Source organism: Myxine glutinosa, chromosome 1 (assembly GCF_964187855.1).
Source record: "Myxine glutinosa chromosome 1, kmMyxGlut1.1, whole genome shotgun sequence".
In the NCBI taxonomy this organism is placed as follows: domain Eukaryota; kingdom Metazoa; phylum Chordata; class Myxini; order Myxiniformes; family Myxinidae; genus Myxine; species Myxine glutinosa.
The window spans coordinates 303,652,993-303,725,081 of NC_136261.1; positions in this window are offsets into that span (position 1 = coordinate 303,652,993).

A 72,089-nucleotide genomic window follows, 5' to 3' on the forward strand; every position below is an offset into this window, starting at 1 on the left:
CGTGCCTTCGATACAGTCTGGCACCCCGCTCTGCTCACCAAACTCTCCTCTTTTGGTATCCATGGAAATCTCCACGCATGGCTGGCGGACTTCCTCTCTAGTCGTAGTCAACGTGTGGCCCTGAATGGGTTTCCCTCATCTCCTCTTCCTGTTCAGGCTGGAGTTCCCCAAGGCAGTGTTCTGGGCCCTGTGCTTTTTCTGGTCTTCATCAATGATCTCTCTGACTCTCTTGAAAATCCTCTCTATCTCTTTGCTGACGACTCTACTCTCTGTCGCTCCATTCTTCATCCCTCAGATCGGCAGTCTGCAGCCTCCTCACTCTCTGCAGACCTTGACAAAATCACAGACTGGGCAAACAAGTGGAACATGTCTTTCAATCCTGACAAATCTCACACTCTTACGATGTCTCTCCGAAAAGACCGACTGGACAACCCTCCCATCCACTTTCTGAATGATCCTCTCAAAGAAGTTCTGTCACTCAAGCTTTTGGGTCTCACTATCTGCCATGATCTTTCCTGGAAAAACCACATTTCAAATCTGGCCTCCAAAGCCAGTCGCCGACTGGGCATCCTCCGTCGTGCGAAGTCCTTCCTTGGCACACCTGAGCTCCTCACCACATACAAGGCTTTCATCCGCAGCTCAATGGAATACTGCTCTCCCCTCTGGGCTGGTGCTCCTGCCTCACACCTAGCTCGCCTTCACGCTGTTGAAACCAAAGCATTCAGAATCATTGGAATCTCCCGCGATGAAGCTAACTCCAAGGGCCTCTCACTCACTCACCGCAGGCAGGTTGGTGGTCTTTCCGTCTTCTACCGACTCCTCTCTGGCCTTGCCCCCCCAGCTCTCTCTGGGCTCTGTCCGGCAAATATTCCTACAGGTCGCACAAGATCTGCCTGCAACCCTCTTTTGGTTAAACTGCCAAAATCAAGACTCTCTGCTCACCTTCACTCCTTCATTCCTCTTTTCTACCGCCTCTGGAACAAACTCCCTCACTCTCTTCAATCCCACTCCACCCTCCAAGTCTTTAAAACAGCTGTTCACCACCATCTCTTATCTTCCCCCATGCAAAACCTTGATCTTTTCTACCCCCACTAATTTCACCCCAATTCCCCTTTTTGAAATACCAACTTCTGTCCTGGAAGTCCTTGGTGTCCTTGTGCTTTATACTTCTCCCTCCCCCCCACCCCCTTCCCATGCCTCCTCCCCCCGGGCCCTCTCCCTTCCACACATCTCCCTGCTCTCGGATGTTGTGTTTGTGTGCTTCCCCTTTTCTCCCCATCTTGTCTTCCGCTCCCTCTTTTTGTGTGTTTTGTTTGTCTGGTCGATTTCTTTGTGAAGTTAATGTTAGCTCTTTCACGAGCCTCGATTCAGTATACAAAAAACAAAAAAAAAAAAAAAAAAAATAGATGTGCACCAGTTGAATTTATTTTTCCACATTTAATAAATGTACGGACAGCATTCTGTAAAACATATAATAGGATTTTAGACACCGACACATAAAACATATAATAAGGGGAGTGGTAGACAAGATGGGGAGAGAGGGGGATGGACACAAACACAACATTTGAGAGCAGGGACATCGAGAGTTCTGTGGGAGGGACAAGGCTAGGGGGGAGGTGGGAGAGGTATAAAACATATGGACACTGCAAGGACTTCCAGGAAAGAAGTTGGAATTTCAAAAAAGTCGATCTGGGGTAAATTCGCGGGGGTAGAAAAGATCAAGGTTTTGGATGGGGGAAGATAAGAGATGGTGGTGAACAGCAGTTTTAAAGACCTGGAGGGAGGAGTGCGATTGAAGGGAGTGGGGGAGTTTGTTCCAGAGGCGGGAGAAAAGTGGAATGAAGGAGTGAAGGTGAGCAGAGAGCCTAGATTTTGGCAGTTAAACCATTAGAGGGTTGCTGGCAGATCTTGTGTGACCTGTAGGAATATTTGGGGGTCAGAGCACAGAGAGAGCTGGGGAAGCAAGGCAGGAGAGGAGTTGGTAGAAGACATAAAGACCACCAAACTGCCTGCGGTGAGTGAGTGAAAGGCCGTCGGAGTTAGTTTCATCGCGGGAGATTCCAATAATTCTGAAAGCTTTGGTTTCAACAGCGTGAAGCCGAGCAAGGTGTGAGCAGGAGCACCGGCCCAGAGGGGAACACAGTATTCCATTGAGCTGTGGATGAAAGCCTTGTATGTGGTGAGGAGCTCAGGGGTGCCAAGGAAAGACTTCACACGATGGAGGATGCCAGGTCGGCGACTGGCTTTGGGGGCCAGCTTGGAAATGTGGTTTTCCCAGGAAAGATCATGGCAGATAGTGAGACCCAAAACCTTGAGCGATATAACTTCTTGGAGAGGTTTGTTGAGAAAGTAGATGGGAGGGTTGTCCAGTCGGTCTTTTCAGAGAGACATGGTAAGATTGTGAGATTTGTCAGGATTGAAAGACATGTTCCACTTGATTGACCAGTCTGTGATTTTGTCCAGGTCTGCAGAGAGTGAGGAGGCTGCAGACTGCCGATCTGAGGGATGAGGAATGGAGCGGCAAAGAGTGGAGTCATCAGCAAAGAGATAGAGAGGATTTTCCAGAGAGTCGGAGAGATCATTGATGAAGACCAGAAAAAGCACAGGGCCCAGAACATTGCATTGGGGAACTCAAGCCTGAACAGGAAGGGGAGATGAGAGAAATCCATTCAGGGCCATACATTGCTACGACCAGAGAGGAAGTCCGCAAGCCATGCATGGAGATTTCCATGGATACCATAGGAGCAGAGTTTGGTGAGCAGAGCTGGGTGCCAGACCGTATCGAAGGCACGTGATATGTCAAGGGAGACAGCTCTGATTTCCTGTTTGGCATTGAGGACCTCCAACCATTGTTGAGACAGCAGAAGCAGCATGTCCAGAGTAGAGTGACCTGTTCTGAATCCAAATTGATGATCGGAGATCACGCCATTGGAGAACAGGAAGGATTTGATAAATGAAGCAATGCTGGATTCCATGACTGCTGATAATTGGGAGCAGGCTGATTGGTCTGTAGTTGCAAGGATTTGCTTTTGCACCTTTTTGTGTAAAGCAGTAATGTTTGCTGATTTCCAAGATGCTGGCAGATGACCTTGAGCAAAAGAGAGGGTGAAAAGAACAGAGAGTGGGTGGGATAGAGCGGCAGAGCCGGATTTAAGGACCCGTGGGCTGATGCCATCTGGTCCTGTTGCAGAATCAGAGTCGAGGTTTGACAAAAACTTCTCCACCTTGTCAGGAGAGAGGACACAGAGTCCAGGAGCAGTTGCGTTCGACTGTGTAAGGCGGGAACACAGAGAGATGGGTTTTGGGACACAAGATTTTGAGTCAAACACAGAGTTGAGGCATTTGGCTTTGTCACGTGCAGTGTCAACTGTGTAGCCATTTGAGGTAAGGGAGGGGATGGAGGGGGAACAAACACCAGTAACGGATTTGACCAGACACCACCAGGATTTGGAGGAAGGAGACAGGTTTGAGAGTTCATTCTTGAGTGTGGAGAGATAGTGCTTCCTGGCACTCCTGAGGGTAGACACACACTTGTTCCGAGCTTGGTGGAAGGAACTGAGGTTGCCTTCAGTTGGATTTGCCTTCCAAGAGGCAAAGGCAAGTTGTTTCTGGGCAACTGCCTCACCACAAGATTCCGTGTACCATGGACGGGAGGAAGGCTATGACAACTGAAGATGAGATTGGATAAATCTGTGCATGAGAGAGAGAGCAGTTTGCTTTGGAAGAATTCCCAGGATGAGTTGATGTCAGAGGCGGTAGACATGGGAGACCAGTCCAGATGATTGATGGCTGCTTGAAGCCAGGGGCTTGAATTAACGCCAGGGGATTGAATTAACGCCATGGGGTTGAATTAACGCCAAGGGGTTGAATTAACGCCAGGGGGTAGAATTAACACCAGGGGGTTGAATCAACGCCAGGGGGTTGAATTAACGCCAGGGGGTGAATTAACGCCAGGGGGTTGAATTAACACCAGGGGGTTGAATTAATGCCAGGTGGTTGAATTAACGCCATGGGGTTGAATTAACGCCAGGGGGTTGAATTAATGCCAGGGGGTTGAATTAATGCCATGGGGTTGAATTAATGCCAGGGGGTTGAATTAATGCCAGGGGGTTGAATTAACGCCAAGGGGTTGACTCAGCCTATCATCCTTCCGAGGTCGGCAAATTGAGTACCAACTCACTGGGTCCTCTCTCAAGGAGGTTGGTCGCAGGATTTTCACTCCAGGCGCCGTAAAACACCTCATTCTGTAACACACATAGTGGTGTGTGTCGGGATGGTGCTGAGGTGTCATCCAAGGACGCAGCGAGTGCTGATCCAGCGCATGCCCCCATACGATGACAACGACGATTATAAGTACATCCTGAAGTGTGGTGCTGCATACACACAACGTGCTTGCCAAAGAGGTAGGCCACAACGCGTTTGTTAAAACAAAAGTCTTTCTTTCGAAAGCTCGAACTGCAGCACTGGGCGGGCTCGAACTTAGAGCCCGCATATATGTGCCGAGGCCACGCCTAGTCCCCGGGCGTGGCCGATCGGTCGAAGGGCGGGGCATGTGCCATCGGTCCCCGTCTGGGCGCTCGCGCCACCCACTGGTGCGCGGAATTATTGCCCCTTGTGCCCGCCACACGCACCCCCCCCCCCCCCCCCCCAGAATTCCCACGCACCTGAAGGGTGAGTTTGCGGGGAAGCCGGATGACCCGGCCGAAATGCCCCGTGGCAATGGGTGCGGGGCTGGGGGGTAGCGGGCCGGCAGGGCTGGGGGGTAGCGGGCCGGCGGGGCTGGGGGGAAGCGGGCCGGCGGGGCTGGGGGGTGCCGGGGGTCCGACCGCCGGGGGGCGGCCTTGACGCGGAGGCAGAGCTGCTGGCGGGGGTGCCGGGGGTCCGACCGGCGGGGGCCGGCCTCGACACGGAGGCAGAGCTGCTGGTGGGGGGTGGTCCGGATCGAGGTGGGCAGGCTTGAGGCGGTCCACAGAAATGCGATCCGGGGCACCGCCGATGTCGACCGTGAAAAATTTGTCCCCGGTCTCCAGCACGCAGAAGGGCCCGTCGTACGGGGGCCGTAGCGGTGCCCGGGGGGCGTCGTGCTGGATGAACACTTACTTTGCCGTGCGAAGCTCTGGGGCGACGTGGGAAGGCGGGCAACCATGGTGTGCCGTTGGCACCGGGGCGAACCTCCGGGCGGTCTCCTGAAGGGCGGAGCGCTGTTGCGCCGCGGACCAAGGAGCCATGGAGTCGGGGATAAATTCACCCGGGACCCGCAGTGGATGCCCGAAGACCAGCTCCGCCGAGGATGCGCGCAGGTCGTCCTTGGGCGCCGTCCTGAGGCCCAGCAGGACCCAGGGGAGTCTGTCGAACCAGCCGCCGTCGCAGAGGCTGGCCCGGAGCGCGGCCTTCATGGAGTGATGAAAGCGCTCGCACAGGCCATTGGCCTGGGGGTGGTAGGCCGTGGTGCGGTGTAGTTTCACCCCGAGCCCTTGCGCGACCGCGGCCCAGAGCTCCGAGGTGAACTGGGGGCCGCGGTCGGACGAGATGTCTGAGGGGGCACCGAACCGGGCAACCCAAGTGGCGATAAAGGCTTGCGCCACCTCAGCCACAGACGTCACCGCCAATGGGAGGGCCTCCGGCCACCGTGTGGTGCGGTCGACCATGGTGAGGAGGTGGGTGAACCCTTGCGAGGGGGGCAGAGGTCCCACCAAGTCGACGTGCACGTGGTCGAACCACCGCTCGGGCACCGTAAACGGGGCCAACGGTGCCTGGGTGTGGCGGTGGACCTTTGCGCGCTGGCACGCGAGGCACGTCCTGGCCCAGTCGTGGACGTCCTTCCTGTGGCCATGCCAGATGAACTTCGCCCTGATGAGTTTCTGGGATGCCCTCGCATGATGGGGCGAGGCCGGCCGAGGGAGACGTCGCATAGGAGGGCCGTGCCCGCGGCGTCGAACGGCACCTCGGTGACGCGGAGGCCCGTGACGGCGGTCCGCAAGGCCTGGACGCCGGGGTCGGCGGTCTGGGCCTCTGCCATCCGGGCATAGTCGACCCCGAGGTGGACCACGTGCACGACGGACCGGGAAAGGCAATCTGCCACCGGGTTGTCCTTACCCGCCACGTGATGGATGTCCGTCGTGTACTCGGACACGGCAGAGAGGTGGCGCTGCTGCCGTGCCGACCATGGCTCGGCGACCTTGGCCATCGCGAACACAAGGGGCTTGTGGTCAACGAAGGCCGTGAACGGGCGGCCCTCCAGCAGATAGCGGAAGTGTCGGACCGCCAGGTGGAGCCCGAGCAACTCACGGTCGAAGGTGCTGTACCGGCGTTCGTGCGGGCGAAGCTGCCGGCTGAAAAACGCCAGCGGTTGCCAAGCACCACGCACCCATTGCTTGTGCACCGCGCCCACCACATAGTCCGACGCGTCGGTGGTGAGGGTGATCGGTGCATCGGGCGCCGGGTGCACCAGCATGGTGGCGTCGGCCAGAGCCAGGTTTGCGCCCGCGAATGCCACGGCCATCGGCTCCGACCATGCGATGTCATCTTTGCCCGGCTTGCCCCGAAGGGCCTCGTGCAAGGGGCGGAGGAGCCGGGCGACATGGGGCACGAAGCGGTGGTAAAAGTTTACCATGCCCAGGAACTCCTGGAGCCCCTTGATCATGCGGGGCCACGGGAAATCCCTGACCGCCTCCACCTTGGCCGGTAAAGGGACGGGCCCGTGCTCGGTGATGCGGTGCCCCCAGAAAAGTCGATGGTGGCGACGCTGAAACGGCACTTGGCGGGGTTGATGATTAGGCCATGCTGGCCCAGGCGTTCGAAAAGCGTGCGGAGGTGGAGCATGTGCTCCTCCCGGGACGCGCTCGCGACTAGGATGTCATCCAGGTAGACAAACAGGAAAGGTAAGTCGTGCAAGACGCTATCCATAAGCCGCTGGAACGCTTGAGCCGCATTCTTCAACCCGAAGGGCATCCTTAGGAATTCGAAGAGGCCGAAAGGGGTGATGACGGCCGTCTTCGGGACATCGTCCAGTTGGACGGGGACCTGATGGTAGCCCCAGATGAGGTCCACTTTAGAAAACATGGTCGTGTTGGCCAACCGGGCGGAAAAGTCCTGAATGTGTGGGACCGGGTAGCGGTCGGGGGTGGTGGCATCGTTGAGCCAGCGGTAGTCCCCGCACAGCCGCCATCCCCCACCGGGCTTCGGCACAATGTCCGTCCGCAAGGCCTGGACGCCGGGGTCGGCGGTCTGGGCCTCTGCCATCCGGGCATAGTCGACCCCGAGGTGGACCGCGTGCACGACGGACCGGGAAAGGCAATCCGCCACCGGGTTGTCCTTACCCGCCACGTGATGGATGTCCGTCGTGTACTCGGACACGGCAGAGAGGTGGCGCTGCTGCCGTGCCGACCATGCCATCCGACCATGCCATCCGCCACCATGCCATCCGCCATCCGCGCTGCTGCCGACCGCCGCCATCCCCCGCCGGGCTTCGGCACAATGTGCAGCGGAGAAGCCCAAGCGCTGTTGGAGCGCTGTACGATCCCCAGCCGCTCCAGCGTGGCGAACTCCGCTTTCGCCACGGCAAGCTTCGTGGGCTCGAGTCGGCGTGCCCGGGCATAGACCGGCAGCCCGACCGTGGGGATGTGATGCTCCACCCCGTGTTTAACGGCCACCGCTGAGAAGGTGGGCCGCGTGAGGGCCGGGAAACTGGCGAGGAGGTGAGTAAAGTCGTCCGCTGCCGGAAGCGTGCAAACTAAACTCGCCGGGACGGAACCTTCTAGCAAGCCGCTTGGCGAACAAGTGAGCGAGCTAAAGGTTTCGGCCTGGACGAGCCGTCTGCGCTTCACGTCGACCAACAACCCATTCGCACATAGGAAGTCTGCACCAAGCAATGCCATTGGCACGCTGGCGGTCACGAACGACCATTGAAAGCGCTGCCCTCCGAACCGCAGGGAGAGGCAGCGCTTCCCGAATGTGCGGATGGCTGTACTGTTGGAGGCAAGCAAAGTGGGGCCCCGGCCCGCGGTTCGCTTGTCGGCGTGGAGGCGAGGATGACGCTTACCTGCGCTCCTGTATCGCAGAGGAAATGGCACCTGGACAAGGTGTCCGTAATGAACAGGAGGCTGCCGGAATGGCCGACGCTCAGGGCCGCTAATGAGCGCCGGCCCGGTCGTTTCTCGACTTGTCAAACGAGCATGGCGGGCGACACGTCCTAGCCTTGTGGCCGAACCTGGTGTGGAAATAGCACCAGGCTTGCGGCGGCGGGGGGTGGCGGCGGTGGTGGTGGGCGGGGCACGGCAGCGGCCACGAGGGACGCTGTAGCTTCTGCCCCGGGATCCACGACGGCAGCACCGTAACTCGACCACGTGTCGCAAGCCGCGAAAAACTTGTCGGCCTCTACGGCCAGGGCGCGGGGTTCCTTTATTTCGGAAGCGGCCAGTGCGAGGCATACCTGTAGAGGTAGCTGGCATAGGAAAAACGCCCGGAATAAGAAATCCGGGGCTTGGTCACCCAGCAGTGACAGCATCAAATCCATCCGCACGGATGGTCGTGTGTCGCCGAGTTCGGGAAGGTCCAGGAGGCGGTCGGCCCGTTCGATCTCCGTGAGGCCGAACGTGGCGATGAGGAGACGTTTGAGCGCCTCATACTTGTGGTCGACCGGCGGGTGCCGCAGGATGGACACGACTCGGGCGGCAGTGCCGGGCCCGAGGGAGGCGACCACGTGGTAGTAACGGGTCTCGTCCGCCGTTATGCCTCAAAGCTGAAATTGAGCTTCGGCCTGCACGAACCACACGTCGGCCTGTGCTTCCCAAAACTCTGGGAGTTTTACTGCGATGGCGTTGGTGGCCATGGCGCGTTCGGTGGTCAGCGACGGCTGAACCAATCGGGGTCACCAGTGAAGTGTGGTGCTGCGCACACACAACTTGCTTGCCAAAGAGGTAGGCCACAACGCGTTTGTTAAAACAAAAGAGTCTTTATTTCGAAAGCTCGAACTGCAGCACTGGGCGGGCTCGAGCTTAGAGCCCGCATATATGTGCCGAGGCCACGCCTAGTCCCCAGGCGTGGCCGATTGGTCGAAGGGCGGGGCATGTGCCATCGGTCCCCGCCTGGGCGCTCGCGCCACCCACTGGTGCGCGAAATTATTGCCCCTTGTGCCCGCCACAATACTACATTTCCACTTCCTGCTGCACTGGCTTCCTTCCTTCCTTCCTTCCATGTAAGTGACTACTTCATCAGGATGAATGTTAACGATTTGCTGTACGATTTCAAAATACAGAATGATTTCGAATTATTTTCTGATTCACCCGCTTGATCAAACTTTGACCGATTGATTTACTTAATGTATAAACTTTGTTGAGATCAGAATCCCTTTATAACCGGGGACCACCCCCTGTGCTGTATGTATATATATTGTATAAAACTTGCTTTTCACATGACCAGACAAGTATGAAACGTTTCACTTTTTATCATTGATCGCTTATCAAATGAGCACACGGTAGATCATCGCTCATTTAAAAATGACAGGATGCTCTGCCATTCGATACAGTATACCAATCGATTGGAGAAGAGATTTAAAATTTATCGATTCACAGCCAGTCAATAACGTCAATCACGAGAACGGGGCCGATCCGCTATCCACTTTGTGTGTGCACAATGTACTATGACGTAATTATTTATCACTTTATAATCTAAACCAGCACACAATCGGCAGGTATCTTTAAATCGGTAATCGGTTTTAGTCAAATTTTCTAATCTGCTCATCTAATCTAATCTATATATATAAAAGAAAGTTTTTGTTTGTTTGTTTGTTTGTTTGTCTGCACGTGCTAATCTCCTGAACGGTGAAATATAGGAGGTAACCTCTGAAACAAAAAACGTCGGGACGGGCCCCAGGAAGGTTATGGGCGAGGGGGCGAGGCCGGTCGAGGCCGCCTCGGACGGGCTGGGCCCATTTCGCAATTAAAAGCTGACCTGACTTATAGTGGTCAATCTTCTATGGCTGCGAGTAAAAGCTGAATTATAGTAGTGAATTCATTCAAAAAGAAACTGGGCAACGCCGGCTGCTTTCGGCTAGTGTGTAAATACAGACTTGGCATTTAATATGGAATATTTTTTTTTCTTGACTTGGGTTTACTTTCTTAACTCAGTATATCAATCTGGTGAGTTTCTTTTACACTTTGGTGATTTATTTGTTAAAAGAACCATGTCACTGATTGTCTGTTGCAGCCAGAAGTCAACAACAGGATTATATCACAGGTGGCGTGGCAAAATGTACGGACAGGTGCATTTGACGATTGGCTTCACAGTCGGGTATACAAGGGTTGTTGCGTTCTGTATTAGTGGAAAACAACTGCTGCACATCTCCAAAAGTTATTGCCGCTTCCTCTGGAGATGGTCCGTCAACTCGACAATGCTGTTTGTCATGGAGTGGTGGCTTTACGAAATTACAGCATGAAAGAGCGTGCTATTGCTCGGCAGTATGGCATCACTCAAGGTCAGGTGTCAAAGATCCTGAAACGAAATGCTCAGAGGAGTGTCCCTACTCCAATACCGAGGCCAGGACGTCCCCGCAGAACCACAAGGAGGGATGATCGCCAGCTGCACCGGTTAGTCCGCAATGGCCGTACCAAGTCAGCTAATCGGCTTAGGGCTGAGTGGCAGCAACTGACAAATGTGCCTGTATCCAGAAGGCGAGTCAACCAACAACTGGTTCAAGCAAGCTATCGTGCCAGGCGTCCCCTGAGAAAGCCACGCCTGACCAGACAACACAGCCAGCGCCGATTGCAGTGGGCCAGAGAGCACCGTCAATGGCAGCCAGGACACTGGAATCACGTGATCTTCAGTGACGAGTCTAGATTTCTGGTCTATCGTCAAGATGGCTGTGTCCGAGTGCGCAGACAAGTGCATGAAGCCTACAACAAAGATTGTATAGTGCCAAGAGTCCAAGCTGGAGGTGGTGGGGTGACCGTTTGGGCTGCTTTTCATGCAGGGGGCAAAACTGACCTGGTTGTTCTGAATGGAAACCTTAACCAGTTCAAGTACAGGGCCATTCTGGAAGAAACATTGCTTCCATTTGCTCGTGCAGCCTTTCGAGCTAACTATGTCTTCCAAGATGACAATGCACGGCCTCATCGTGCTCGCATGATCCAACACTTTCTTGCTGACCGTGGTGTAGAGCATATGGAGTGGCCTGCCATGTCCCCGGATATGAATCCGATAGAGAACTTGTGGGCAGAATTAACGTGTCAAATCGACCACTTGGACCAGCAGTCGACCTCTGTGCGTGAATTGCAGCAGGCTATTGTCACTGCATGGCAAGCGATTCCTGTCCAAACCTTGGCAAATCTCGTGAATAGCATGCCTCAACGTGTATGCCCTCTCCTGAATGCTCGTGTGGGTTACACGAAGTACTGAACTGTAATTTTACTGTCGGTAATCCCAGTCGTAATTGAACTTTTGTTTTTGTTAAAAAATTTTTTGGCTAATGTGCAAAATAAAGAGATACTTCTGGAAAACGCACAGAAGTTTAACACAGTACTGTCCATGAATTGAGTTCGATATCAATTTACATCACTTTCAAGGATCAATTTATTTGTTTTGAAATGTCAAATGTAGTTTTTGTTTCTTTTAAAGGTCACATTAACAAAATCTAGAATAATTTCAACATAATTCCAATGAACTTTTAAGACATCTTGAAAAGTAAGTTCACCCCCACAAAAAAAATATTCCATATGAAATGCCAAGTCTGTATATATATGTATATATTGTTGCGGATATGAGGACTGTATTTTTTTTTTATTGTGTGCTTTATTATTATTATTGTTTATTCTGCGCCTCCTGCCTCCGGAGTTGTGTAAAGATAAAAAAGGGCGTCTCGGTAGTTATTCCATGAAACACCACATTGCAGGACCCGATAAAACCCTTGTTCAGCAGTTTATATCCTTATTATGTGTTTTAGGGTAAGGCCTTGTCGTCCATTAACATGACACTCCATTGCACCGAGTAAAAGAGATAGATTCCCTTCATTCCCATTCCCAAAAACCTCCATTTCCCCTTTCGTAATGGCCAAGCCTCAATTTGGCAATTACATCCCCTCCAAAGCCGCCATTGACCACGAAGCAGGGTTGGGGAAGAAAGGCGGGTCCCCACCTCGTCAGAGAGGGGAGGAGTGAGCCAGCCCCACTCGACCAACCATGAACAAGGGGTTTGGCTTGAGAGGGTGGAGAGAGAATGCTTGGGGGAGGTTCGCAAAGGGTGAAGGGCGGGGGTTATAAAACCCGTTGCATCAGCCCCCACCGAGAGTGGCAAAAGGGAGACAAGCAGATGAGTCCAAGAGAGTTGCAAAAAGGTCCAAGGCTGAGCTGAGCTGCGTGGTGAGGTGCAAAGGAAAGAGCTGGGTCGTCAGAGCAGAGCTGAGTTGTGAGGTCCAAAAGCAGAGGTCATCCAGGGAAGCGCAAAAGCCTGCTATTCGTCACCTTGCTCGCCAGCGGCAGCGTCTACAGCAGCAGCAGCAACAATGCTCGCCAGCCGCTTAGGGGCCTGGACGGCAGTTCGGAGCAGGGCCGCGAAGGAACGGCGGCTGCAGAACGTGCGGATCGTGCTGCCGGACCCAGTGGACTTTCCTCTCCTTCCAGTCAATCCACTCTGCAATTCCCCGCGTGAGTCTGTGTCTTCGTTTGTTCTGTCCTGGGTATTAAGTAAGCCTGTTAGATAAGCTAGTAATTTGCACTGTGTCGCCTGCGTCTCATGTCCCCTGTAAATAATTGTGACTGTTCTTCTTGCTTGTGTATGTGTACATAATAAACCCCGTTACTCTTCTGTACGTCTTCTTCTTCCTCTTTGCATTCGGTCGCTTTAGAGTTTTCCAGATTGAGTATCTGTGGCGCGATACGGCCAACGTTTGGGTGAATCGGGTGAATCGGGTTTAGTCGGGGAACAACTGTTCGGCCGCGGTTACACCACCGCTCGGTAAAAAAAAAATAACATCTAATCCGCGGACCGTAACAATATATATATATATATATATATATATATATATTTATATATATATATATATATATATACATACATATATATATATATATATATATATATATATATATATATATATATATATATATATATATATATATATATATATATGTATATATATATATATATATATATATACATATATATATATATATATATATATATATATATATATATATATATATATATATATATATATATAAAGTAGAGTTGGCCTCTGTGTCTGTATCCTGATCTATCTATGATCTCTAAGATCTCGAGAACCCGTGGACGGATTTGCGAGCGGAAAGTACTGTTCGACTCGGGATGGTCCCAGGAATGTCACGGAGACATAAACATTTAAAAAATTTCGGGTTTTAAAATTAGCGTATTATTAGCACTAGCAGAAGAGAGAGGGATTCGAAGGGAGGGAGCGCAGCGCTTCTAGCGCTTCTGACTACAGCACACCTTAAAATTAAAAAAACTTCGGGTTTTAAAATTAGTGTGTTACGCGTAATTAGCGCTAGCAGAAGAGGGAGGGAATCTAAGGGAGGGAGTGCAGTGCTCCCTCCAGCGCTTCTGTTAGCGTAATTAGCGTATTTCGGAACGTTAATTTTTCAACTTCATTATTCGGAATCAGTACGTCCGAGAGAACCTTCGTAACGTTAATTTTTCAACTTCATCCGATTGACATGGGACCAACGGCATGTGACAAAGAGTGAAACATACAGGCTACATTTATTTGACGACAATGAGTTCCGACTTCCGACCTCGGTGGGATGACAGGCTGAGTCAACCCCCCTGGTGTGAAGGGGGAGGAGGAGGGGAGGGGGAAGAGAAGGGGAGGGGAACGAGGGGGAAGGGGATGGGAGGGGGGGAGGGGGAGGGGGAAGGGGGAGGGGGAGGGGGAAGGGGGAGGGGAACGGGGGGGGGGAGGGGGAGGGGAGGGGCCCTTCTTCCCCTGGGCACCCCCGCACCCTTCCCTCCCCCCTTCCCCTCCCCCCCTCCCCCCCCTTCCCCCTCCCCCCCCATTCCCCTCCCCTCCTCTTCCCCCTCCCCTCCTCCTCCCCCGCTTCCCCCTCCCCCCTCCCCCCCCGTTCCCCTCCCCTCCTCTTCCCCCTCCCCTCCTCCTCCCACTCCCGTGCAAAGCCGGGTACCTCTGCTAGTATATATATATATATATATATATATTGTAACGAATTTGAGAAGTGTAACGGTTTTGAGAAGTGTAACAATTTTGGAGAAAGTGTAACGAATGTGAAAAGTATGGTTTTGTTGTGTGTAACACCCTCGTAATGTAAATAATGGTCGCAGCCGTCCTCCTAGTTAATTCCATGAAACTTACACACAGGCCACGATATATCTTTTTAAATAGTTTATTTCCTTATTCTATGTAGGCTAAATATGTGTTTCCCACTAGATTGACTCTGCATTGCATCAAACGAAATAAAGCGTAGGCCCCTCCGATGATCCATGGCAGCTCAAGTGCCAGGGATTCCCCCACTTGAGCTTTGACAGCAACCGTTTATTGCAGTACTGAACTGCTGTGCAACGTGACGGCGCCTTACCTGCAGCTGCTGACCGGTTTTCGCCATTTGCGGCCATTACGAACAAGGGGAGTGGCTAGAGAAGACGGGTCGCCCCCCTCGTCATAGTGGGGAGGAGTAAGTCGGCCCCGCTCATCCAACCCAGAACAAGGGGTTTGGCTAAGAGAGGGTGGAGCGGGAACCCCCGAGAAATTGCGCGAAGGTTCGGTGAGGAAACCAATATAAGCCGCCACGGGACGCACTCCCCCCTCTTGCTCTGACCCCGTGCTCTTGCTCTGACCCCGTGCTCTTGCTCTGACCCCGTCGTCTTGCTCTGACCCCGTCCTCTTGCTTGCTGTCGCTCGTTGTTGCTGGGGAGAAGGAAGACGCCTGAACGAGCAGGTGTGTGCGAGCCATCGTGCGACCAGCTGCGCTGCAGCTAAGGGGGCAGCTAAGGGGCCGCAGGCCACGAAAAGGCCGCGCCAGGCAGCAATCCACACTGGACCCTCCATTGCCTCCCAAAAACAACCATCCATCCTCAAGCCATACCTGCCTGCAATATCCCCCGTGTAAGTGTGAACGTCGTCTGTCCTAATCGTTGTCCTGGGGTTAAGTAAATTGACTAGTATAAGCTAACGATTCACTGTGTGACTGCTTCTTCCATCCATTGCTTGTAAATAACTTTGATCGCTCCTTCTTTTTGCTTGTGTGTATAATAAATCCTGTTATTCCTCCGTACTCTGTCTTCTTCTCTCTTCCTCTTTACATTCGGTCGCTTTAGAGGTTTCCCGATTGAATATCTGTGGTGCGATCTGGTCAACGTTGGGGGAGTCGGGCCAATCGGGGATCCTGTAACGGTCGCGGTGGACCATCCGCTCGGCCCAAAATAACATCTAAACCGCGTCCGTAACAATTGGTGTCAGGAATGGGATACGAGGCCCGAACCAAATTTTAAAAACGTGGGGAAAAAAAAAAATTTGGTCAAAATTACGAGCTGCCGAAATTTCGTTGTTTTATAAAACCCGAATTTTGAGATCGCGCCATGGACAATCAAGGCGATCGGATGTCGGTGGGGGAGATAGACGGGTTAGGGGTAACCCAGGACCTCGGGGAAATGTATATGGAGGATGTGGTTGAGGGTGTATCAGACGCACAAAATGGCGCTCTCGCGCACGAGGTTTCGGGTGCACAAGATGGCGTCCTCGCGCACATGGTTGTTGCGGCACCAAATTTAGCCGCGCCCATGGTCGCGGTAGCCGAACCCGAGATGCCAATGAATTGGAACCTGTTTATGAAACAGATGATGGCCTTTATGGTAAAAACAGACGATAATTTCAAAGGGATGGAAAACAGGATAGGGGGCCAAATGGAACAATGGGGAAACCAAATTGAAGCAAAAACGAACGGAATGAGGGCCGATATGGAGCAAATCGACAAGATTGGGGACAGAATGGGTGACCGCATGCAAAAATGTGGGGAGACCATGGATCGCATGGTGGGCGAAAGGGTCCCAGGGGTGCACGAGGAGGTAACGCGGGTCGAAAAGCGCTGGTTGAGCGAAGCGGAGGAAAGCGCGGGTACAATGACGGGGGTAGAAATCGAGACACGGTGTTTGGAAAAGCCGGCGACCGATGAGGTAGAGGGAATTTTATTAAAGCCAACGGTCGTCGAGGTGAGTAAAGAAAAAGCGGAAGTGGGCATTGAAATTGAAGAGATGACGGAGGTAGCCCGGGAATTGCAGGGAGAAATGGAAAATGTACAAAGTCCCTGCTCAAATCATGATGATGTACTCGCTAATCCAAATGGAAGTTTGCAGGTTTTGGTGCAGGAAGGAAGAAGAACCCCGAAGGTGAGACGTGCTGCGTATTGTGCGGGGAGATTTTGTAAGAGGATGTTTGGCGACAAAAGAATTTTCGCGCGCTTGGGATCGAGGAGGCATCCGGGCGTTGGTGAAGGGTCCCGTGTGAGTGGAAATGGCACGCGTGGGAGGAAAAAGTGTGCGTCGGCGAGTGGGTGTGTTATAAAGTGTGGGAGTGAAACCGAGTGCGAGCGAGAATGCACGTCGGGGTGTACGGAGTGTACGTGCGAGGGTGAGAGTGACACGAGGAGTGAGTTGGTGGTGGAGCGGGTGCGAGAATGCACGCTTGGAATGGTTGAGGGTGTGCGAGGAAGCACACCTGAGTTGGTCATGGCGCGAGTGTGGGAGAGCCCATCTGAGCGCGTTAGTGGGTGGATGCCAGAGTGCACGCCCATGGTGAGTGTTACGGAGGAGAGGTGTGGACCGAGGTGTGCGCAAGAGTGTGCGCGAGAGGTGTGGTGTGTAACAGGGAGAGCGTTGGTGGAATGTACGGACGGCGTTGGAACGCCGGGTTTTGTGAGGGTGAAAGGGGTAGCGTATGCGTGTGAGCATGCCGGTGAAGCATCGACGGTAACCGGGTTAGCGGTTAGAGCGACGGATAGCCGATGCGAGCACTCGGTGCGAGGAGCCCTTTGTTGGGTGCGAGGCCCAGCACGGATCGAAGCTGCGTCGTTTCTCTTCGAAGCGTCGTTGCCGATTCGGGCTTCGCCCCGCCCCGCACGGTCGAGTCCGGGCCTTGTCGGGCCAGGCGACCGGTCCGGTTCAAGGGCGAGTGGGAGGAAGCGGAACGGTGCCCCCTCGTGGGGACGGGGTTCCGACCGGGGGAGATTGAGCCATCGGGCCCGGGACCGCAAGGTGCCGCGCCGAGATGGTGCGTGGAACCTCGGCCCAACCAAACCACCTCCCTTGAACCGAAAGCCGGACGGATTCAACCTGCAGGCAACCAAACCACCCGAATTCATTGCTCGGCTTTGCGAAGCCGAGTTTAATGATGTCATGACGCACCGAGGCTAGGATATAGCGGACTGTGATGATGATGGTAGTGATTTGATACGAAATTTATAATAGTGGGTAGAATTGGCAGTAAATGCAAAATTTTTGATTGGCTGAAATTTGGTGTGCCAAATTGATAGTAGGACCTCCCCGATGTGGTGGGATGGCAACTCTGTCATCCCTCACAGAAGGGGGGCAAAGGAGCACTAGGTTTATGGGGTTTATGGCAGTGAAAACTAGCCCGGGTGGGTTAGGATATTGTGTGTAGGGCCCTAGAAGATGACATTAGGTGACGTTAAGATTAGTTAGTGACAATGATACCTGTAGTGGGGACGCAGGTAGATTAGTGTGGATGATAATGACGAGGAGCGCAATAGTTTAAAGGGACGACTGGGAAGCGCAAGTTTCAGAGGGGAGTAGTTAGATGAGATGATGCCGTGTGTTTGAGGATTGAACAGGTGTGATTGCACAGGTGTGCAACTGAACAGGTGGATGGAGCAGTGTATGAGTGAGTGAAGGTGATGTGTATTGTGATGACCAAATGGTCCAGGAAGAAAGGAGGGTGCAGGTGGCACCAGGTATGATTGCACAGGTGTGCAACGACAGGTGAATGGAGAACAGGTGTATGGAATAAATGGTATGGAGTATTGGAATGGATGGTCATGGAGTGAGTATGGTGGAAATTGTGGAGTGGAGTGGATGGTGCGAAGGTGTGAATGGGGGAAGAGTGGACCCCCATCACGGATACCCGGGGCGGGTAGAGTAAGTGTTAGGTAGAGGGTATAGGTAAATTGTGGTTGGATATTGGCATCTGTGGTGCGGGTGGAATAATGGTGATTGGATGGGTGCATTAGTGTTGTGGAAATGGCTGGGCGTGTAGCCTGTTAGTGTGTGTAGTTGGTTTGGGCACACCACCACTGTGAGGATGTCGGCCAGGTGAGGCCGCAGTTGGGCTCTGGGAGCCGGTAGTTGTGGATGGGGCCCGAGGATCCGGAGGACGGACCCGGGTAGCCCAGTGCCAGAGGGCACCAAGGGGTGACAGAGCTAAGAGGGGCCTTCCCCAGTTAGTTAGGTTAGGGTGAGGAGCTAGGTAAGCTCGGGTGGCAACTGCAGTGGTGGAGGTGTGCAGGTGGGTAGACCTGCTGGGAGAGCTACACGTCACAGCCCAGAAATTGTGCAAGGGCACCGGGAGATGAATCGGGGGAGTGAGACCCCAAATTGAGAAGCACCACAGTTTGGTCAATGGGAATTGGTTTTTAGAACCCATAGTGTAAGTTGGCCAATGGATTGGCAGGGAGAGACCCCGGGTCGTGTAAAGTGTGTTAAGGTCATTTAGAGGATAGATAGGATGAAGGATCTCCTCGCACCATCTGCATCCACTCACCTGAGGGGACAGGTACTCCACACCATGCCATGTTTTGATTATTTTTTATGATGCAAATGTTTGGATTGTGAGACGCATCATGACGTGGGTGTGACATTGTGCTTTGATGTTCCATCTCTTCCTCCTTATGAGGATTGATGATGAATTGGGTGATGGCAAATTTTGAAGTAGAGGGATTGTGGAGACGAATTTGGTATAAGGTAAATATGGGGAAGACGTGACAGTAGTGATGAATTTGTAAATGTGTAGATTTTGTAAATATGGGGTAAGGGCAAGGGTAGTGTAGGTGACAGGGGGGTGACGTACGGTAGGGACGAGCTTTCTCATTTCGCTCTCCGTATGCATTTCGCCTTGCATTGCCTTGTTTGATGTGTACCCTTGTGACCTTACCCCTCGCTCATTTGTCTTCCCCCTTTTGTCTCCCACATGACCTGTGCGCAATTGGGCGCCGAGGGGAGCGTGCGTGAGTCGGCCATTGTGCGCCCGGAACTCTCAGAACCAGCTGTCTGCATCGATGCACCACATTATGGACCACATGTCTGTGGCCGAGCACTACTGATGGACCCCATGGGTTGGGGCATGGCCCCTCTGCTGGAACCGGCCATGAGGGCCCAAAATCTTGCTGGCGGACCTTGGCCACAGGGCACCGATGCCCCACAGGTGAACCATACGTAGTCGGCCCTGTGGGCCATAAATAAAGAAAATAAAATGGACACGTTGGGCACACTTTATTGCAAATAGGCCGCCAGTAAGAAAATGAGAGGAAATGACAACATCTGGAAGAAAGTAAATAGCCAGCAGAGGGAGCCGAAGAGCAAGAGATTACCTGCAGGGTTAGGGGTTGTTGATTTATTTTTATTGTTGAACTGTGGTGACTGCACCGATTGGTGCTTGAGGGTGCTTTGGTGCGTTTTTTGGGTGCTTTCATGGTGCATTGATGCAGAGCAGACTGTCTCCCCCCCAGAAAGAGCAATCACAGGTCCTGGGTTAGTCTTGTAAATAAAAGTAGCGTCAACTGTAAATGATGCTCCCTACCGGCTGTATGTTTAGTTTGAGGATGCTTTCCGCGATTCGGTTATCCTGTGGGTGTGTTTCTGTTAGGAGAAGGGTGCAACGTCGCAGGGGGACATATTTACTCATTTGTGAACATCTGTAAAACTGTCGCACTCAGGGTTGAGTTAATAGTAGAGGGAACTACATCTGAGTGCCACACTAAAGTAGGTAAAAATTTATCGGGTCGGAACGCCCCGAGGTCGAGAAGGGTGCAGTGTTGCGGATATGGGATTTGCATCCATCCATATCCGCTTGTAAATATTCCCCTATTTCCTCAATACTTCCCAACTCTCCCCAATCCCCCATTCCCTAGTCCCATTTTCTGTAAACAACACTCTGTAGACCCGACTTCCCCCTATTTCCCCCATTAAATGTTGCATCCAGGTTCACCGCATCTCATGTAAGACAACTATAGGACATCTTGCTAGTTATTCTTAGTCTATGTCAGTTAAGGATTCGTTTCCATTAATTCTGACCCCTCGTTGCACCAGAATGTGATTGTATGGCACCGTTAGGAAGTTTAGGACCTCCCAATACCTCCCCGCAGCTCTTCCCCACAGTTCAGCAACAACAACAACAACAACAACGAGCGCAGGGAGTGCGCGTCCTCACTCCGGCTTGGTTGGTAGGGGTGGTGGGAGGGCACCAGGCCTTCCCAACGAGCCGCCATCGGACATGTGCTCGACGGGGTTACCAAACAGGGGCTCCCTGTCGGCTCCTCGTCAAGGGCGGAGCCCGGTAACCCCCGCACCCAATGGATGCGGTGGACCGGCCCCAGTGGGGCGGAACCAACCAGCCGAGGGCGTGTCACTCCCCGCTGAGCATGCGCAGTGAGAGGGAGGTGACGTCAGATGCGCGCTGAGCTTGGAGCAAGCAAGACCACCTCCGAGCGCTGTGAGACCTCCCTGCATCTTTTGAACCGTGCTTTATCCTGTCCCCGAGCCAAGGTGCACCTTGTGCCATCGACCGACCTGCCCATTCCCGCCATCAATCCCTGTGTGAGTCTACCTTGTCCGTTTGTCCGTGGTCTGTCTGGGATAAGATAAGACGGTATTTAAGTGCCCATCTCTTCTGTGTCTTTACCTCACTCTGCCTTGTAATCTACCCCCTTTTCTCCACCACTGTAATTATACCCTCCTCCGGAGGTCTTGAGAACTGTACCCCTTGCGTCGTTTCATCTATCCCAGTCGTCGTTTCCTTTCCATCATTGATTTAGCATAGCGCGATTTGGCCAACGTCTGGGTGAATCGGGTGAGTGTAAGGGAAGAAAAGGGGAGCAACTGTTCGGCCGCGGTAATACCACCGCTCGGTAAATAACATCCTAATCCGCGGTCCGTAACAATATATATATATATATATATATATATATATATATATGAAAAACGAAGACCCAATCACATCTCTCACCTGTGAATGGAGGGAATAACCAATTCGGTCTCACCTCATCAATTACCCGAGATGGCTCGGATTTAAAAAAAAAAATCGATTCCTCCCATGCTCTTCTCGCCGAAGAAAACTGCATAAAGTAACCATGAAAGGCTACACAAGGCCTTTGCTGTTTCAAACCCTTCCCAGAGTTCCTCCACATCTGTATAAAGACGTTCACACATAGTACATACATGAGAATCCCAATTCTACACACAGCCTCACCACCGGAAATGGTTTCATTGCTATTTGCCAATCATCAGTGACAGCACAGATAGAAACGCATACCATTGAGGCTCCCAAGCATGTGCCACATAAATACGTCAAAAAACAGTCAACATATAAATGAAAAACAAAGACCCAATCACATCTCACCTGTGAATGGAGGGCATAACCAATTAGCTAATTGATTCTGCAACTGGATCAGAGGGCATCAGCTCAAGTGTCCTAAAAACCTGCGCTGCTGCTCCATGTTTCCTCTTTCTGCCCTTCCACCATATCATTTGTCCTAGCTTATCTTCAATCTGCTTGGAAATCAGACAACATCACTGCCTTACATAACCAAAGTGCAAAAACCAATCCCCTTAACTACAGATCTATCAGCTTACTTCCTATTATCAGATGGAATCCATCATCACAGTTAACATAAAATCCTTCCTTTCTCCAACGACCCTGATCTCAGATCATCACAGCGGAATCGGACCACGTCACTCTACCTCAGACATTCTGCTTCTACTATCCTAACAATGGATGGAGGCCCTCAATGTCAGACAAGGTCGTCCCTTGAGAGATATCTTGAGCTTTCAACACAGTCTGGCATCTTGCTCTCCAAACTCTACCTATGACATCCAAGGCAACTCAACTCTTGGGTTACTGGCTTATTCTACTCTCATAGCCATCCTTCTTTAGATAAGCAGGCAACAGCCTTTTCTCTCTCTTCAGTCCTTGACAAAATCACAAGCTGGTCAAACACTTGGAATATATCTTTCAATCCTGACAAATCTCACACTCGCTCTCTCTATCCAAAATGCCCGTCTGCCAAACCAACCCATCTACGTTCAGAACCCTCTTGAAGAAGTTCAGTCATTCAAACTCTGGGTTCTCAGCCTGGGTATTTTTCTACAGAATACTGCTCTCCTTTATGCCCAGATTCATCCCATCTCGTTTTCAGTTATCATACATATCCTCCAGCCCATGGCCATGATCTTTCTTGGGCAAACCACATTTCCAAAGTTTGTCTATAAAGCCAGCCGCCACCTGGGCATCCTCCATCATACAAAGTATTTCATTGGCAGACCTGACTTCTTATCCACCTACAAGGCCTTCTTCCACAGCTTGATGGAGAACTGCTGTCCCTTCTGGGTTGGTGCCCCTGCCTCACACCTTACTCAGCTTGATGCCCTGGAGGCCAAGGCCTTCAAGATCATTGGAATCCCCCGCTATGAAGCTGAGTCGATAGGCCAAACACTTTACCATCACAGACAGCTCGTTGGTCTGTCTTCTACTGTCTCCTTTCTGGTCTTGTTCCCTCTTCTCTTCCAATGATTTATCTCCCCGTCCCAAGTGCACAGGTTTCTGCAGGGTGTGCACGGTCCACTGTTAACCACGGTCTGGTGAAACCCCCAAACTCCAGAATCACTGCTCATTTCCACTCATTAGTTCCTCCTTTTTTCAATCCATGGAACCAATTTCCACATTCTCTTCAGTCTCATATCTTTCCTCCAGGTCTTTAAAACAGCTTTTCAGCACCAACCCAGATCATTCCCCATCCAAAACCACGATCTTTTCTCCCCCCATTAACCATCTCCCCCAAGCCCAGCCCATCTCCTTCCAAATGTCCACTTTTTCCTGCCTGAGAATCTGCCCCTATATATACATCTTGTCTACCCCCTGCGTCCTCCCCTACCCTCACTCTTACCCGCATCCCTGGTTTGTTCGTCTCTGCCTATTTTGTCCCTCAGTCCTGATGTTGGTGTTTCGCCACTCTCTGTCTACTGTTCCTTTTACTTGTTATGTTGTGTCCTGCTCTTCGACGAACCTTGACTTTGTATGAAAACAAACTGCACAACACCAAAATAATATTAAATTTCAGGAGTTACTGAATCAGAGGGGTAGTTTAGTCAACGTTTATGATTCGGGATGCTTGGTATGAATTCAATAAAGTAAAGTAATGTAGGTCGGCTACATTGAACGAAGTCACCAAAGAAGGACAATTATTCAATTGCTATCATTTTAAATACAACGTATTATTCAATTTTAAAAATCCAATACTTGCCAAACACTTAAATACCCTTCCACCTATTCGTGGAATTGGGACCGAGACAGAGAATTTGGATTTGCAATTTGGGGCCTTAAACCTGTGAGTCAAATTTTGAATCCAATTGTTGAAAATCGACTCAAATCATCTCACAGAGTCAATCTACTATTTCCCTCGTGCTGCCTTCTCAGACTTCCTAAAATGGGTTAAACGGCACGCTGTTCAAGGGGCAGCTTTCCATCAAAGGAACGACACACATCCAATTTATTCACCGCTCGGCGTACGAAAAAAAATGTTGATAGAAAACCCTACATAAGAAGCTGTATCCATAGTAAAAGCAATTTTCAGATTTTACTTTTCCCATGCAGCTTCTTCCGAAAGATATCACGTCGGTTCTAATAGAAACTCAGATCTCACGGGCTAATGTCATCCCACCTTGCCAATCATCTGAGCGCTCTCAGACCTGGATTTGACCTCTCGAGCGCACCATGATTCGACAAACCATGCCAGCACACAATGCGGACCTGATGGACTTACGTTTCAGCATCAAGCAGTCCTTGAGCGCTTGTGACCGGGTCATAGGGCTCTGCAAGCCCAACATCATAACCAAGACCAAGGGAGCATTTGCTTTCATACCAAAATATGTACAATGGAATTCGGGTGATGGAAGAAGTACAATTGGTCCAAATCCTGACTCTTTGTCCTGAATTCCATTCCCTTTCTCTGTCTCCCTCGCCTTTTATCATCCCTCTTGGACCCCCAAGCCCGCAGCCGCCTAAAGAGTGCTCTCGCTTTCTGTCGATTGTTTTTTTATTCAATTTTTCACTTCCAAAATAGTCTCTGGCACATGGTCCAATGTATATTTTAATAACACGCAGTGAACAATACGTTGTGCTCATCTTAATTCCGCACCTCACATTCAAGGAGTGCACTGCATTAAAAAACCGGCATCGGTACCTACAACGACAGGGTTATCCCTGTAGTTCATCGGTACCTACACCGATGGGTACCTACACCATCGGTACCTACATCGGTACCTACACCATCGGTACCTACACCTACACCGACACATCGGTACCTACTACTACAACTACAGGTAGTGGATAATCTTTAGGTTAACAGACACATTTTACCAACCTGAAGACTCCTTGGGCTACACGGTACCACCACCACAGAAAAACACCACCCATAGTTTACACTACTCACAATAAGTTAGGGATATTGTGGGAGTGAGTTTTTCTTTTTATAGGGGTTAGGGTTAGGGTTAGTTGTTATGGTTACGGTTAGGGTTAGGCTTAGGGTTAGGGGTAGGGTTGTTAGGGTTAGGGTTAGGGTTAGGGTATTAAAATCAAGAATGGTGTGTTTTTTCACACTCATTAATAACCATAGAATTAGGACCAACAACTTTTTTCAACATAATTAATACACAAAATCAACCACACCGAAGAACCTGCCAATATCCCTAACTTATTGTGAGTAGTGTATGTACAGAAAAAGCAATATAACACGCATGGTGGTGAGTAAAGCAAATCCGCTCATCTGTAAATAAATCACGACTTCCCTTTGTACCCTGGGACCATAAAACCTGCAGTCAATGCCCGTAACCCCAACCAGCTTTCACTCTCAATTTGTAACGCATGATCTATGGCTTTCCTTAGAAAACTTTAATTCAGGATTCACTTTCGCAATGCATGGCTAAGATTTTGTGATGGACACCCAGAACTTTCACGCCCTTTTCCATTGCCGTTTTAAAGTCAAACGGACGTCAGAATTAGCAACCACAGTGGAAACGTCTGCCTTCATTAGCTAACAATTGTGTGCACAAAATGATGTAACAATAAAGTTCACCAAGAAAAAAATGGTTCGAATGGGGAAGATCCATGTTCAACGGCCGAAGGCGCCGGCAATTCGCGTTGGTCACATCGTGGATGGCCATCTCTTGGAAGGCTCATTTGAGGTATTTTGACGACCAAGTGGTCTTCATCTGGGATTGTGCAGTCATTGTGCCTCGGTGTTACGGGGGGGGGGGGGGGGGGATCCAGGAATTTGAAGACTGCGGGGTGCATGAAACTATAGCGCTGGGGGGGGGGGGGTCAAAGGGAGGGTGTGGGGGTCCTCCCCCAGGAATTTTTTTTTTAACGATCGGCAGAAACGGCATTTCGTGCGTTCTTGGAAGTTTCTGCAGTTCCTTGTGTTCTTCCCTGGTCCAACAGTTCAGCAGATTCGCACCGCCTGCACCCTCATCCTGGATCGAAAGGGGGGGGGGGGGGTGCGCACCCACTGCACCCCCCTGGATCCACCCCTGTGTTATAGAGTATCCTCTCAAGGGGGAGGGCATCTCCACTGACTGCAATATGCAGATGGTGAGAGGCAACGTCGCTTTACCTGCTGGCCAGCTATTCTAGTTAGTGTTGCCTTCATTTTTTAACGATCATGATGTAGTATTGTAGTAATGGTGTTAGGTTGACAGACACCCTTTAACAACCCTCCATGCCAATCATCTGAGTGCTCTGAGACCTGGCGTTGACCTTTCCAGTGCACAATGATTGGACGAACCATCCTAACCAAGACCAAGAGAGCATTTGCTTTCATACCAAAATATGTACCTGGGTATTCTTCCATAGAAACGTGGAACTGGAACAATACCCAGGTACACACCATATTATTTTGTTTTTGTTTTTCATACTCCACACCATAGCTTCTTGGATTCATTATTCTGTTGGGGAGATTAAACACTCTCGGGTGTTGTTTATGTTTAAGTGACAAATTCACCACAAATATGACTTGCTATTTATTGACAGGGACCATGCTTTCACGTTTCCGTAACACCCGGTCCAAATTGCCAATCAAGTAATGTCTATGCCATTGACATCGCATACCACCTCCTGCAGACAGATTTTGATGCTCTCATCCAATTATGTATTGTGCTTTGTGAAAATTCAAAAAATGACTCCACGGTGTGACGAAAAGCATAGTTCCATGTCGGATACTGTGCTGTTGTAGTAGATTGCATTGTATCGTATAATTATACATTGTAAAAACTGCCTTTCCTTTTACCAGATTGCCTTGTGCTTCATAAGGTGTTGTGTTGTACTTGTACTACACTGTATAATACTGACTCATGCGATGTCTCGTGTCATTTCATAATGAATGGTCATTTCAGAATGCTGTGGAAAGATAATTTATGGAAGTCCATTACCTGACATAAGAGTTATTAACTGACAGAGGAGTATCTTGTTAATATATTTTGTTCAACTATTGTCAGTGGAGCCTGTTATTTTACCTCTGCGACCAAAGGTGGGTGGAGGTTATGTTTTCACCCCTGTCCATTTGTCTGTTTGTTAATGTTTGTTTGTTTGTGAACAGGATATCTCAAAAAGTTGGCAGACTGATTCAGACGAAATTTGGTGGACAGGTTGGGTATGTGACACGGACAAAATGAATAGATTTTGGTGAAGATCCGGATCCGGATGTGAATCCAATACATTTTTAAGTGATTCTTCACCATTGAGAGATAGGGAAAAAAACGATATCTCAAAAAGTTGTAGATGGATTCGGACGAAACTTGGTGGACAGCTTGGGTGTTCCCTAATGATGGGGCTCACTGTACTCTTGGGAATTTTTAATACTCTAGAAATTGTTTTATACCCTTCCCCAGATCTATGCCTCCTCACAATTCTATCTCAGAGTTCTATGGACAATGGACATCATGATAGTTCCTGCTCTGACATGTACTGTCAACTGTGGGACCTTATATAGAAAGGTGTGTTTTTTTTCTTAGTCATGTCCAATCAATTGAGTTGGCCACAGGTGGGCTACATTAATGTTGTAGAGACATCTCAAGGACGATCAAAGGAAATTGGATGTGCCTGCCCTCGATTTAGAGTGTCATAGCAAAGGGGTTGAATTTGATAAGTTGAAACAATTGACTCGAGACATTTCAGCTTTTATTGTGCACAGCTCCTTTCATATGCCATCTCCAGGCGCTACATGCAGTGGCGTCACTGGGGTTGGTGTCACCCAGTGCGGTAACTCATGGTGTCACCCCCCCCCCCCCACTCCCCCCCCCCCATTAGTCAGGTTCACTATGTTAACAAATATAATTTCGTTCAAAATTTTGGGATTAGCAAACCTGTACATTTTTGGAATCATCAGAGCATGGAGAATCCGAAAATCAATGTTGGCATTTGCACAGACACAGATTTTGGATTTTCAAAATGGCCGCCATAAAATACATATTTTGCGCTATCTCGGCTTCTCGTCAACCTAGAAACTTGATTAAATATGCTAATCCTATGTTTTCTGGGTCAATGAATCAAATAAAGGCCTCAAAATAGTGCTCAGGATTATAGAAAAGCAACAATCAAAGGTAATTGAAAACCATTGTCTTTATATTTGTGATATAACTGTATTACATAATACATGATATTGTAAGTCCTTTGAAGTTATAGGTTTAGGTTTATAAAGCAAGAAAGCAGCCTTGATAGTATCAGATTGAACTATAAATCCTATACACAGGATCTACTAGGTCTATACCGTTCAGGAATATGCTTTTACAGATCTTCATCACTGTCCTGAGTGTCATTTTCGCAAAGGTGTCTCCACAAATGTAAACATTAATTTTTGGATTCCTCATGCTCTGAATATTCCAAAAATGTATAGTTTTGCTAATCTCCAAAAATTTTGAACGAAAAAACATCGTGAACCTGACTACATGGACCTCCTCCCGTACCAGACCATACAGAATCCTTAGTAATATTTTTTGTACTAATGTTACTCGTAAATCGTAATTCCCGTATATCACTGAATGTAATGGCAATAGTAGTGACATAAACAACTAGCAAAATTAAAATTACACCTTTAAATTACAATATCATACGCACAACCTAAATGTATTTACATTTACATAGTTTCATGTGGTTAAAGTGAAAATTCGGTAAGAAAACAATAGAATTCGAAGTAAAAACGTTTAAGAACTACATCAAAATTATGTTGATTTTAACGTTAAACTTTATTGTTACATGAGATACATTAATGGATTAGGTTTGCATAATCAATAATGGCCCAAATAATGTAGAATTTGTAGACAAATGCATATGGAAATATGCTCATAAATGAAATAATACCATAAAAATAAACAGGAACAAATACACAGCATTTCTGCACTTAGTGAACATCTCGACTCATTCAGAACTTTCCTTTCCTGGCCTTCAAAGCTGCGAACTTGTGAATCACTTCATCGAAAACAATGCCTTTCACCAACTCACTTTCAATTGATAATATCGCAAGATCGGAAAGCCTTGACACTGCAAAAATTTGGTGTCACCCCCTCTGATAGTGTCACCCGGTGCGGTCCGCACCCCCCGCACCCCCCTAGTGACGCCAGTGGCTACATGACGTCATTGCCGAGCACTGAAGGGGGCCCGGCAATGGCGCGCGCTGAAAGGGAGTACTCAGTTTTCACTCCGGTTGTTTGTTACTTGCAAAATCGAAGATTTTCAAGTATATTGGTCGGTTGCGTTTGTGGTTCTGTCTGTCTGTTTGTCTGTTTGTTACTTGCCAGAAAAGATTCCGGCAAGTATGTTGATCGGTTGGTTTGTCCGTTTGTTACTTGCCGGAAAAGATTCCGGCAAGTATGTTGATCTGTTCGTTTGTTACTTGCCGGAAAAGATTCCGGCAAGTATGTTGATCTGTTCGTTTGTCTGTTTGTTACTTGCCGGAAATTTTTTTCCGGCAAGTATGTTGATCTGTTCGTTTGTCTGTTTGTCTGTTTGTCTGTCTGTTTGTCTGTTTGTCTGTCTTTTTGCAGCACTGCGTCTACACCGTTGCACGGAGAATCGCCAAACTTTGCACACATGTTGGTCTTGCCCTGGAATAGACTGTGCCCAATTGATGACGTCATCGGTGACGTGGTTCGGCCGCCATCTTAGAAAAACCGAAAAAATTTGCACCTCTCTATCTCCGAAAGTACTGTACAGAAAAAATTGAGACATGGCTCATTGTAAAGAACTCTCCATGGGGAATAAAATTTGTTAATGATGACGTCATATGTCACGTGGTTCGGCCGCCATCTTGGAAAAACCGAAAAATTTTGCACCTCCATATCTCTGAATGTGCTGAATAGAAAAATTTGAGACATGGCTCATTGTAAAGAACTCTCCATGGGGAATAAAATTTGTTAATGATGATGCCATCGGTCACGTGATTCGGCCGCCATCTTGGAAAAACGGCAAAAATTTGCACCACTTTTTCTCCAAAAGTGCAGAATGGAAAAAATTGAGACATGGCTCATTGTAAAGAACTCTCCATGGGGAATAAAATATGTTAATGATGACGTCATCGGTCAGGTGGTTCGTCCGCCATCCTGGAAAAACCGAAAAACTTTGCACCTCCATATCTCCGAAAGTGCTGAACAGAAAAAATAGAGACATGGATCATTGTAAAGAACTCTCCATGGGGAATAAAATATGTTAGTGATGACGTTATCAGTCACGTGGTTCGGCCGCCATCTTGGAAAAACCGAAAAACTTTGCACCACTATATCTCCAAAAGTGCTGAACTGAAAAAATTGAGACATGCCTCATTGTAAAGAACTCTCCATGGGGAATAAAATATGTAAATGATGACGTCATCAGTCACGTGGTTCGGCCGCCATTTTGGAACAACCGAAAAATGTTGCACATCCATATCTCTGAAAGTGCTGAACAGAAAAAATTGAGACATGGCTCATTGTAAAGAACTCTCCATGGGGAATAAAATATGTTCATGATGACGTCATATGTCACGTGGTCGGCCGCCATCTTGGAAAAACGGCAAAAATTTGCACCACTATATCTCCAAAAGTGCTGAACAGAAAAAATTGAGACATGGCTCATTGTAAAGAACTCTCCATGGGGAATAAAATATGTTAATGATGACGTCATATGTCACGTGGTCGGCCGCCATCTTGGAAAAACCGAAAAACTTAGCACCTCCATATCTCCGAAAGTGCTGAATAGAAAAAATTGAGACATGGCTCATTGTAAAGAACTCTCCATGGGGAATAAAATATGTTAATGATGATGTCATCGTTCACGTTGTTCGGCCGCCATCTTGGAAAAACCGAAAAACTCTGCACCTCCACATCTCCAAAAGTCCTAAATAGAAAAAATTGAGGTATGGCTCATTGTAAAGAACTCTCCATGGGGAATAAAATATGTTAATGATGACGTCATCGGTCACGTGGTTCGGCCGCCATATTTGTCCGAAATGGCAGATAAAAAAGTACACTCCGGCAAGTCCTCGGTCTCTGACCGATTTTTCATCTGTCTGGCTGACTGTTTGCAGCACTGCGTCTACACCGTTGGACGTAGAATCGCCAAGCTTTGCACACTTATTGGTCTTGCCCTGGAATAGACTGTGCCCAATTTATGACGTCATCGGTGACGTGGTTCGGCCGCCATCTTGGAAAAACGGCAAAACTTTGCACCACTATATCTCCGAAAGTACTGAAAAGAAAAAATTGAGACATGGCTCATTGTAAAGAACTCTCCATGGGGAATAAAATATGTTAATGATGATGTCATCGGTCACGTTGTTCGGCCGCCATCTTGGAAAAACCGAAAAACTCTGCACCTCCACATCTCCAAAAGTCCTGAATAGAAAAAATTGAGGTATGGCTCATTGTAAAGAACTCTCCATGGGGAATAAAATATGTAAATGATGACGTCATCAGTCACGTGGTTCGGTCGCCATCTTGAAAAAACGGCAAAACGTTGCGCCACTATATCTCCAAAAGTGCTGAACAGAAAAAATTGAGACATGGCTCATTGTAAAGAACTCTCCATGGGGAATAAAATATGTTAATGATGACGTCATATGTCACGTGGTTCGGCCGCCATCTTGGAAAAACGGCAAAACTTTGCACCACTATATCTCCAAAAGTGCTGAACAGAAAAAATTGAGACATGGCTCATTGTAAAGAACTCTCCATGGGGAATAAAATATGTTAATGATGACGTCATCAGTCACGTGGTCGGCCGCCATCTTGGAAAAACGGCAAAACTTTGCACCACTATATCTCCAAAAGTGCTGAACAGAAAAAATTGAGACATGGCTCATTGTAAAGAACTCTCCAAGGGGAATAAAATTTGTTAATGATGACGTCATATGTCACGTGGTTCGGCCGCCATCTTGGAAAAACCGAAAAATTTTGCACCTCCATATCTCCAAATGTGCTGAATAGAAAAATTTGAGACATGGCTCATTGTAAAGAACTCTCCATGGGGAATAAAATATGTTAATGATGATGCCATCGGTCACGTGGTTCGGCCGCCATCTTGGAAAAACGGCAAAAACTTTGCACCACTATATCTCCAAAAGTGCAGAATGGAAAAAATTGAGACATGGCTCATTGTAAAGAACTCTCCATGGGGAATAAAATATGTTAATGATGACGTCATCGGTCAGGTGGTTCGGCCGCCATCTTGGAAAAACCGAAAAACTTTGCACCTCCATAACTCCGAAAGTGCTGAACAGAAAAAATAGAGACATGGATCATTGTAAAGAACTCTCCATGGGGAATAAAATATGTTAATGATGACGTCATCAGTCACGTGGTTCGGCCGCCATCTTGGAAAAACCGAAAAACGTTGCACCTCCATATCTCCGAAAGTGCTCAATAGAAAAAATTGAGACATGGCTCATTGTAAAGAACTCTCCATGGGGAATAAAATATGTTAATGATGACGTCATAGGTCACGTGGTTCGGCCGCCATATTTGTCCTAAATGGCCGATAAAAAAGCACATTCCGGCAAGTCCTCGGTCTCTGTCTGTCTATCTTTTGTCTATGTGTCTGTCTGTCTGTCTGTTTGTTCGCAGTACTACGTCTACACCGTTGCACGTAGAATCGCCAAACTTTACACACATATTTGTCTTGCCCTGGAATAGATTGTGCCCAATTTTTAACTCTCTCGGCCCAAGGCCTCCGTTATGACGTCATAATTCGATAATTGGAGAAGTACAAAACTTCATCCAATCAAGATGCAATTTCTTGAGCGCCATGTCGGCATAAATTGGTGGAGAAAAAATTAATGATGACGTTATCGGTCACGTGGTTCGGCCGCCATCTTGGAAAAACCGAAAAAATTTGCACCTCTATATCTCCGAAAGTGTTGAATAGAAAAAATTGAGACATGGCTCATTGTAAAGAACTCTCCATGGGGAATAAAATATGTTGATGATGATGTCATAAGTGCCTCCATTATGACGTCATAATTCGACAAGTACAAAACTTCATCCGATCAAGATTAAATTTCTTGAGCATAATCTAGGAATAAATTAGTTTAGAAAACAAATAATGATGACGCCATGGGTCACGTGGTTCGGCCGCCATATTTGTCCAACATGGCCGATAAAAAAACATCCCGGCAAGTCCTCGGTCTCTGACCGATTTTTCATTTGTCTGTTTGTTTGTCACCGGCCTGCAGGTCACAATTCTAAACCGATCGTCATGAAACTTCATCAAGTTGGATGAAGTTATATTGGATCACTGATTTGGTTCACCATTCCAAAGCTAGAAGCCGATTGGGTTTTTTTAAGATCAAAAGGTCAAAGATCAAAGCTGCATAAAATTGTCAATTTTCATCCAATTGAACTGCAATTTTAAGAATTTGCCTATTGGGTTACTGAATTGGTTCAGCAGTCAAAAACTAGAATCTAATTGTTATTTTTTAAAGATCAAAAGGTCAAAGGTCAAGGCTGCATAAAATTGTAAATTTTCATCCGATTGACCTGAAAGATTAATAACTTGCATATTGGGTCACTGAATTGGTTTATCAATCAAAAGCTAGACGCCGATTGTTTTTAGATCAAAAGGTCAAAGATCAGCATCACATAAAATCATCAATTTTCATCCAATTGATCTGAACTTTTAGAAATTTGCATATTAGATAACTGAACTGGTCCTACAATCAAAAGCTAGAAGATGATTGTTTTTTAGAACAAAAGGTCAAGGATCAAGGTTGGATAAAATCGTCAATTTTCCCCCAATTGACCTGAAATCTTAATAATTTGCAGGTCATGAATGGGTTCACCAATGAAAAGCTAAATGCTGATTTTCTTTTCTTAGATCTAAAGCTCAAAGGCCAAGGCTGTATAAAATCATCAACTTTCATTTTGTATTTTTTAAAAACTGTTTTCGTTATTTTTAGTGTAAGGAAGAAGAATATGTCTGAATACAGGCAGACGGGCTTTGCATTTTCAGATGCTTTCTAGTTCTATTTTATAACAATACATCAAACCATGGGACTTTATAATAAACCCGAGAATAATACACGATTTAGTTGCGAGGAACCAGTTAAGTCTATTAATGTGAAGTGTGATTAATAAAGGTCCAATAAGAAATAGATTATGGCATCAATTACTGAAGCAGCCTCGATGCCGACTACCGTTGAGTGATCTGGTCTGGGTTCCATTGCTGATCAGACTATGAACTGTTGGAATTATGTCTGGCAGGCAGGGCATTGCTTCCCAAGGTGCAACATGCCTCTGACTGACGTTAAACTGCAGGAAGTGTCATGTGCTAACGTGGACATGATATTGTTCCACGGTGTCTTCGATGAAAGGTAGTCGAGATATCGCCAGCACCACGAACAAAATCCAAATACCTTCCCAAAACTACAGGGAGCACCGCATTAGCGGCACAGCAGTATTCCCAAACATAGGGGTAATTCCCTTGGCGCTCACCTGGTAGAATAAACAGTATAATGCACCAACTAAGGGTATTTTAAACCAATTTAAAGGGTTGCTGGAAGACAGGGCAGCATGTAGAATCATACCAACATAATCATAAGACTTTAAACAAACAAAGAACAAAATACCTATTTTGGGGCAACCCTCCCTCCTCCAACCCCATATACCTCCTACGACTCCAATTTTTCTAATGCCTTGAACAAACTTTGGTGCATCATGGGCGATTAAGGTTGTGGTGAAGTTTCATCAAAATTGTGTGTAGTTTCTGAGAAGAAAGCAAATACATATTTTGGGGGGCAACCCCCACCATAGAGCCCCAAAGGGGCAGATTGTTTTTAATGCCATGAACAAACTTAGGTACATCATGGGTGATTAAGGTTGTGGTCAAGTTTCATCAAAATTGTGTGTGTAGTTTCAGAGAAGAAAGCAAATACCTATTTTGGGGGGTCAAACCTGGACCCAATTTGACCCCCCATAGGCCCCTCAGACTACGATTTTCTTAGTGCCGTGAACAAACTTTAGTCACAACACGACAAATATAATTTGTGCCAAATTTGGTCGCAATCCCATCAGCGGTTTCAGAGAAGTTTCAAGTGTTTATGGACGGACTGATGGACGGACGACATGCCATCGCATAAGCTCCCCTGAACTTCGTTCCAGATGAGCTCATAATAACTGCAGCGAAGTCCATGGCGTGCCATTGCACATCCCCACCTTTCCGTCTAAACCAAAAAGTTGAAAAATGGCAAAGAATTCCACCAGGAATGACCCAATATAAAATTTTGAGTTTAAGAAAATATGCTGTTTTGACCCCTGTTGACCCTAAGTCCACACACATTCACGGGGGCATGAACCTGGAGGTCAAATCATAAAATTATTTTCATCTTCATGCATCCCCAATGTTGATTGCAAATACAAAGTTTCATGAAAAAAATGTTTTAAAATATGCCCGCAATTTTGGTATTTGACCTTTTAACCCGGTCCCAGGCCATGATAAAAACGATACTGCTCTCACTCCTTGCCATGCAATGATCATTACTAACAGGTTTGGGGAATTTCTGAAAAACCGTTTAGGAGGACATAATGTGACTGACACCAGACAGACGGACAGGCAGACAGGCAGACAGAGCTGATTACAATATCCCCCCCGCTTTTTTCAACAAAACTGGGGATAATCGATTTATAATAAGGGAGCAAGTGTTTGTGATTATGTATGTGTCCGCTCTTCATACATTGGTTGGCCAGGTGACCTGACACCACCCACAATTGTAACCTAAAATACTTAACCCAAAGCACCCAGAGGACTCAAAATTCCTTTCCTACCAGAACGGAAGACACAAAAGACCCAAATGACCCAAAATATCGAAAATACCCAAAGGACCCAAAAGGTCCGGAGGACCCAAATGACCCAAAATATCAAAAATACCCAAAGGACCCAAAAGGTCCCGAGGACCCAAAATAACCAAATGTCCAAGAGAACCCAAATGACCACGAGAACCCAAAAGACCCCGAAGACCCAAAAAACCCTGAGGACCCAAACGATCCCGAGGACCCAGAAGACCACAAGGACTCCGAAGACCCAAAAGACCCCAAGGACCCAAAAGACCCCGAAGACTGAAAAGACCCAGAGGAACTAAAAGATGCCCAGGACTCAAAAGACCCCAATGACCCTTAAAGATCGCGAAGACTGAAAACACTCAGAGGAACCAAAATAACCTGAAGACCGAAAATACCATGCAGACCCAAAAGACCCAAAAGACCCCAAAGTCCCAAAAGACCCAAAATACCCCAAAGACCCTTAAATACCCCCAAAAGACCCAAAATACCATAAAAACCATGAAGACACAAAATACCCTGAAACACCCCAAAAGACCCACATATACCTCAAAGACCCAAAAGACCCCAAATATTAAAAATGGCCGAAAGACCAAAAAGGCCACGAGGACCCAGAAAACTCAAAATACGGCAAAGACTAAAAAGACACCAATGATCGAAAAGACCCCGAAGACCCCAAAAGTCCCTTAAATAACCCAAAAACCAAAACGACCCCGAAGACCCAAAAGGCCCTGAAGACCCAGAAGACACAAAAATACAGAGGACCCAAAATACCCAAAACGACCAAGAGGACACAAAAGACCCTGAGGACCCAAAAGACCCAGAGGACCCAAAAAATTCGTAAGGCCAAGGATTCAGACTTTGGCACACTCACGAGGGCGTACTGTCAAATAAACTGTTCCAACCCATCATTTTTGACGGGGTTTTTCCACTAATTATAATAACACAAGTTCGCTGACAAGAAGCCTCGAAGCTTGTGTTATTATTGCCAACGTATGGTTGATTGTCCGTGCTCTATTCTTTGAAATACTGAACGTCAAGCAAGGAAGCAGAACGTACCATTTTAAAAGTCTTCGGTGTGACTCGGCCGGGATTCGATCCGAACCGAGGATCTACCCAGACTCAAAGCGGATGCTCTGACCATGTTATTCCACCGAGGCTGGTGCAATGGTCCAGCCACGTTCTGTGTCACAACAAATGAACGAATCACCTAATGAATGAATTAATGCGCACAGACGGTTTGATGGAATTTCATGACATGCTTGTGACATTTCAACCTCATCAGATACTATAGTTCTCCTCACCTGCCCCTACTTGTACCTTCTACAAGGGATATTCTGTATCTGCAGACATTCTGCCCTTGTACACACACACACACACACACACACACATATGAATACATGGAGGTCCATGGCCCTACAGAATGTCCAACAGAACGTGTAGAATATATAATCATATCAGCGATCTCAATCCCCAGCAGGGTTCCGTTTCTTTATGAGAATGCGTCCCCAGAGCCACATCCCTTTCGGACGTAAACATGAACCTGCAACCATCTGGGACTCCCGAGGCTTAAGGGAGATACGACGAGCTTTCGCGAGAGAATAAATCTTAAAAGTGATTCGGAGGTCCTGCGTAAACGTTGAGCCCGCTACGTGACGTGCATAAAGCACTTCATACACGTCACACGACGGTATCAGCCGGGCACTTAAACCCTTTGCAGACGAGGTAGGTACATCTGGGGATGAACATAAACACCCGATAAATATTCAAACGATCAGGTAGGTTGGCGACTTCGAGATGTGAGCAAATGAATGATCGAAATGACGCCTGTGTGTGCATCGTTCACATTTCCAACGCTCTTCCTTAATAACACTTTACGAGTCTTGCTAGAACAAAGCAGAGAGAAGATCCTCTGGGGCACTTTCAGGTAACCCTTTCACTCAAATGAAAGGCAAGAGAGGGGAGCTTGTGGTCCTGCTTAGCAGCCTCGATACAGGAGCCTTTCATCGGCAGTCGGATAAGAATCGGGCGCATGTTACAAATGCCTCCACCTGACAGTTCTATTTTCCTTCTTCGGTATTCAAATGCATATCGAGTCTTTCAAGCTTTGGACTATCTGCCTTTTTCAGCGGTTTCATTTCGAATGCCTGATTGAGGTCACGCGCCGTATTCACTCGTGAGACCTTTTCAAGGATGTAGAATTTGTGGTAATTTCTGAGATTTTTTTGGACAGGGTGTCGGGTGTTTCCTATTCTGTTAGAGTCACATGTTAATGCAATCAATGAGGCCTAATTATATACATACTCGAATGCAAGGCCCGTATGTATATAATTACGCACGTACGGACGCACGCACACACGGACAGACGCAGGCACGCCCAGACCAAGCTCCTTTTATATTAAACTGGCACCAGTACCTGGCGTTGCCAGATGATGTTCTAATCCTGTTAACATTTTGAAGAAATAAATTTGGTTTTTTTTTTTTCTATTTTTTTGTGGGTGCCTAAAACACTTCCCTAGACACTAACACTTCCCTAGATCCACTAAGGAAAATATGACACACACACAGGGCACAGGAGCATTAGCCATAGGGGAAAGCACTAGTTTAGAAAGGGAGGGGGGGATACCATTAGCCTTAATGGAGGGAATTTAATTAGTAATTTTTTATATTTTTACATACTGGTACACCCGCTCACTACGGGAGTGGCAGGAAGTGTCATTCCTCTTTGGGGTATATAGATTACAGTCGATCTATGGTCGGGTCTCAAGAACATTGGGTGTGTGTTCATTTACCAAGTTTCTTGTGGAGCGATTGCCAAGTGGTTTAAGCATTCAAGCAAGCACTCCATTCAAAACCATTAAGGAACGGCTGGCTTGGCAAGTGCTAGCTAGCTGCTTGGTAAAGGAGCACAACCCGAGCTTCCTCTCTTTCATTTTGTGTTAAATAACAGGAGCGAGTTTCAAAAGTTCGCTACGAAAAACGCCATGATAGCGGCAGTAAGGGTCATGTTGTTAACCTAACACTTGTGCGGTATATAGAGTACAGTAGATCTTTGCTCAGTTCTTGTAAGTAAAACGTATCTCACAGATGTCGGGATTCCTCCAAATTTCTTTATTTAGAGTTATAAACAGCATTAGTGACTGTTTAAAAAGCTAATTATACGTGTTTGTGGTTTATAATATTTTTTACTTCTGTTCGGGGCCGCTGGGCCGCTGCTCCCACAAAAACGCCATGATAAGCTATTTATATACGTTGACTCGACGTTTGTTCAAGGATGGAAACCCCCTTGGGGAGGTGGGATATTATTGGTATTAATATTGTTTTGTAATAACATTAATATTATGCTATTATCGTTAGTTTTGTTGTGAGAAGCAGCTTTGGAAAAACGCCACGATAAAGCTAATTTAACAGCAACCCCAATGATGGCAATGGTGGGAAAAACCCGCTCAGGGGAGAAAACCCCCTTGGGGAGGGGGGCAAATGAATCCGCTACACCCTTCATTGTGTAACCCTTAGTCATTGTGTCAGGCTTGGTTGAGATTGGATAAGTAACGACGGAATGTATCGCGGTCAAAAAATAATTAGACAGACAGACACCAAATGCCGTATTTTAATATGATTGTACACACAAAATATTACACATATGGGTCAGAATTTTGAACGAGGTACATTTGGGCCTCCCAGGGGTCAAATTTTTTTTTGGAATAGCTAAAAATCACCTTGATATCCTTAAAGCCCTAACCTGGGCTATCAAACGCAGCCAAACTGACACCGATCGGCCCAGAGGTTCCGTTTTTATTCATGGTCAAAGTTTCCCTTCCTTGTTAGCATAACGTAAGAGACCAAAATAAGATATATGAATTCCTTCCTCTTCTTCCCGAAGATGCTGTTTCGGCTAGTTTTGCGTACTTAACGCACCAGGAGCGTCCCGATCTTTTGAAATGGCATAGAATTCAAGCTAATGTGATGGTCTGATGGTATATTTCACTTCGATATGCACTTACCTGTCTTACAGGGAGCATGACGTGCGTAACGTAAGAGACCGTTATGGTTTCTAAATTCACACTCAAGCTTGTTGTGTCTCAGAGAAACAAAGGAGGTCAATGATTTTTACAGAGTTAATACATAGGTATAAGTGCTGTTTGTTGCGCCCTAAAGAAGAACTATGGAACACCCTGATATGTGTAAAACAGGGCTTATATAAATATCTCTTACGTTACGGTTCATCTGCTTCATCCTATATGAGGAGGAGCTGTGACTCAGGAACTGACATGAGTAACACAAAAACACATTCAGTAGAGTAGTTATACTACGTATAGATCTACTTTTATTCCAGCTGCGAAAAGTATCTGAAAAGGGCTTTTATAATGAATGCATGGCTTTGAAGGGTAACGAAATACTAAAAAAAATGCCCTTTTTCACCATCTTTTGAGGTTCAGAGGCTTATAACATGTAGATAATTGATAAAAAGTATATAAAACTATACATTTTCTGAAAGCCGTGATTGTGTTCTACAAGATGACACCTAAATGTACTAATTCAGAACATTTGGGACAAAGTGATATAGGTTTAAAGCAATCAATGTGTGTTTTTGGGGATTTGTACCTCGTTCAAAATTCTGACACATATACACACACTAATGGAGATGGATACTTTGAGACATGTGACGGGAAGATGGGAGTGGGCATCGTGGTGACCCTGAACTGGAGCATATAATTCTTTAGAATGTTCCCAGTAAATAATATTTACGCAAAAGATCCACCGCTACCCTCGCCAGAGGAGAGGGTATTGCATTTGGGTCCGTTTGTCGGTCTGTTTGTTTGTTGGTCACTCACCTACAGGTCACAATATTCTAAACCGATCGTCAGTAAACTTCACCAAGTTGTAGAAGTCGTCACAATTGAGAAGCCTATTGATTTTAAGGTCAAAAGTTCAAGGTCATCTGGAGGTCATATTTCTAAAATCGCCAATTTTTATCCAATTGACTTGGAAGATTTAACAGCATTTACATATTGAGTCACTAAATAGGGAAACCAACTATTTTTGAGGTCAAAGGTCAACTACAAGTCAAACTTCCAAAATGATAAATTTTCATCTGAAAAATCATCAATTTTCATCTAATTGACTTGAACATTTACCAGCATTTGAATAGTGCCTCACTGAATTGGGGGAAAAAACTATTTTAAGGTCAAAGGTCAATCCTAGGTCAAACTTCTAAAATCATCAATTTTCATCTGAAAAATCGTCACTTTTCATCCTATTGATCCGAGCTTTGATCAAGATCATCAGTTTTAATCTTGATGAAATGGACAATTTGGTGGATCAATGGTAACCTTTTTTGGGGGGTGGAGGTGGATTTTGCAAGTATCGTACTCTGCATGACGTCTTCTCGTTTGTCTGTTTGTCAGCACATTATTTGCCAACGTAGACTACCATTTTTACACTTTATCTTTTTTTATCAACTGAGTACCTCCACAAAGAATTACAATTACAATGCGAGTACGTCTATAAAATACGTACTATAAGACAATACAAAACAAGTCCGGGCGAGGGTATGCAATCATTGATTGCTCTTTCTAGTTTCCTTTTGCAAACTCAGATTTGTCAAATTTGCATACCAAAAGTTGAATGTGAATTCATCCAACGTGCAGGGCTCGCCAGCGAAATAGCTATAGCCTTTTATTTTTCTTTCCCAGCATAGATGAAGGATTTGGGAGGGATGTCAAAGAGCTGGTATGGCATTCTCGCGCTATCCTTTGGAGAAAAAAAACAATTATTCTGAAAGGTACATTACTCTAAGTGCAGAGCACAAAGTGTACGCTTTTTATGCAGATGTGAAATTTTATTTATAAGAAGTTACTCCTTTGTGCAGTTGATAGCCTACGCCATCTCCTTGATGCGACCACTGAGCCTTAATGGCCTCAAGTATTTTCACTTTCTTGTGGGGCCAGAGGGGAAAGTTTTTGCCCCAAGTCTTTCACGACTCAGCTGATCAGACTTGACGTTCGACTTAAGGCGGTAATAATTCCATAATGTATTTCATAATGTGTCCAGGGTGTCAGCAATCATTGCCCTACTTGTGTCCACTTCGATACAGGAAGCCAGGGCATTCGTTTGTAATGTGTCCAGGGTGCCGGCGATAGCTCGCCTACTCTTTGCCAGGACACCGTGGATCGGTAACGCCCACCAACTAATGCAGTACTGGCACATGGGATTCCCGTTTAAAATCCATCCGAGGGACGAGGAACACATTGATGAAACACCAGGCTGACAGTTTATAGCTGGGTCAGGATTCGAACCCGGGCTAGATGGGCCATAGGTGATTGTGCCTGCCAGCTCTTATACACACAACAAATCGTGAGCATATTAGGTTTTCTATTCTTTCACGGTTGAACAAACAGCAAAAAGAAGACTTGAGCGAAGAATAATGATCGTATGGGGTCAAAGGAATTATTTCAGCCAAAGATACAACATGCCTCTCGGCCTAATTAACAGGTCAAGGATCATTAGATTGATGAGGCTTACTTTTAAGGATGCTGTGAAAATCGAAAAAGTCAGGTCTGGATTATCCCTTTTGTTTTTCGAATAATTAACAGCCGTCCGTCGTTCCTGGCTGACATTTAGGTTTCGCAGAATATTCCTCAACGTTGTCATTCCGAGTAGGTTACACTCTACCAGCATTGCAACTGGTTTTGTTCTGATACGACACTCAATGAGAACATAAGTGCTGGACATGGTGCAAGCACAGTGTAATACAGGGGACACTTTGATAGCGAGAGTGAGACTCCGCCAGCAAATGTGAACAGAGGTTATATTTTCACCCCTGTCTATTTGTCTCTGTTTGTTACTTGCAAAATCGAAGATTTTTCAACTCGATTGGTTGGCATTGTGCATTATTCTGTCTGTCTGTCAATCGCCTACAGGTCACAATTTTAAACCGAATTTCACAAAACTTCACAAAAGGGCAAAGCTGGTCATACGGAAGAAGTCGATTGATTTTGAGGTCAAACGTCGGTAAAACGTCAAAGGTCATCTTCAGGTCGAATTTCTAAAACTAGCAACGGTACACGCTCTATGGGCGGGGCTTCAATTGGGAGGCCCAAATGAAAAGGTAAAATATCAGAAATTGAAGGTTTAAAAATTTTTTTAAACGATTCATATAAACATCCGTTAAATCATATCACACGCAAATCATCAAAATCTAAACAGTATCTTACTATAATTCACCAAATGTCCCACAGTGATCGATACACTATGATCGTGATGATCGTGATCGTGAATCGTGATCGATAATCGTGTTCACAATCGCTATGTCGTATGCATCCCCGATACGTGTTTCCTTCAGTTGAAATGAGTTAGAATTCTCTCAAGCAGGGATTCAATCTGTGTCCTCATAAAAGGTCTTTGTCCGAGTTCACCGAGTTCGATCGGTGCAGCCGTTTGTGCGGCACCCGGGAAAACAACATCGTCACAATGAGAACAATGAACGTTATGCGAATGCGAATGTTATGCAGGAGTCCAAACCTGAGAATGCTGGAGACTAAAGCTGAAATTGGGAAAACTAAATAGCCTATTTTACTCCTGGAGATCCCAGGATTATCCACCCAAAATATCTTTGCGATCGGTTCAGCTGTTTTTATGGTACCTTCGAACAGACAGACGGTCAGACAGACGGACATTTGGTGAATTACAGTAAGATTGTCATTTTTTAAAGCAGATTGACTTGAAAGTTGAACAGCATTTGTATATTGAGTCAATAAATTGAGAAACCAACTATTTTTGAGGTCCAAAGGTCAAAGGGCAACAAAAGGTCAAACTTCTAAAATCAATTTTCATTTGAAAAATTGTCACTTTTCATCCTAATAACGTGAAAGTTGAACTGCATTTGCAAATTGAGTCACTAAATTGGGAAACCAACTACATTTTGAGGTCAAAAGGTCAAAGGTCAGCTCAAGGTCAAACTTCTAAAATCATCAATTATCATCTGAAACATTGTCACTTTTCATCCTATTAACGTGAAAGTTGAACAGCATTTGCAAATTGAGTCACTAAATTGGGAAACTAACTACCTTTTGAGGTCAAAAGGTCAAAGGATTATTCTGAAAGGATTATACGTAGACTACCATTTTAAACACTTTATCTTTTTTTATCACCTGAGTACCTCAACAAAGAATTACAATTACAATGCGAGCACGTCTATAAAATACGTACTATAAGACGATACAAAACAAGTCCGGGCGAGGATATGCAATCATTGATTGCTCTTTCTAGTTTCCTTTTGCAAACTTAGATTTGTCAAGGTTGAGGTCGAAAGCCCGCTTGGAGTTTGCAAAAAAGCACCTAAAGGACTCTCAGACTGTGAGAAACAAGATTCTGTGGGCTTTCATGTGTCTTTCATTGAAGAGAGGCTTCCGTCTGGCCACTCTGCCATAAAGCCCAGATCGGTGGAGTGTTGCAGTGATGATTGTCCTTCTGGAAGTTTCTCCCATCTCTACACAGGATCTCTGGAGCTCAGACAGAGTGACCATCGGGTTCTTGGTCACCTCTATTACCAAGGCCCTTCTCCCCCAATTGCTCAGTTTGGCCGGGCGGCCAGCTCTAGGAAGAGTCCTGGTTGTCCAAACTTCTTCCATTTAAGAATTGTGGAGGCCACTGTGCTCTTGGGAACCTTCAATGCAGCAGAAAATTATTTGTAGGCTTCCCAAGATCTGTGCCTCGACAAAATCCTGTCTCTGAGCTAGGCAGGCAGTTCCTTCGATCTCATGGCTTGGTTTTTGCTCTGATATGCATTGTCAGCTGTGAGACCTTATTTAGACAGGTGTGTGCCTTTCCAAATCATGTCCAATCAATTGAATTTACCACAGGTGGACTCCAATCAAGGTGTCGAAACATCTCAAAGATGATCAACAGAAATGGGAGGCACCTGAGCTAAATTTCAAGTGTCATCGCAAAGGGTCTGAAGACTTATGTCAATGTGATATTTCAGTTTTTTCTTTTTAATAAATTTGCAAAACTTTCTAAAATCCTGTTTTCTCTTTCTCATTATGGGGCATTGAGTGTAGATTGATGAGGGAAAAAATGAATTTAAACGATTTCAGCATAAGGTTGCAACATAACAAAATGTGAAAAAAGTGAAGGGGTCTGAATACTTTCTGAATGCACTGTATGTATATATATATATATGAAATTTCAATTGGATAAAAATGTATAACATGGGCAATAAGACATATATACTATATTGTGGCGGACACGAAAGCTCACTGGCGTGATGGCATCATTCCGCGCACCAAGTGGGCGGCGGCCACGCCCGAGGGGTAGGCGTGGCCGTGGGATATACACCGGGCACGCAGCCCGGAGCGCTCCAGTGCCACAGTGGAGCTCTTGTAATAAAGACTCTTTGAACTTACCGCGTTGTCACGTGGTACTTCCTCCTTGCTATACAAGTAGCGTGCGTAGAACCGCGCTTCATTGGTGACCCTCCAACGTTCTGGTCAGCCATCGCTGACCACCCGAACCCGCCACAGCAATGGCAATGGCAACCAACGCGGTCCAAATCAAACTCCCCGAGTTCTGGGAGGCTCAAGCCGAAGTTTGGTTCCTGCAGGTAGAAGCCCAGTTCCGACTTCGAGGCATCACGGTGGACGAGACCATGTACTGCCACGTGGTCGCCTCCCTCGGGCCCGGCACGGCCGCTCGCGTCGTGTCGGTCCTGAGGAACCCACCGGCTGACGGCAGGTACGAGGCGATCAAGCGTCTCCTCCTCGCCACGTTCGGCCTCACGGTGGACGCACGGGCCGACCGCCTCCTGGACCTCCCCAAGCTCGGTGACACGCGACCGTCGGTCCGCATGGACCATATGCTGTCGTTGATGGGCGATGAAACCCCGAAAAGTCTATTCCGGGTGTTATTTCGACGCCAGCTGCCGGCACGAGTACGCCTCGCCTTGGCCGGTTCTGCAACGATGGAACCCCGAGCTCTCGCTGCCGAGGCCGACAGGTTCTTCGCGGCTTTGGACACGCAGGCGAGTTTTGGTGCGGCCGTCGTGAATCCCGAGGCTGATGCACACCTTGTGGCTGATGCTGATGCACACCTCGCGGCCGCCGCCGCAGAGAAAACCGCGGCCTCCGCCGCCTCCGCCACCAACCTGGTGTTTTTTCCACACCCAGTTCGGCCACGAGGCTAGGCAATGTCGCCTGCCGTACTCATTCGGCAGGTCGGGAAACGCCCGGGCCAGCCCTCGGTAGTGGCACTGAGCGCCGGCCGTTCAAACAGCCTACTGTTCATCACGGACACCTTATCCGGGCGCCGTTACCTGTGCGACACGGGAGCGCAGGTGAGTGTCGTTCCCGCCGGTACGTCCGACAAGCAGACTGCGGGCCGAGGCCCCGCGCTGCTTGCTGCCAACGGAACGTCCATTCGCACATACGGAAAACGCTGCCTTTCTCTGTGGTTCGGAGGGCAGGTTTTCCGGTGGTCGTACATCACTGCCGACGTGCCTATGGCACTGCTTGGCGTGGACTTCCTCTGTGCCAATGGCCTGTTGGTGGACGTAAAGCACAGAAGGCTTGTCCAGGCTGAGACGTTCAGCTCGCTCGCTTGCGCGCTGCCCGCCTCGTTGAGCAGCTCCCGGAGCGGCTCATCGAGCGGCTTGCTGGGCGGTTCAGTTCCGGCCAGGTTCATCTGTACGCTTCCGGCAGCGAACGAATTCACCCGCCTCCTCGCCGGCTTCCCGGCCCTCACGCGGCCCACCTTCTCGGTGGGGGCACGGGGTGGAACACCACATCCCCACCGCCGGGCCACCGGTCTACGCCCGGGCACGCCGCCTCGGGCCGACGAAGCTCGCGGTAGCTAAAGCGGAGTTCGCTACGCTGGAGCGGCTCGGCATTGTGCGGCGCTCCGAGAGTGCTTGGGCGTCGCCGCTCCACATCGTGCCAAAGCCCGGCGGGGGATGGCGACCGTGCGGGGACGACCGGCGCCTCAACGACGCCACCACCCCCGACCGCTACCCCGCCCCCACATTCAGGACTTCTCCGCCCGGTTGGCGGGCATGTCCTTCTTTTCAAAGGTGGACCTCATACCCGGCCTCCATCAGGTCCCCGTCAGGCCGGAGGACATCCCGAAGACGGCGGTCATCACGCCGTTCGGACTTTTCGAATTTCTTCAGATGCCCTTCAGGTTGAAAAATGCGGCTCAGGCATTCCAGCGACTAATGGACAGCATCTTGCGCGACTTGGATTTCGCCTACGTCTACCTGGACGACATCCTCGTCGCCAGCACGTCCCGCGAAGAGCACCTACACCATCTCCGCACGCTCTTCGAACGTCTAGGCCAGCATGGCCTCATCATGAACCCCGCCAAGTGCCGGTTCGGCGTCGCCGACATCGACCTTTTGGGGCACCGCGTCACCAGGCACGGGGCCGTCCCCCTACCGGCCAAGGTGGAGGCGGTGAAGGGGTTTCCGCACCCCCGCACGATCAAGGGGCTCCAGGAGTTCCTGGGCATGGTAAACTTTTACCATCGGTTCCTGCCCCGCATCGCCCAGCTCCTGCGCCCCTTGCACGAGGCCCTCCGAGGGAAGCCGGGCAAAGGTGACGTTACCTGGACCGAGCAGATGGACGCAGCATTCGCGGGCACGAAGCTCGCCTTGGCTAATGCCACCATGCTCGCGCACCCGGCGCCCGATCACCCTCACCACCGACGCCTCGGACTATGCGGTGGGCGCCGTGCACGAGCAATGGGTGCGTGGTGCCTGGCAACCGCTGACGTTCTTCAGCCGGCAGCTTCGCCCACCCGAACGACGTTATAGTACCTTCGACCGCGAGTTGCTCGGGCTTCACCTGGCGGTCAGGCACTTCCGCCATCTGCTCGAGGGCCGTGCGTTCACGGCCTTCGTCGACCACAAGCCACTGGTCTTCGCGATGGGCAAGGTCGCCGAGCCGTGGTCGGCCCTGCAGCAGCGTCACCTCTCGGCCGTGTCCGAATATACAACGGAGATCCGGCACGTCACGGGGAAGGACAACCCGGTGGCGGATTGCCTTTCCCGGTCCGTCGCCCACGCAGTCCACCTTGGCATAGACTATGCCCGGATGGCGGCGGACCAGGCCGCCGACCCTGGCGTCCAGGCCTTGCGGACCGTCGTCACGGGTCTCCGCGTCACCGAGGTGCCGTTCGACGGCGCGGGCACGGCCCTATTGTGTGACGTCTCCCTCGGGCTGCCTCGCCCCATCGTGCCCGCGGGCTGGCAGCACCAGGTTTTTGACGCCATCCACGGCCTGTCCCACCCGGGCACGAAGGCCTCCCAGAGGTTGGTCGCCGACAAGTTTGTCTGGCATGGCCTCCGGAAGGCCGTCTGTGGCTGGACCAGGACATGCCTCGCGTGCCAGCGCGCGATAGTGCGCCGGCACACCCAGGCCCCATTGGCCCCGTTTACGGTGCCGGAACGTAGGTTCGACCATGTGCACGTGGACCTGGTGGGACCTCTGCCCCCCTCGCGGGGTTTCACCCATGTCCTGACAATGGTGGACCGCACCACCCGGTGGCCGGAGGCCGTGCCTTTGGTGGCGACGACGGCGGCGGACGTCGCGCAGACGTTCATCACCACCTGGGTCACCCGGTTCGGCACCCCCTCGGACATCTCGTCCGACCGCGGCCCCCAATTCACCTCGGAGCTCTGGGGGGCGGTCGTGCGGGGGCTCGGTGTCCAGCTGCACCGAACTACGGCCTACCACCCCCAGGCCAACGGCCTGTGCGAGCGGTTCAACCGCTCGTTGAAGGCCGCGCTCCGGGCCACCCTCCATGACGGCGGCTGGGTCGACAGGCTCCCCTGGGTCCTGCTGGGCCTCCGGACGGTGCCCAAGGATGACCTGCACGCATCCGCGGCGGAGTTGGTCTTCGGACAACCGCTGCGGGTGCCGGGCGAGTTCCTCCCCGACCCCACGGCACCATGGTCCGTGGCGCAGGAGCGCTCCGCACTGCAGGAGACCGCCCGGAGGTTCGCCCCGGTGCCGACGGCGCACCACGGGCACCCGCCTACGCACGTCGCCCCGGAGCTTCGCACCGCGGAGTACGTCTTCGTCCGGCACGACGCCCACCGGACACCACTGCGGCCCCCGTACGACGGGCCTTTCCGCGTGCTGGAGACCGGGGTGAAACATTTCACCTTGGACATCGGCGGTACTCCCGACCACGTCTCAGTGGATCGCCTCATGCCGGCCAACCTCGACGTGGACCACCCACCGCCGGTGGCTCGGCCCCCGCGTCGGGGCCGCCCCCCTGCTGGCGGACCCCCGGCACCGCCCAGGCCCGCCACCCCCCGGTCCTGCACCCATCCCGGGTGCAGCCGGAGGCATCCCAGCTGGCATCCCTGTACCCCGGACGCCGCCAGTTGGCAGAGGGCACTTTGGCCGGGTCATCCGTTTGCCCCGCAAACTGGCCCTCCAGGTGTGCGGGAATTCTGGGGGGGGGGGGGGGGGGCGCGTGTTGCGGACACGAAAGCTCACTGGCGTGATGGCATCATTCCGCGCACCAAGTGGGTGGCGGCCATGCCCGAGGGGTAGGCGTGGCTGCGGGATATACACCGGGCGCGCAGCCCGGAGCGCTCCAGTGCTACAGTGGAGCTCTTGTAATAAAGACTCTTTGAACTTACCGCGTTGTCCGCTTCCTCCTTGCTATACAAGTAGCGCGCGTAGCACCGCGCTTCAATATAACCAAAACATTTTTCTACAATTTCGATAATTACATCCATTCAACTAAACAATCGGCCCAAATTAATTCTCCTAGTCCTTCGTTTTTCACACACTTATGAAACAAACCCCATCCAATGCCATTATTCTGTGACACTTCACATTGCCTCATAGATTATTCAGTCATTGTTAGGTCTGTTTCATCTCAATCACTCCAGTGAGCCTTTTTTTCGAGGCTTATTTCTGCTGCTCCATTATGTTGTTCTTACTCGCCTCGTGTGCTAATTTGACTCCTGGTGTGTTATGCAGAAACACTTCATACGGCGCTCATTTTGTAGGGTGAGACACTTCTATTCATATTTTGTTCTCATACGTTTTGCGATGTATACTTTGTGGATTCCTCTTTTAACAGGCTTGAAGAGTGAATTTGTTTTCGAGCAAGAGGAAGATTCTCAGCATGTGCCTGCACAAGCTAGATTGTGAATACCGCAACGCAACTTCGGGCAGCAGTTTGGAATGCCCGAGGGATTGAGGTGTTATAATTGCAAGCTGGATGGCCAAACAGGTCGAATGGAAACCCATTGTCTTATTACCCTCGCCAGAGGAGAGGGTATTGCATTTCAGTCCGTTTGTTTGTTTGTCTGTTTGTTTGTCCGCACAGAATAAATATGGTTTTTCTCTGCAACCGTTGGTCCCACTGACAGGAAATTCACCATATGTGCATCTCCTCATGTAGGTTTTTTTAAAATGATGATCATGACGTCATATGTCACGTGGTACGGGCGCCATCTTGGAAAAACAGAAAAACTTTACACCTCTATATCTCCGAAAGCGCTGCATGTAAAAAAAATGAGACATGGCTCATTGTAAAGAACTCACCATGGGAAATGACATTTCTTAATGATGATGTCATAGGTGCCACCACTATGACGTCATAATTCGACAAGTACAAAACTTCATCTGATCAAGAATAAATTTCTTGAGCATCATCTAGGGATAAATTGGTGGAGAAAAAATAATGACGTCATCGGTCACGTGGCTCGGCCACCGTATTTGCTTTAACACAAAAGCCTTAGAAACCACTAAAACACATCCTGGCGAGGGTCTGCAATCTCTGATTTCTCTTTCTTGTTTTCCAAAATGGTTTAACTTTGAGTCTACATGCACCATAGAAGCAAATGAGTAACAAACACCGCCTTGAGTTTTTGAGTGAGTTTTTGAGAATGAGTAACACCACCTTCATACAAGGTCATGGTTCATGCAAGAGCTAGGACACAGAACAGATCAGTAAACAACATCGAAAAGGGAACACCAGGAGAAAGGAGGATTTCCAACAGCATGGCAGAGGGAGAAAGTCACAGGAGACGGACAACCAGGCCAAGAGATGCAGGTAAAGATGAGTGGTCGGGGAGAAAACAAGAGATGAACAAGATGGATATGTAAGCAAAGTTTTGCGAGGGTGGGGTCGTTTAACAGGTGTAGAAAACATCATGATTTTGGATGACTTGAGATGTTGGAGAACAGCTGTCTTGAAGACCGAGAGGGAAGGATGAGATTGAAGAGAGTGTGGAAGGTGGTTCCACTGGTGGGAAAAAGAGGAACGAATGAATGGAGGTGAGCAGTGATTCTGGATTTTGGGAGTTTACTATAAGGTGGTAGCTAGTGGATTGATTGCCCTCCACAGAAACATGGGGAAACGGAGAGGGAAGAGGATGCAAGACCACAAAGGAGGCAGAAGAAGACAGACCTATTGGGGGTGAAAAGTGATCTCTTGTGATGAAGCCCATAGACAGCTTCATCACGAGAGACTCCAATGATCTCGAAGGACTTGGTTTCCACGTCATCAAGCTAACCTTTTTGCCTCGTCTCATAATTGACCAACTTGCCCATTAATTCCACCAAAATAACCGAATGGAAAGGATTCATGAACAATCAACAGCATTCAAAATATAAAACGTATTTCTGAAAGTTATGTCTTACATGAGTATGTTGTATTGTAATATGTACAGTCACGTGAAAAAGTAAGTACACCCCATGTAAAGTTTTGACTTTTTCAACATATTTCAACATACAGCTATTTGATCTTCATTTCAACAATATTGATAGATAAAGGTGATATAATATAACAAATATCATGAAACATTTACATTTTGTCATCCATTGTATAATTTAAATAAACATAAATGCATATTTCGCATGTGGAAAAAGTAAGTACACCCCGACATTTATCACTACTTCAAATACCTAAAATTAGATTCAGGTGCACCAGCCCAGGTGCAAATGATTAAAACATTGTTATAGAGGATCTTGGAGGAACCTGTCTTATTTAAACCTCAGACATTTAGTTTGGTTTGCTCTTTGTTGTTGAAGTGCTCGGCATCACCATGCCGAGATCAAAAGAGCTCTCTGAGGCCTTCAGAAAGAAGGTTATCGATGCCTATGAGTCTGGGAAGGGATTTTAAAAGATCTCCAAACAATTTGAAATCAATCATTCGACTGTCCGGAAGATCATCTACAAGTGGAGAAGATTCCAAACAACTGCCAACTTGTTCAGGCCAGGCCGCCCCAGCAAGTTCAGCCCAAGAGCAGACCGCAAAATGCTGAAAGAAGTCTCTAATAACCCCAGAATGTCATCACGGGACCTACAGGTAGCTCTTGCCACTGTTGATGTCAAAGTGCACGAGTTGACCATTAGAATGAGGCTGCACAAATTTGATCTACATGGGAGGTGTGCCAGAAGGAAACCTTTGCTGTCCAGAAAGAACATCAGGGCAAGACTAAAATTTGCCAATGAACACCGAGGCAAAGACCAGCACTTCTGGAACAATGTGCTCTGGACAAATGAGTCAAAGGTAGAGCTATTTGGCCACAGTACCAGAAGACATGTTTGGCAAAAACCAAAGACTGCATTTGACCACAAGAACCTGATACCAACTGTAAAGCATGGTGGTGGGAATACTATGGTTTGGGGCAGCTTTGCTGCATCAGGGCCTGGGCAGCTCACCATCATAGAATCCACTATGAATTCTTAATTGTACCAGAGGGTGCTTGAGGATAATGTGAGGCCATCTTTCGGAAAGTTGAAGCTCAACCGAAGGTGGACATTGCAACATGACAATGACCCTAAACATACCAGTAAATCCACCAAGGAACGGCGGAAAAGAAAGAAATGGAGGGTTCTGGTATGGCCAAGTCAAAGCCTGGATCTAAATCCCATCAAGATCTTGTGGGGGGATTTGAAACGAGCGGTGCCCGCAAGAAACCCCTCAAACATCACACAGCTGAAAGAATTCTGCATAGAGGAGTTGGCTAAAGTTTCTCTCAGTCGATGTCAGAGACTGGTAGACAGTTATAAGAAACGCATACTTGAGGTTGTTTCTGCCAAAGGGGGCAATACCACCTATTATAGCCAAGGGTGTACTTACTTTTTCCACATGTGAAATTTGCATTTATGTTTATTTAAATCATACAATGGACTACAAAATGTAAATGTTTCATGATATTTGTTATATTATATCACCTTTATCTATCAATATTGTTGAAATGAAGATCAAATAGCTGTATGTTGAAATATATTGAAAAAGTCAAAACTTTACATGGGGTGTACTTACTTTTTCACGTCACTGTATACAACCAAATTTTGCATGACAAAAATGTATTTGGGAGGGGGGGGGGAGTATGATTGGGCACCCCCTCTGTGTTCGCCTGTGGGTAAGTTTCCCCAGCCACCCCTCCTCATTACGCCTCGGACTGCACCTGATTATCTCCCAAAATTGGGAGTCACATATCATTAGAAATGAAGTAAACAGTTGTGAGTTTATTACATACTACATAACTAACATGCAATTTCAAATGTAAAGGTGATGTCATGTTAGGATTATCATCAGGTGGCATCAGTCCAGTCTATATACCCTTTGCATGCTTCGCCACCATACTTGAGCCAATCTTTTATGGTTTAAACCCATGTGAGTAGAAATAGTGATGACACTGAGCTTGGTTTTCGATGCTCGCCTCCGGATTGTAACTGCTATGGCGGTCACAGGAGGCTTTGTGAAGACATGAGCTTCAACTGGAAGATTAGATCAAAACGGGAAATATCCTGCAATGGTTGTATTGCAGACTAGTTCAAAGCTTTTCATTTTTGTCGACTTGCATTTCTCACTATTGACCGTTTTTTTCTATTGGAACTCCAAGTTGAGACTCTTCATCCCTGTCATTAACGCGTGATGATGCTGCACTTCGCCTTCGCGATGCATGACCTATTTTTTCATAATCATTTTTTATGCTATTCTCCTAAATGCTGTGGAATCTAAAAATCTCAACATTATTGGCATTTCCTTCTATGATGAGGCTGAAACACAGGGCCTGCTCTTTTCACACAGCAGATAGGCCAGTGGCTTCTCCATCTTTTACTGCTCTTCCTATGATTTAACTCCATCTGGTCTCTTGGCCTCACAACCCTCTGCAGCTCCTCCAGGACACACATTCTTTCAGTAACCCCCTCCTAGTTCTCCAAAAAATCCATGTTTCCTGCATATCTCCACTCTTTTGTCTTCCCTCGAGAAGTTCAAGCAAGTGGACATCACCATTACCATGTTATCCCCATCTCAATGTGTTCCACACCCATCAATGCTATGTACACCAATTAACCTCACCTAACCCAAACATGTCAAGTGCAGGTCACTGTGTTTCCTACCATACTCTTCTCTTTTCTCTTCTCTCTCTCCACCTGCTGGCTGTTGGTGTTTTCGTTGCAGCGTCATGGCGGCTGTGCGTGGTAAGTGAGGTACGAGCTGCTCTGACTTTCGATTTTTTTCTACCCCTTTGCACCTTTTCTTCGCCAATTTTTGTTCAACACATCGTTACTCTCCGTCTGTCCTCCGTCCTTTCTTCCCTTTTCCTCCCGCTCACGGTTCACCCAATACAGCCCTCGCTTTTATTATTGGTCCCCTACCGGAGTACACCGGAGGGGACTATAGGTTTGCACGCCATCCCTCCGTCTGTCCGTCCGTCAGTCCGTCAGTCTGTCCGTCTGTCAGTCCGCAAAGAACAGCTTTCCGGACTTTTTTTCTAAACTCTTAATGCTAATGATTTCAAACTTGGCACATGGTTTCCTCATGATGAGTTACAGATCAAATTCGAACTTCACGACGTTTCGATCATTTTTGACAAAGTTATGGCACTTTGAACTTTGGGAATTCTGATAATTCTGATGATCCTTAACTCAGTGCCATTTTAAGTGTTAATTTCCTTTAAAAAAGAATTTCTCTGCAATAATAGGACCGATTGAGATCAAATTTTCACTGGAGGGACTCGGTCTGTAGAATATTTTAATGGTAATTATGACGTCACAGGTCACGTGGTTCGGCCGCCATATTGTTTTTTGCGAAAACACGAAAACCCCTTTTTCTCTGCAACGGCTGAACAGATCGAGGCCAAACTTTGCAGGCAGAATCGCACACACATGACGAACAAAAAAGTCAACGAGCATGACGTAATGCCTCACATGGTTTCAGAGTTATGACGTTTTTAAGCATGAACCTTTAAAACCTAGCTCCTCCCTCATTTTTGATCCAATCGAGGGGAAACTTCAAAGTTCTGTTCAGCATGTCATTCTACTAAAATGTCCTTTTGGAATTTGCGATAGGGCACGTGGTTTGGCAGATATCGTTCATTAAACGAAAAAAAAAAAAAAAAAAAAAAGGATATCTCTTGAATCGCTAGTACCTCAGACCTTGACTTGGTAATTATATAATTCACACAGTGCAATACATGCAGGCTGCTCCACAGAGCGACCTTGCGGGCTTATCAACGAGGCGAGGCGTGACACACATATGTCTCAGCATACCTCAGATCAAGTTTGAAAACCAGCATCAACCGTGCATAAATTTGCATATTCGATCATTTTTGACAAAGTTATGGCACTTTGAACTTTGGTAGGGGACATGTATTGCAGTGCAATACTCAGAATGTTGGTTTTATTACTTATTGTCTCTGAATTTCTTTTTTTTCTTCTCCCCCTTTCTTTCTTTGTCGTCTGAGATAGAAAGAGAGCCCACACCATTTGGTGAGGTATAGGGGTGAGTTTTCTATCCATCGGCACTAACAGGATGCTGCGGTTTCTCACCCTTTTCCTCATTGGGAGGTGTGTTTTGCGTTTGTTTTTGCTCGAACTGATGTTTGTCGAGTGGCGTTTTTTTGCCTTTTCCCTGTTTAACAGAAAGATATATCCCTCGCTTCCGGTCCCAACTCAGCTTAGTCCGATAAATTTTAGATCATATAAATGTTGACACGTTCCCCCTATTCCACGTTTGAGGTCCTGACGGGGAAGCATGGCAGTGTGGAGGATATTGGTTCTGCCATCGGTATAATCGTTGGGTTTGTGAAGGTACGTGCAGCTTCATGCATGAATAAACGAGTACGGTCGTAGTTTTTCTGTCGGATGATCAATTTGTGCAATGACATCTTCTCTCCCGGTTTATCTACCGATAACGGCCATTTCATCTTGGTTTCCCAATCGAAACTTCTGCAGTAAAAAGTTTATTAAGTAACCTTCCACCGTTTATAAAACATAGGGGCAATACCACTGGTGCTCACCTGGTAGAATAAACAGTATACTGCACCGACTAAGGGTATATTAAACCAATTTCAATGGTTGCTAGAAGACAGGGCAGCATGTAGAATCATATTAACAATCATAAGATTTTAAACAAACAAACAAAAAAAGCTATTTTGGGGGGCAACCCCTGCCACTCCCAACCCCGTACACCTCTTCAGACCCCAATTTTTCTAATGCCTTGAACAAATATTGGTAAATCACAGGTGATGGAGGTTGTGGTGAAGTTTCATCGAAATTGCGTGTGTAATTTCTGAGAAGAAAGCAAATACCTATTTTGGGGGGCAACCCTCCCCGTATACCCCCAAAGGAGCAGATTTTTTTTAATGCCGTGAAAAATACTTTGGTACCACACGTGGGGTGAAGGTTGTGGTCAAGTTTCTTCGAAATAGTGTGTGTAGTTTCAGGGAAAAAGCAAATTCCTATTTTGGGGGGTCAAACCTGAATCCACTTCGACCCCAGTAAACCCCCTTAGACCACAATTTATTTTAATGCCGTGAACAAACTTTAGTCATAACACAACAAATATCATTTGTGCCAAGTTTGGTCACAATCACTTCAGCGGTTTCGGAGAAGTTGCAAGTGTTTACGGATGGACAGACAGATGGACCAAAGATGCACCATCGCATAAGCTCCCCTGAATTTAGTCGTGGCAAAAAATATTGGCACACTTGCACTTTTTTTCAAATAATGCACCATTTGTTCCCGAAAATTGTTGAAATTAAAGAATATTTTAGGATCCACAGATGTATTTTTTTGGTTTGCAGTGAAATAAAACAAAAAAAAGCTGAAAAAATTACTTAATCTTAGCTTATTACACACAGAAATCCTAAAATGTCCCAGACAATATTATTGGCACCTGTTAGAAGTAGTTAGAAATAATTAGATTTCAAGCAGGTGATTCTCCTTTACTTTGGAATTGAACTCACCCGTGGTGAGTTGCAGGTGCCTGCAATATAAAAATCACTCATGCAACTACAGTAGTTTGAATAGAGAAAAGGAGTCATTCTGTTGTTTTGTGTCATGCAATGAGCATGGAGAAAAGCAAGAAAACCAGAGAATTGTCTGAGGAGGTCAGACACAAGATTGTAGCCAAGCATGGACAATTTCAAGGCTACAAGTCCATCTCCAGAGACCTTGATGTTCCTGTGTCCAGCATTGAAAATGTTATCAGGAAGTTTAAGGCCCATGGCACTGCAGCCAACTTCCCTGGATGTGGCTGCAAGAGAAAACTTAATTGGCGATTGCAGTGAAGGATTGTTTGAATGGTGGAGAAAGCACCTCAATCAACTGCCAAACAGATTCAAGCTGACCTTTAGACACAAGGTACGACAGTTTCAACTCACACCATCTGTCACCAACTCAATGAAAGGGGGTTCTATGGTAGGGGATCCAGGAGGACCCAACTGCTAATAAAGCCCAATTAGAGTTTGTCAAAACACACCTGAACAAGCCAAAATCCTTCTGGGAGAATGTCCTGTGGACAGATGAGACCAAATTAGAGTTTTTTGAAAAAGCACATCATCTCTATGTTTACAGAAAACGAAATGAAGCCTTCAAAGAAAATAACACCTTCCCTATAGTCAAACATGGAGGAGGTTTAGTGATATTTTGGAGTTGCTGTGCTGCCTCTGGCACTGGGTGCCTTGAATGTGTGTGTGTCATCATGAAATCAGGAGATTACCAAGGCATTTTGGAGTGCAATGTTCAACCCAGTGTCAGAATTCTGGGTCTATGACTGTAAGGTATCTCGACAAACTACGATCAATTGTCGTACACGTTTATTCACTCTGCCGATACAGGCCCGATTCACCTCAGCGCCATCCGAGCTGGGGCGTAGGGATACAATGTGATCCCGGTGTAGGGATACAATGGTGAATATTTGCAACTTCATACATGACATCCTCCCCTTTAAGTCCAAAATTATCAAGAGCAATACGTGCTAGATTTCAAGAATTGACATTTCAAAAGCAACATTTCCAAAACATGTGAAAATATGTGTGCAAACGATTATGAGAACAATGAAAATACGTGAAAATAGAACATGTGTCACCGTGAAAAAAAAACATCTTCAAAGATTCAACCGGTCGGGTGCTTTTCTCTCACGCATTGAGCGTCGCGGTGTACCAGTGGATACAGAGTCCGAGATGATTCCTTTGGGTCGCGGTGTACCAGTGGATACAGAGTCCGAGGTGATTATTTTGGTCTCCACAAAGGGTGTAGCGTTCGCAGAGGTTTTCGGGGCATCCGAGCCGGCTGGAGCGGCCACGACGATCTCCGGCAGTGGCGGGTCGAACTGTTGTCCAGACTGTGACGATGCTGCAGGCTCTATCAACTCACAGTGATGGTAGGTTATGTGGTCCTGATGTCGACGAATTTCGCGGCCATCCTGCAGGCGAATCACACAGGACAGTGGACCTGGCTTCTCGATGATGTCCCCCGGTAGCCACGTCGCACCTGCACCAAAATTTCGGGCAAACACTGGATCTCCAATGTTGATACATCGACTGATGGATGTCTTATCGTGCACCAACTTTTGATTAAGCTGGCTCTGATAAACGTTTGATGATATGTCTGGTTTGAGATTGTCAAGTGTCGATCTCAAGTGTCGTTTCATCAATAACTCAGACGGAGCTGCACCGGTTGTTGATTGTGGCGTGATGCGGTATTTGAACAGGAGGCGAGAAAGCTTTGTTTCCAGGGTTCCCCCCTGAGGTTTCTGCAATCCGGATTTGATGATTCCCACGGATCGTTCGGCCAAGCCATTTGAAGCCTGGTGATGTGGGCTGACAAACTTATGTTTGATGCCGTTCCGACGTGTGAACTCGGCACTGGAAAAACACGAACCGTTATCACTCACGATCATCCTGGGCAGACCATGAGTGGCGAAATAGCGTCTGAGTCTTTCGATGACAATGGATGACGCGTCACATAGGCATCAATCCATTTTGTGTGCGCGTCCGTAATTATTAGAATCATGCTGCCGTTAATAGGCCCGGCATAATCGAGATGTAGGCGATGCCACGATTCGCTGGGCCATTCCCAGGGATGCATTGGCGCTTTCGCAGGTGTATTCCGGGTGCTCTGGCAGGGGTAACAATGTTGAACATGATGTTCGATATCAGCATCAAGATTCGGCCACCACACATAGTTTCTGGCGAGTGACTTCATCTTCACAATCCCGGGGTGACAGTCATGGATTTCATCCATGACCCTGGAACGCGGATTTCCCGGGATCACGACACGACATCCCCAGAGTAGGCAACCATTTTCCACGCTGAGGTCGTTTTTACGTGCTTTAAAAGCCGCAAAATCTGGGTCACCCTCAGGTAGCAAATGCCATCCAAGCTGTACAGCCTGGACAGTTCTGGACAGAACGGGGTCTCGTAGAGTATGAGTGTGGATCTGGCCGGAATCGACAGCACAATCTTCCAGATGATCCATCAGTGCGATAATGGATCCTGGTGGAGGCGAATCATCAACGGATTCTGGAAGGGGTAACCGACTCATGGCATCTGCATTTGTGATAGACGAACCGGGCTTATAACATATGGTGTAGTCATAAGCAGCGAGAAACAGGGACCAGCGGATGATCCTTGGCGGTAGTGTGTCAGATGTCACCTTAGTTGGACCAAACAGACTGATCAGCGGCTTGTGATCAGTGCGAATCGTGAAATGATGTCCAAGAAGGTACTGGCGAAATTTGCTGACGCCGAAAACGATTCCCAATCCTTCCTTGTCAAGTTGGGAATAGTTCTTCTCTGCCGGGGACAACGTTCTGGATGCAAATGCAACTGGTCTTTCCGTACCATCAGGCATCACGTGTGATAATACACTCTCCACTCCATACCGACAGGCATCGCATGTCAGCACAAGATCCTTCTCTGGATCAAAATGAACGAGAACATTGGACGATTTGAGCAGATCCTTAGAGGTCTGGAACGCTGATTGTTCAGTGGATCCCCAGCTCCAGGAGACTGCCTTTCCTCAAAAGCTGATAAAGGGGGCCCAAAACGTCGGTCACATTCGGGATGTAACGACCATAGAACTGAAGCAAACCGAGGTATGACTTCAATTCGGTCACGTCTCGTGGAGCCGGAGCATCCTTGATAGCTCGGACTTTCTCATCTGTCGGGTGTAGACCCTCGGCATCAATCGTATTACCCAGGTACGTGACTGATGGCACCATAAACTTGCACTTGTCTTGACACAAACGTAGGCCGGAGTCCGAAATCTTCTTCAGAACTCTATCCAGGTTTTGTAGATGTTCCGCGTCCATACGACCAGTAACCAGAATATCATCCTGGTAACAAACGACGTTGCGTTCGGCGGCAAACAAACTGTCCATGACACGCTGATAAATTCCAGGTGCAGATTTCACTCCAAAACTAAGTCGGTGGTACCTGTACAACCCACGATGCGTGTTGATAGTAAGATACTGTTTCGAATTCTCGTCCAAGCGGAGCTGTAGATAGGTGGATTTGAGATCGAGTTTCGTAAAAGTCTTGCCTCCCATGAGACGAGCATAGAGGTCTTCGATCCTCGGGATTGGATATTTATCCAATGAAGAACACTTGTTCACGGTCATTTTATAATCTCCACATATGCGGATGGACTGGTCCGATTTTATGACCGGAACGATGGGCGCCACCCATTCGGCATACTGGATTTGCTCGATGATGCCCCGATTTTCAAGATGATCCAGTTCCTTGCCAATCCGCTCCCGCAGGGCGAAAGGGACTGGGCGAGCTCTGCAAAATATAAGATTGGCATCCCGGTCAACACTAAGTTTAGCCGTATGTCCTTTCAAGGTTCCAAGCTCATCCTTGAAGACATCCGGGTACGTATCCAGCACATTTTTGAGTGTGTATGCTGCGGTAGGAAAAACGTTGGCTGCCCAGAGTTGATGAATGCTTTTCCACTTCAGTCGAATTATGCTCAACCAGTTCCTGCCGAGTAAGGAAAGGCCCTTTCCAGGAATGACGATCAGGGGTAGGTGAAACTCACGGTTATCGTAGCCCACCGTGACGTCACATGTACCGCATGGAACAATCTTCTCACCTGTATAGGTGGAGAGTCCATAGGTAGTAGGTTTCAGATGGGGTCGGTCAGCATCACTCCACAGGTTTGTGAAAACAGCATGGCTGATGAGCGAGACGGCCACACCAGTGTCGACCTCCATTTGCAATGGTCGATTGTTGACAACAACAGTGGCAGGTAGAGGGTCCCGCCTATGGTGAGAATCAATATGAAGCAAGTCATACGATTCTGAGTTGTCGGAAACAGAGCTCACCTGGTCAAGCTCAGGTTCCTCCGAAACCGATAAACTGATGAATCTTGTCAGCAGCTTTTCCTTTTCCCGATTTGCGAGTGATGCAAGCCTGAGCAATATGGCCAGTTTTCGAACAGAAATGGCAGGTTGCATCTTTTAACCGACACGTCTCCGGAGGGTGCTTTCCGTTACACCGAAAACATTTGTTGTGGGTTTGAGACTGCACTGCCTTCTGATGAGGAGCCTTGTTCCAACGTTTTGGCTGATCATGATCCAACCGATTCACAGCAGGGCTGGTACCAGATGAGCGAGTGGCACCGATGCTTGTAGCGTTGCGTTCAGCACTTTCCATGGAAATGGCGGTGTATCTGGCATTTTGGAACGTCAGTCTTCTCTCAGCAAGCAGGCGTCTACGAGTGCGGTCATCGGACATGCCAACCACCAGCAAATCACGGAGCATGTCATCAATCGTGTCCCCAAACTCACACAGATGTGACAGTTTTTTGAGGTGTGCAATGAAGTCTGCGATCGACTGACCTTGCTGCTGTCTGTACATGTAAAAATTAAACCGACACAGGATGACTGAAGGAGATGGATTACAATGTTCCTTCAAAGCGGCCTTGAGCTCTGCATACGTGAGCTCCTGGATTGTCCGAGGCCGAATCAGGTTTTTAACGAGTGTGAACGTCTCACCTCCGCAAACGGACAGGAAGACGGCCTTCATCAGGGCTTCGGTCGCGATGCCGTTTGCCTCGAAGTAAAAAGACAACCGCTCAGAATACGTGTCAAAATCCCCCTCACGAGGGTCGAATTCATCGATATGGCCGAAAGAAGTCATGGTCTAGATGTTTATTCTCGTCACCATGTGAGGTATCTCGACAAACTACGATCAATTGTCGTACACGTTTATTCACTCTGCCGATACAGGCCCGATTCACCTCAGCGCCATCCGAGCTGGGGTGTAGGGATACAATGCGGTCCCGGTGTAGGGATACAATGGTGAATATTTGCAGCTTCATACATGACAATGACCACAAACACACTTCAAAAAGCACACAGGAATGGTTCAAGACAAAACGCTGGACTGTTCTGAAGTGGCCAGCAATGAGTCCGGATCTAAATCCCATTGAATACCCTTCAAATCTGGGATAACTGGAGCAGTTTACACAAGAAGAGTGGGCCAAACTGCCAGTTGGGATGTGTAGGAAGCTCATTCATAGCTATAGGAAGTGCTTGACTGCAGGTATTTTGTCCAAAGGCTGTGCAACCAAATATTAAGTCTGGGGTGTCAATAATTTTGTCAATGCCATTTCCTTTTATTTTCTGATTTAAAAGGATATATTAAGTTCTGAATCAAAAACAAAGGTTTTGTGATATTACCAGTGAAATAAAGAATTGTGGACACTGAATACTTTTGTCAATTTCAACTTATTTTAGAGAAAATTGTGAGTTATTTTTAAGAAAGTGCAAGGGTGCCAATATTTTTGGCCACGACTGTACATTCCAGGTGACTAAAATGAAGCACTTCTAAAGGAGTTATCTTGATTTGTAACCGTAGTCTCAAACATTACCATGTTACTTTTGCGTTGCCAGAACAAACAGGCTAAACACGTGGTCTCGCAGATTACCATGTTACCTTTGCGGTGCTGGAGTGATGTGATTGCCAAACAAGTGACGTCTTTCTGCCGCAAGGCACACATTGTGCTTCTCTCGTCTAATGTGGTAATTTAGACATCTAATGTGCTTCATGTGGTAATTAAATTACGCGTAGATGGGCACGAGTATCAGGTGTACGCATCGACAGAAACCTTGAAATGCTTTGGTTGTGGTGAGTTTGGCCATTGAAAACATTTCTGTCTTCAAACCGCACCTCCTTCAGCCGAGCAGACTGTCCCTCTGGCAAACGCAAATACGGTCCCACCCGTTACCGTTATCGTCACTTTGGCTGATACAGTCCCACCCATTGCCGTCACTTCGGCTGATACGGTCCCATCCTTCACCGTTATCGTCACTTTGGCTGACACCATACCACCTGTTACCGTCGCTCCAGTTAATACAGTCCCATGCGTTACCGTTGACGACCATGCTACGGTCACTGTCCCAGATAATGAGGCGTCTGTAAGGTATCTCGACAAACTACGATCAATTGTCGTACACGTTTATTCACTCTGCCGATACAGGCCCGATTCACCTCAGCGCCATCCGAGCTCCCGCGTAGTGATACAATGCCGTCACGGTGTAGGGATACCATGCGGTCACGGTGTAGGGATACAACAGTGATTATTTGCACTTCATAGAATGACATCCTCCCCTTTAAGTCCAAAATTACCAAGAGCAATACGTGCTAGATTTCAAGAATTGACATTTCAAAAGCAACATTTCCAAAACATGTGAAAATATGTGTGCAAACGATTATGAGAATAATGAAAATACGTGAAAATAGAACATGTGTCACCGTGAAAACAGAACATGTGTTAACGTGAAAATAGAACACGTGTCAACGTGAATATAGAACATATGTCACCGTGGAAAAAAAACATCTTCAAAGATTCAACCGGTCGGGTTTTTTTTTTTTTCTTTTTTTTTTTGTATACTGAATCGAGGCTCGTGAAAGAGCTAACATTTACTTCACAAACAAATCGACCAGACAAACAAAATACACAAAAAGAGGGAGCGGAAGACAAGATAGGGAGAAATGGGGAAGCACACAAACACAACATCCGAGAGCAGGGAGATGTGTGGAAGGGAGAGGGCCCGGGGGGAGGAGGCATGGGAAGGGGGGGGGGGGGGAGGGAGAAATATAAAGCACAAGGACACCAAGGACTTCCAGGACAGAAGATGGTATTTCAAAAAGTGGAATTGGGGTGAAATTAGCGGGGGTAGAAAGGATCAAGGTTTTGGATGGGGGAAGATAAGAGATGGTGGTGAACAGCTGTTTTAAAGACTTGGAGGGTGGAGTGGGATTGAAGAGAGTGAGGGAGTTTGTTCCAGAGGCGGGAGAAAAGAGGAATGAAGGAGTGAAGGTGAGCAGAGAGTCTTGATTTTGGCAGTTTAACCAAAAGAGGGTTGCAGGCAGATCTTGTGCGACCTGTAGGAATATTTGCGGGACAGAGCCCAGAGAGAGCTGGGGGGGCAAGGCCAGAGAGGACTCGGTAGAAGATGGAAAGACCACCAACCTGCCTGTGGTGAGTGAGTGAGAGGCCCTTGGAGTTAGCTTCATCGCGGGAGATTCCAATGATTCTGAATGCTTTGGTTTCAACAGCGCGAAGGCGAGCTAGGTGTGAGGCAGGAGCACCAGCCCAGAGGGGAGAGCAGTATTCCATTGAGCTGCGGATGAAAGCCTTGTATGTGGTGAGGAGAACCTCGCCCCTTCTGGTCACACTGTGCCTATCGGCCGGCCTCGAAGACCGAAATTGTGTCGGTTACCGATCCTTCGGGTTCGGAACTATGTCACCCTGACCGTGTCACCCAAACCCCACTAAGTCGAGGCTTTCAAGGGTGCTTTTCTCTCATGCATTGAGCGTCGCGGTGTACCAGTGGATACAGAGTCCGAGGTGATTCCTTTGGGTCGCGGTGTACCAGTGGATACAGAGTCCGAGGTGATTCCTTTGGGTCGCGGTGTACCAGTGGATACAGAGTCCGAGGTGATTCCTTTGGTCTCCACGAAGGGTGGAGCGTTCGCAGAGGTTTTCGGGGCATCCGAGCCGGCTGGAGCGGCCACGACGATCTCCGGCAGTTTTGGGTCGAACTGTTGTCCTGACTGTGACGATGCTGCAGGCTCTATCGACTCACAGTGACGGTAGGTTATGTGGTCCTGATGTCTACGAATTTCGGGCCGTCCTGCAGGCGAATCACGCAGGACAGTGGACCTGGCTTCTCGATGATGTCCCCCGGTAGCCACGTCGCACCTGCACCAAAATTTCGGGCAAACACTGGATCTCCAATGTTGATACATCGACAGTTGGACGTCTTATTGTGCACCAACTTTTGATTAAGCTGGCTCTGATAAACGTTTGATGATATGTCTGGTTTGAGATTGTCAAGTGTCGATCTCACGTGTCGTATCATCAATAACTCAGACGGAGCTGCACCGGTTGTTGATTGTGGCATGATGCGGTATTTGAACAGGAGACGAGAAAGCTTTGTTTCCAGGGTTCCCTCCTGAAGTTTCCGCAATCTGGATTTGATGATTCCCACGGATCGTTCGGCCAAGCCATTTGAAGCCTGGTGATGTGGGCTGACAAATTTATGTTTGATGCCGTTCCGACGTGTGAACTCGGCAAACTCGGTACTGGAAAAACACGAACCGTTATCACTCACGATCATCCTGGGCAGACCATGAGTGGCGAAACAACGTCTGAGTCTTTCGATGACAATGGCTGACGTAGTCCCATGCGTCACATAGGCATCAATCCATTTTGTGTGCGCGTCCGTAATTATTAGAATCATGCTGCCGTTAATAGGCCCAGCATAATCGAGATGCAGGCGATGCCACGGTTCGCTGGGCCATTCCCAGGGATGCAGTGGCGCTTTCGCAGGTGTATTCCGGGTGCTCTGGCAGGGGTAACATGTCGAACATGATGTTCGATATCAGCATCACAATTCGGCCACCACACATGGTTTCTGGCGAGTGACTTCATCTTCACAATCCCGGGGTGACAGTCATGGATTTCATCCATGACCCTGGAACGCAGATTTTTCGGGATCACGACACGACATCCCCAGAGTAGGCAACCATTTTCCACACTGAGTTCGTTTTTACGTGCTTTAAAAGCCGCAAAATCTGGGTCACCCTCAGGTAGCAAATGCCACCCAAGCTGTACAGCCTGGACCGTTCTGGACAGAACGGGGTCTCGTCGAGTATGAGTGCGGATCTGGCCGGAATCGACAGCACAATCTTCCAGATGATTCATCAGTGCGATAATGGATCCTGGTGAAGGCGAATCATCAACGGATTCTGGAAGGGGTAACCGACTCATGGCATCTGCATTTGTGATAGACGAACCGGGCTTATAACATATGGTGTCGTCATAAGCAGCGAGAAACAGGGACCAGCGGATGATCCTGGGCGGTAGTGTGTCAGATGTCGCCTTAGTTGGACCAAACAGACTGATCAGCGGCTTGTGATCAGTGTGAATCGTGAAATGATGTCCAAGAAGGTACTGGCGAAATTTGCTGACGCCGAAAACGATTCCCAATCCTTCCTTGTCAAGTTGGGAATAGTTCTTCTCTGCCGGGGACAACGTTCTGGATGCAAATGCAACCGGTCTTTCCGTACCATCAGGCATCACGTGTGATAATACACTCCCCACTCCATACCGACAGGCATCGCATGTCAGCACAAGATCCTTCTCTGGATCAAAATGAACGAGAACATTGGACGATTTGAGCAGATCCTTAGAGGTCTGGAATGCTGATTGTTCAGTAGACCCCCAGCTCCAGGAGATTCTTTTCCTCAAAAGCCGATAAAGGGGGCCCAAAACGTCGGTCACATTCGGGATGTAACGACCATAGAACTGAAGCAAACCGAGGTATGACTTCAATTCGGTCACGTCTCGTGGAGCAGGAGCATCCTTGATAGCTCGGACTTTCTCATCTGTCGGGTGTAGACCCTCGGCATCAATCGTATGACCCAGGTACGTGACTGATGGCACCATAAACTTGCACTTGTCTCAACGCAAACGTAGGCCAGAGTCCGAAATCTTCTTCAGAACTCTCTCCAGGTTTTGTAGATGTTCCGCGTCCGTACGACCAGTAACCAGAATATCATCCTGGTAACAAACGACGTTGCATTCGGTGGCAAACAAACTGTCCATGACACGCTGATAAATTCCAGGTGCATATTTCACTCCAAAACTGAGTCGGTGGTACCTGTACAACCCACGATGCATGTTGATGGTAAGATACTGTTTCGAATTCTCGTCCAAGCGGAGCTGTAGATAGGCGGATTTGAGATCGAGTTTCGTAAAAGTCTTGCCTCCCGTGAGACGAGCATAGAGGTCTTCGATCCTCGGGATTGGATATTTATCCAATGAAAAACACGTTCATGGTCATTTTATAATCTCCACATATGCGGATGGACTGGTCCGATTTTATGACCGGAACGATGGGCGCCGCCCATTCGGCATACTGGACTTGCTCGATGATCCCCACATTTTCAAGATGATCCAGTTCCTTGTCAATCCGCTCCCGCAGGGCGAAAGGGAGTGGGCGAGCTCTGCAAAATATAGGATTGGCATCCCGGTCAACCCTGAGTTTAGCCGTATGTCCTTTCAAGGTTCCAAGCTCATCCTTGAAGACATCCGGGTACGTATCCAGCACATTTTTGAGTGTGTATGCTGCGGTAGGAGAAACATTGGCTGCCCGGAGTTGATGAATGCTTTCCCACTTCAGTGGAATTATACTCAACCAGTTCCTGCCGAGTAAGGAAGGGCCCTTTCCAGGAATGACGATATAGGGTAGGTGAAACTCACAGTTATCGTAGCCCGCCATGACGTCACATGTACCGCAGGGAACAATCTTCTCACCTGTATAGGTGGAGAGTCCATTGGTAGTAGGTTTCAGATGGGGTCGGTCAGCATCACTCCACAGGTTTGTGAAAACAGCATGGCTGATGAGCGAGACGGCCGCACCAGTGTCGACTTCCATTTGCAATGGTCGATTGTTGACGACAACATTGGCAAGAAGAGGGTCCCGCCTATGGTGAGAATCAATATGAAGCAGGTCATACGATTCTGAGTTGTCGGAAACAGAGCTCACCTGGTCAAGCTCAGGTTCCTCCGAATCGATAAACTGATGAATCTTGTCAGCAGCTTTCCCTTTTACCGATTTGCGAGTAATGCAAGCTGGAGCAATATGGCCAGTTTTCGAACAGAAATGGCAGGTTGCATCTTTGAACCGACACGTCTCCGGAGGGTGCTTTCCGTTGCACCGAAAACATTTGTTGTGGGTTTGAGACTGCACTGGCTTCTGACGAGGAGCCTTGTTCCAACGTTTTTGCTGAACATGATCCAACCGATTCACAGCAGGGCTGGTACCAGACGACCGAGTGGCACCGATGCTTGTAGCGTTGCGTTCAGCACTTTCCATGGAAATGGCGGTGTCTCTGGCATTTTGGAACGTCACTCTTCTCTCCGCAAGCAGGCGTCTACGAGTGCGGTCATCGGACATGCCAACCACCAGCAAATCACGGAGCATGTCATCAATCGTGTCCCCAAACTCACACAGATGTGACAGTTTTCTGAGGTGTGCAATGAAGTCTGCGATCGACTGACCTTGCTGCTGTCTGCACATGTAAAAATTAAACTGACACAGGATGACTGAAGGAGATGGATTGCAATGTTCCTTCAAAGCGGCCTTGAGCTCTGTTTACGTGAGCTCTTGGATTGTCCGAGGCCGAATCAGGTTTTTAACGAGTGTGAACGTCTCACCTCCGCAAACGGACAGGAAGACGGCCTTCATCAGGGCTTCGGTCGCGATGCTGTTCGCCTCGAAGTAAAAAGACAACCGCTCAGAATACGTGTCAAAATCCCCCTCATGACGGTCGAATTCATTGATATGGCCGAAAGAAGTCATGGTCTAGATGTTTATCCTCGTCGCCATGTGAGGTATCTCGACAAACTACGATCAATTGTCGTACACGTTTATTCACTCTGCCGATACAGGCCCGATTCACCTCAGCGCCATCCGAGCTCCCGCGTAGTGATACAATGCCGTCACGGTGTAGGGATACCATGCGGTCATGGTGTAGGGATACAACGGTGATTATTTGCACTTCATACATGACAGCATCAATCTCAAAGGTCCCAGATGACGGTACATTAAGTGTTTGGGATGGATACACGCTCGTTTCCTCATTGAGGAAGAGGAAAACCGCTCAGGGGGGACATGCCGCCATAAAGGAAAGAAGGTACCGTAGTTTTTGCTGCGAGTGGAGTGGTAACGTCGAACACAACTCCAGAGTTGTCTGACACAGTATTCGTGAGTAATCAGCATGAGTCACTGTCGAGCAAAGATGCAGATCCCCTGCCTTGGGATGCAGATCCTACGGAGATCAAGGTGAATGTGATGTGATCCCGGAAATGATTAAGGGCACCACACTCATATTTTCCTTGTCTTGGTAATGTCGTGGTCGCACAGCAGGAGTTGCTTTTCTAATTAATCCCCATTTTTGCTGGCTCCAATTCTCATTACAGGAAATAATCCCAGATCACTTATCTTCTCTGGATTTTGTTGCTAGAAATATCAATTTTACTAAATTAAATGTCTACACTCCTTCAAAGCGCACAGACCGACGAGCCTTCTGTGACAGATTAAGACTTCATGAGACAATTGGACCTGCAGAAGTGCATCATAATGGGGAGGGGGGGGGGGTGGGTGCCATGTAGAGTCATCCATGAGCTACCATATAGGGTCATCCCCAAATTGCCAATCTTTTTGGAAATGCAACATCTCCATATTAAATAATCCCTCCTGCATCAGCTCACATGGCCTAAACACCTTCTCTGATGCTTTTGCATATCCTCTCTCTGCCCTTTTCACCCTGTCATTTGCTCGAGGTTATCTTTCATCTGCTTGGAAATCTACCAACATCACTGCACTACATAAAAAGGAACAAAAATTGATCCATTTAACTACAGACCTATCGGTGTACTTCCATTCATCATCATGGTCTCCCTTGACATATCACGTGCCTTCGATACGGTCTGGCACCCAGCTCTGCTCACCAAACTCTCCTCCTATGGTATCCATGGAAATCTCCACTCATGGCTTGCGGACTTCCTCTCTGGTCATAGGCAACGTGTGGCCCTGAATGGATTTCTCTCATCTCCCCTTCCTGTTCTGGCTGGAGTACCCCAAGGTAGTGTTCTCGGCTCTGTGCTATTTCTGGTCTTCATCAATGATCTCTCCGACTCTCTGGAAAATCCTCTCTATCTCTTTGCTGATGACTCCACTATCTGCCGCTCCATTCCTCATCCCTCAGATCAGCAGTCTGCAGCCTCCTCACTCTCTGCAGACCTGGACAAAATCACAGACTGGTCAAACAAGTGGAACATCTATCTATAATTCCAGTAATCTCTGTGTGTGTGTGTGTCTGTGTGTGTGTGTGTGTGTGTGTGTGTGTGTGTTTGTCTGTGACTGCTGTTTCTCGACAACTACCGGTCCGATATACTTGAAACTTGCCAGGTATATTGCTGGGGACCCGAGGATGTGCCTTTTCAAGGTTTCATATTAATCGGAGAAGTAGTTACCGAGCTATGGCGATTTATTTACCAACCGTTCGCTTTGGCTTTGCGAATGGACCAAACCATTTCATGTAAATAGAGGGGGGGGGGGGGGGGTTCTACCGTACTCGCAAGCCGTTCGCTTTGGCTTTGCGAATGGACCAAACCATTTCATGTAAATAGAGGGGGGGGGTTCTGTGGTCGTTACTGCCACGTGGTTTCAAAGTTTTTTTTTGTTGTTGTTGTTTGCACGCATGTTTTTTTGCACCCACGTACGGGCACGCCCTAGTATCTTTCAATCCTGACAAATCTCACACTCTTACTATGTCTCTCCGAAAAGACCGACTGGAAAATCCTCCCATCTACCTTCTCAACAATCCTCTCTAAGAAGTTCTGTCGCTCAAGCTTTTGGGTCTCACTATCTGCCATGATCTTTCTTGGAAAAACCACATTTCCAAGCTGGCCTCCAAAGCTATTTGCCGACTGGGCATCCTCCGTCGTGCGAAGTCCTTCCTTGGCACACCTGAGCTCCTCACCACATACAAGGCTTTCATCCGCAGCTCAATGCAATACTGTTCCCCTCTCTGGGCCGATGCTCCTGCCTCACACCTAGCTCGGCTTCACGCTGTTGAAACCAAAGCTTTCAGAATCATTGGAAACTCCTGCGATGAAGCTAACTCCGAGGGCCTTTCACTCACTCACCTGCAGGCAGGTTGGTGGTCTTTCTGTCTTCTACCGACTCCTCTCCGGCCTTGCTCCCCCAGCTCTCTCTGTGCTCTGTCCCCCTAATATTCCTACAGGTCGCACAAGATCTGCCAGCAACCCTCTTATGGTTAAACTGCCAAAATCTAGGCTCTCTGCTCACCTTCACTCTTTCATTCCCCTTTTCTCCCGCCTCCGGAACAAACTCTCCCACTCCCTTCAATCCCACTTCTCCCTCCAGGTCTTTAAAACAGCTGTTCACCACCATCTCTTATCTTCCCCCATCCAAAACCTTGATCTTTTCTACCCCCACTAATTCACCCCAGATACGATTTTTTTTGAAATTCCAACTTCTTTCCTGGAAGTCCTTGCCGTGTTCATATGTTTTATACCTCTCCCACCTCCCCGCAAGCCCTCTCCCTCCCACATTTCTCTCGATGTCCCTGCTCTCAAATGTTGTGTTTGTGTCCTTCCCCCTCTCTCCCCATCTTGTCTACAGCTCCCCTTATTTTGTGTTTTATGTGTCGGTTTGACTTTTTGTGTGATTAATGTTAGCTCTTTCACGAGCCTCAATCTTGTGTACAAAAGAATAATAAAAAATATATATTAAAAAAAGGTCATGGAATACATCATCGCAGTTGCCATAAAAATCATTCCTTTTCCCCAGCAACCTCATCTCAGATTACCAATTTGGTTTCAGATCAGGTCACTCCACCTTGGACATCCTCCTTTTACCCACCCAGCAATGGATGGAGGCCCTCAATATCAGACACTGGATTAGAGCAATCTCTCTGGACATATCTGTCTCTGGACACCTCCACACCTTTTTTTGTTCCTCTTTTTTTTTCCTCACTGTGGAACCAACTTCCACATTCTCTTCAATCTCATTCTTCCCTCCAGGTCTTCAAATCAGCCGTTCTGCACCATCTCAGATTATCCTTAATCCAACACCATGATATTTTCTATGCTCGTTAACTCCACCCTAATCACTCCTCATTATAAATTTCCAGTTTTCCATTCTGAGAGTTTCCTTCTGTATC